Here is a 72,089-nt window from a genome sequence, read left to right as displayed (position 1 = left end):
AAAGAAAAGGGAAGAAAGGAAGTAAGGGGGAAAAAGAGGGGAAGATAAAAGTCTTTTCTGGAGGGGGTTGGGTGGGAGAGAATAACAGTCACTGCGAAATCAGTTGACGCTTGCGAGCGGGTTCACAATCCAAATGGAGAGGGGAGTTGTGGTTGCCCGGCAAGGGACAAGGGGCAACTCAGAGAGGGGAGGGACATTTGGGGTTTAGGGAATTTTAGATGTGGAAGTTGTTGAAGCATTTTATGTTTTAAAAATGTTGTCATACATTGAGTTCAAAAAGGGAAAACTGAGAGATGAAAAGAGGGAAGGTGGTGGTGAGGAAGTGGAAATGAGGTGTAAACAGAATATAAGATGGCCATGTTGAACTATATGACTATAAATATAAATAGAATACATAACCAAATTAAGTGAAAAAGGCTATTAAATTTCCTGAAAAAAGAAAAAAATAGACATATCATTTGTGCAGGAAACGCATCTAACTGAAGTGGAACATAATAATTAAGGAGAGACTGGGTAGGGCACATAGCGGCAGCATCATATAATTCAAAAGCCAGAGGTGTAGCTATATTAATAAATAAAAATGTACCAATCAAAATTGAGGAGGAAATAATAGATCCAGCAGGGAGGTATGTAATGATAAAGTGACAGATATATTCAGAATTCTGGAATTTGATCAATATATATGCACCTAATGAAGAGAATCAAAAGTTTATGCAAGATATTTTTTTGAAGATTGTAGATATGCAGGGGAATATATTGATAGGAGGGAATTTTAACCTTAATTTGGACCCAATGTTGGATAAAACTGGACAAAAAACTAGCAAAGAGAATAAAGTGGCCAAAGTTTATGGTTAAATCAATGCAGGAAATGAAACTTATGGATATATGGAGGAGGCAGCACCCAAAGGAGAAGGAATACTCACATTATTCGAGTAGGCATAAAACATACTCAAGGATTGATATGTTTTTGTTGTCATCCCATATTCAAGGGAGACTTAGAAAAACTGAATATAAAGCTAGATTACTATCTGATCACTTACCCCTGTTATTAGCAATAGAACTGGAGGACATCCCACCAAGAACATATAGATGGAGATTAAACTCCATGCTACTTAAAAGACAAGAATTTAGAGAATTTATTGAACACCAAAATAAAATATACTTTGAAATAAATACAGAATCAGTGAAAGACAAATTTATATTATGGGATGCAATGAAAGCCTTCATTAAAGGGCAGATAATAAGTTATGTAACTAAGATGAAAAGGACTACAATCGGGAAATAGAACAGTTGGAAAAGAGATAGTAAGTACAGAAAAAGAACTAGCAACAAGGGACGATATAACAAAAAGAAGAGAATTGGTGAACAAAAAAATAAAATACAAAACATTACAAACATATAAGGTGGAAAAGAACATAATGAAAATAAAGCAAAAGTATTATGAGCTAGGAGAAAAAACACACAAAATATTACCCATGTAACTTAAATAGAACAAGCTAAAAGAATAGTATTGGCATCAAGGAAAAAGGACAAACAAATTACATATAATCCAATGAAACTTTAAGGAATTTTATGAAAAATTATGCCAAACTGAGAATGAGGGGAAAGATGAAAAAATAGAAGAGTTTTTAGCTAAAATTGAACTGCCAAAATTGCAAGGAGGAACAAAACAAACTGATAAAACCATTTGAAATAGAGGAAGTTCACGATATAGTAAAAAAGCTGCTGAACAATAAAATGCCTGGAGAGGATGGGTTCCCAATAGAATTCTATAAAACATTAATTTCTCCTCTCCTGGAAGTAATGAACCAGATAGAAGAAACACAAAACTTGCCAGATTCATGCCTTCTTCTTTGGCTTGGCTTCGTGGACGAAGATTTATGAAGGGGTAAAGTCCACGTAAGCTGCAGGCTCGTTTGTGGCTGACAAGTCCGATGCGGGACAGGCAGACACAGTTGCAGCGGTTGCAAGGGAAAATTGGTTGGTTGGGGTTGGGTGTTGGGTTTTTCCTCTTTTGTCTTTTGACAGTGAGGTGGGCTCTGCGGTCTTCTTCAAAGGAGGTTGCTGCCCGCCAAACTGTGAGGCGCCAAGATGCACAGTTGCACCAAGAGCTTTCTTTAGGCAGTCCTTGTACCTCTTCTTTGGTGCACCTCTGTCTTGGTGGCCAGTGGAGAGCTCGCCATATAACACAATCTTTCTGGAGACGTGACCTACCCAGCGCAGTTTGATCTTCAGCAGTGTGGATTCAATGCTGTCGGTTTCTGCCATCTCGAGTACTTCGATGTTGGAGATGAAGTCGCTCCAATGAATGTTGAGGATGGAGTGGAGACAACGCTGGTGGAAGCGTTCTAGGAGCCATGATTCGGAGCCGAACAGGAGTGTGGGTATGACAACGGCTCTGTATACGCTAATCTTTGTGAGGTTTTTCAGTTGGATGTTTTTCCAGACGCTTTTGTGTAGTTTTCCAAAGGCGCTATTTGCCTTGGCAAGTCTGTTGTCTATCTCGTTGTTGATCCTTGCATCCGATGAAATGGTGCAGCCGAGATAGGTAAACTGGTTGACCGTTTTGAGTTTTGTGTGCCCGATGGAGATGTGGGGGGGCTGGTAGTCATGGTGGGGAGCTGGCTGATGGAGGACCTCAGTTTTCTTCAGGCTGACTTCCAGGCCAAACATTTTGGCAGTTTCCGCAAAACAGGACGTCAAGCGCTGAAGAGCTGGTTCTGAATGGGCAACTAAAGTGGCATTGTCTGCAAAGAGTAGTTCACGGACAAGTTGCTCTTGTGTCTTGGTGCGAGCTTGCACGCGCCTCAGATTGAAGAGACTGCCATCTGTGCAGTACCGGATGTAAACAGCGTCTTCATTGTTGAGGTCTTTCATGGCTTGTTTCAGCATCATGCTGAAGAAGATTGAAAAGAGGGTTGGTGCGAGAACGCAGCCTTGCTTCACACCATTGTTAATGGAGAAGGGTTCAGAGAGCTCATTGCTGTATCTGACCCAACATTGTTGGTTTTCGTGCAGTTGGATATCCATGTTGAGGAACTTTGGGGGGCATCCGAGGCGCTCTAGTATTTGCCAAAGCCCTTTCATACTCACGGTGTCGAAGGCTTTGGTGAGGTCAACAAAGGTGATGTAGAGTCTTTTGTTTTGTTCTCTGCACTTTTCTTGCAGCTGTCTGAGGGCAAAGACCATGTCAGTTGTTCCTCTGTTTGCGCGAAAGCCACACTGTGATTCTGGGAGAACATTTTCGGCGACACTAGGTATTATTCTATTTAGGAGAATCCTAGCGAAGATTTTGCTTGCAATGGAGAGCAGCGTGATTCCCCTGTAGTTTGAGCAGTCTGATTTCTCGCCTTTGTTTTTGTACAGGGTGATGATGATGGCATCACGAAGGTCCTGAGGCAGCTTTCCTTGGTCCCAGCAGAGCTTGAAAAACTCATGCAGTTTGGCATGCAGAGTTTTGCCGCCAGCTTTCCAGACATCTGGGGGGGGATTCCATCCATACCTGCTGCTTTGCCACTTTTCAGTTGTTCAATTGCCTTATATGTCTCTTCCCGGGTGAGAACCTCATCCAGCTCTAGCCTTAAGGGCTGTTGAAGGAGCTGGAGCAGGGCAGATTCTTGGACTGAGCGGTTGGCACTGAAAAGAGATTGCAAGTGTTCTGATCATCGGTTGAGGATGGAGGTCTTGTCGCTGAGGAGGACTTTGCCGTCTGAGCTGCGCAGCAGGCTTTGGACTTGGGGTTTGGGGCCGTACACAGCCTTTAGAGCCTCGTAAAAACCCCTGAAGTCGCCAATGACCCCACTGAGCTGGGTTCGTTTGGTGAGGTTAGTCCACCACTCATTTTGGATCTCCCGGAGTTTGCGCTGAAGATGGCTGCATGCGCGACGGAAGGCTCGTTTCTTCTCTGGCCAGGACAGCTTTGCAAGGTGAGCCTGGTTGGCAGCTCGCTTCTTTGGCAGCAGCTCCTGGATTTCCTGGTTGTTTCCATCAAACCAGTCCTTGTTTTTCCTGGAGGAGAAGCCCAGTACCTCTTCAGTGGATTGCAGTATGGCAGTCTTCAGCTGATCCCAGAGGGTTTCAGGGGACGAGTCCGTGAGGCGGATTGCATCCTCGATCTTTGCTTTGAGGTTTGCCTGGAAGTTTCCTCTCACTTCGTCTGACTGCAAGTTTCCAACATTGAACCTCTTTCTGGGGGCTTTACTGTACCTGGACTTTGGCTTGAAGTGAAGGGGTCCAGCCTGGGTGAAAGGAGGTATTAGTCAACTGCAAGATCTGAATGAGCACCATCATGCCAGATTCATGTAAGACAGCAATAATTACAGTAATACCAAAGACAGGGAAGGATCCACTAACACCAGCATCATATAGACCAATATCTCTACTTAATTCAGATTATAAGATAATAGTAAAATTATTAGCAAACAGATTGGCTGACTGTGTACCAAAAATAGTAAAACAAGATCAAACTGGATTTATTAAGGAAAGACGAACAGCATATAATGTCTGTAAATTTATTAATTTAATTCATGCAGTTCAAGGAAATAAGATGCCAACAGTAGCTGTTGCTTTAGACACAGACAAAGCCTTTGACAGGGTAGAATGGAATTATTTATTCTAAGTATTATAGAGGTTCAATCTACCAGAAAAATATATTAATTGGATGAAAGCATTATATAATGGACCATTGGCAAAGGTGACAGTAAATGGATATGTGTCGAACCAATTTAAATTAAGTACGTCAACGAGGTAGGGATGTCCACAATCTCCCTCACTGTTCGCTTTAGCAATAGAACCACTGGCAGAACTGATAAGGACAGAAAATAAAATAAAAGGGATAAAAATAAAGGAGAAGGAGTATAAAATCAGTTTATTTGCAGATGACATCATAGTATACTTAACAGAACCAGAAATATCAATAAAAGAACCACATAAGAAATTGAAGGAGTATGGAGAAATATTGGGGTACAAGATCAACACAAATAAAAGTGAAGCGATGCCAATGAGTAATGCGGATTATACAGAATTTAAAAAAGAATCACCATTTAAATGGCAAACACATGCAATCTGATACCTAGGTATTAGATTAGAATATAATTTAAGCCACCTGTACAAATTAAATTATCAGCCATTAATGAAGAAATTACAGGAAGACTTAGAACATTAGAAAGAATTACCACTAATGTAGATAGGGAGGGAAAATTGCATTAAAATGAATGTCTTCCCAAGGATATAATACCTATTTCAATCGTTACCAATTCCCTTAACAGAGAAATTCTTCAATGAACTAAACAGAATAATAAGGAAATTGAGGATAGCATTAGATAAATTAACAGAGTGGAACAAACAAGGTGGTTTGCAGTTACCAAACTTTAAAAATGATTATAGAGCAGCACAATTAAGGTATTTATCAGATTTTTTATCAGACAAGGGACAAGCCAGATTGGACTAAGATAGAGCAAGATAAAATAGGGGAGAAGGTACCAGAACATATACTTTATAAGTGGGATGAAAAGCTGGTGCAATATAAAAGTTCACTAGTACTGCATCATTTACTCAATATATGGAAGAAGATTCACTTAGAAAGGAAAAAAAACAAATTATCAACTACCAATATTATTATTGACGCAAAATCAGCTAATCCCTTTTACAATAGATAACCTTTCCTTTAGAGAATGGAAGAGAAAAGGAATTAAAAGAAAAGGAAATTGTTTTTTGGGAAATAATTTATTAACATTTGAACAAATGAAGTACAAATATGGAATAACTCATGGTACAACTGAAAGCCTACTTAAAGGATAAATTGGGAAACAGACTGAGATTACCAGAAGGAAGCAGCTTTGAATATGTGATTACAGAAACAATGATAGTAAAAAGATTTATAATGAACATGTACATCAAGATGCAAGAGAAGGAAAATGATGAAATAAGCTATAAACCTAAACAAAAGAGGGAAAAAAATTTAAACATAAAGATAAAAAATGAAACATGGGAAAAGTTATGCTCTGGAACGATGAAGAATATAATAAACACAAGGTTACGCATGTTACAGTATAATTGGTTACACAGGTTATATATCACACCCCAAAAGTTAAAAAAAATGGGATCCAACATTATCAGATAGCTGTTTTCACTGTAAGAAGGAAATTGGAACAACATTACATGCAATTTGGGCATGTGAGAAAGTGAAAAATTTTGGGAAGATCAAATCAGGTATTAAATAAAATCACAAAAAAGCAACATACCAAAAAATCCAGAGATCAGAAGAGAGCCTGAGAGTACAGCAATGGTACATGGAAATGAATAAATGTATTCCATTGGAAAAAATAAAGGCACATTATTTGAACAAATTTGGGAACCGTACATGGAACACAACAGAGAGTGCTTGCCTCAGACCTCCACCCCCTAAAATGATAAGAAGACAAAATAACTTGATCCAGTGTGTAAAAGTAGATGACATAATTTTCTTGTTTATTTTCATCGTGTGATGACATTGTTTAATGGTTTTATTGTATTGTTGAATGTTTAATGGGGTTGGTGGGGGATGGGAAAGGGCGAGGAAAGGTAGGGGGGGGGAAAAGGGGAGAAAATTCCACTGTGTATATTTAAGAGGGAAATGTTTGTATGTATTTTGATTGATATGGTTCACAGTGTGAAAAATAAAAAATTAAAAAAAAAATCTTATGTAATTCTTTTACTGATACCTCGGGTTCTGATAGGTATACTATGATGTCATCTGCAAATAAGCTGATTTTATACTCCTTTTCCTTTATTTTAATCCCTATTTTATTTTCTATTCTTATCAGTTCTGCCAAAGTTCTATTGCTAAGGCGAACAATGAGGGGGATAGTGGTCATTCCTGTCTAGATGACCTACTTAACTTAAAGTGACTCGATACATATCCATTTGCTGCTACCTTCGCCAATGGTCCATTATACAATGCTTTAATCCAATTTATATATTTTTCTGGTAGATTAAACTTCTGTAATACTTTAAATAAGTAATTCCACTCTGTCAAATGTTTTTTCTGCGTCTAGAGCAACAGCCACTGTTGGTTTCTTATTTCCTGGAACTGCGTGGTTAGATTAATAACTTTACAGACATTGTCCGCTGTTTGTCTTAATAAATCCAGTTTGATCTTGTTTTACTATTTTAGGTACACAATTGGCCAATCTGTTTGCAAATAATTTTGATATTATCTTATAGTCTGAGTTAAGTAGAGATAATTGGTCTATATGATGCTGGTGTTAGTGGATCCTTCCCCGTCTTTGGTATTACTGAAATTATTGCTATCTTACATGAATCTGGCAAGTTTTGTGTTTCTTCTATCTGGTTCATTACTTCCAGGAGAGGAGGAATTAATAGCTCTTTAAATGTTTTATAAAATTCTATTGGAAATCCATCCTCTCCTGGTGTTTTATTGTCGGCAGCTTTTTTAATATATCCTGTACTTCCTCTTTTTCAAATGGTTTTATTAGTTTGTTTTGTTCCTCTCCTTGCAATTTCGGCAGTTCAATTTTAGCTAAAAATTTCTCTATTTTATCATCTTTCCCCTCATTCTCAGTTTGATACAATTGTTCATAAAATTCCTTAAAATTTTCATTAATCTCTGTTGGGTTATATGTAATTTGTTTGTCTTTTTTTCTTGATGCCAGTATCATTCTTTTAGCTTGTTCTGTTTTAAGTTGCCAGGCTAATATTTTATGTATTTTTTCATCCAGTTCATAATACTTTTGCTTTGTTTTCATTATGTTCTTCTCCACCTTGTATATTTGTAATGTTTCTTATTTAATTTTTTTGTCCGCCAATTCTCTTCTTTTCGTTATATCATCCCTTTTTACTAATTCCTTTTCTGTACTTACTATCTCTCTTTTCAACTGCTTAGTTTTCTCTTATTATACTTAATGTATGTCAACACATTTAAGACATAATGTATCCCTGCAGTTCCCACATCCACTAATACCTTAACCCCAAAAGTTCCCTCCCTCTCTGAGTTGCACCATACCCCTTGCCGGGCAACCACAACTCCCCTTTTCATTTGGATTGCAATCTTGTTCGCAGTGTCAACAGATTTTGCAGTGACGGTTATTCCCCCTCTACCCAGCCCTCTCCAGAAAACACGTTTTTAAACACATATAACAAAGCACTCTCTGTTCTTTTTGTACCCCCTTACTCCCTTCCTTCCCTTCTCTTTTCCCTCTTTAATTCTTTACATATACATTGTTTTTACATCTTTATATATGCTTTATTGCCATTCTTCATTCTTGTTACATCTCTTCATCTCTTCTCCTGTCTTCCAAACATTTTGCGAATTCTTGCGCTTTCTCTGGATCCGAGAACAGTCTGTTTTGCTCCCCAGGTATAAATATTTTAAGTACGGTTGGATGTCTTAATATGAATTTGTAACCATTTTTCCATAAAATCAATTTCACTGTATTAAACTCCTTCCTCCTCTTTAATAGTTCAAAACTTATGTCTGGATAAAAAAATATTTTTTGACCCTTGAATTCCAATGGTTTATTATCTTCTCTAACTTTATTCCTTGCCCGTTCCAGTATATTTTCTCTTGTCATATATCTCAAAAATTTTATTAAGATGGATCTTGGTTTTTGATGTGCCTGTGGTTTCGAGGCTAATGCTCTGTGTGCCCTTTTTATTTCCATTTCTTCCTGCATTTCTGTCATTCCCAGGAACCTTCGGGATCCATCCTTTTATAAATTCCTTCATGTCTGTGCCTTCTTCACCCTCCTTCAGGCCCACTATTTTTATGTTAATCCACTTACTATAATTTTCCAACATATCAATTTTCTGAGATAACAACGCTTGCGTCTCTTTAATTTTTTTTTGTCACTTTCTTCCAATTTTTCTCTTAAGTCATTTACTTCCATTTCTACAGCCGTTTTCCGCTCTTCCACATTCTCGACTCTTTCCCCTATTTCTGTCATTACCAGTTCTAACCTTTGCATTTTATCTTCTGTTCTTTTCTTTTTCCTTTTAATTGCATTAAATTCTAATGATAACCATTCTTTTAATGATCTCATTTGTTCTTCAAAAAAACTTTATCTATATTCTGTTCATCAGTTTTACCTTTTATTTCTCTTTGTCTATCAGTTTTACCTTCTATTTTTCTGTGAAGATCTTGGTCTTCTTCTTCCTCTTCTTCTGTGTCTGCACCTGTGTTTGTGTCGTCTCCTTCTTCTCTTCTTTCTGTCTGTGTCTCTTCTGTTTTCCCTGATGAGCTGCTTGTATCCCTTTGTCGGGCCTCTTCTTACTGGGCCTCTTGTTGCTGGTCCTCCCCTCCTGGGCTGCTCATCTGTTGTGCTTCCTGACATTGGTCTTCTTGTCAGTTATCCCTCCATCTATCTCCCACGTCTGTTTCATTGCTCCCTCTTCTGCTGTCATCCTCATCCTCCAGCTGGGACCCATGTGTCAGGTGTCCCTCAGCTGTTTGCTCTGTGGCAGCCCGCTCCTCTGCTGAGCCCCCCTCCCACCGGTGTGCTCTTTCTCCTTTGATTGCACAGTTGCGCACTTTTGTTTGGCTCCGAGTGCCATTTTTGTAGTCCACCGGCTGGTGAGTCGCGACTCCGCAGGGCAGGCACTGACCTCAAGGGTCGAACACTCCTTGCCACCACAGCGCCTTGTTCCTTTTTGCAGGTAAGGCCTTCTTCTTTCTTCTCCGGTGACTTTTCTACTTTTTTTTTCCAATTGTTCTTACTTGCTCCTTCTTGGAAGCCATCTTCTTTCTCTTCTCTGTATCTTTATCTTCCATTTCTCATATTTTTTTTGTTATGCTTTGATTTTTCCTAACGTTTTTCCTATTTTCCTGGAGAGGGCTGGTTTTGCCGACCGGCCACTACTCCATCACTTGACTCCTCCCCTAGTTGCATCATTAATGCAGTTACAGACTCTCTCTGCTTTGTCCAAGAGAGAGATTCCATTTTTTGATGGTGACCCCCTTGAATTCCATTTGCTTATGAATAGGTTTGAATGTAGAGTTGAAATTAGGTGACAAAGGCAGGAGAATTGTTTAGTTTTTTTGCAGCAGTTCACAAGAGGGCCACCACAAGAACTCATAATTCAAGAACCTGAAAGGTTTACAAACTTATGCCCTCTTTCGGAGAGGATGTTGCCACAGCACGATGAAGATTGACCACATTTGAAAGCTTGACATTGGTCTTCTTGTCAGTTATCCCTCCATCTATCTCCCACGTCTGTTTCATTGCTCCCTCTTCTGCTTGACATACGGTAATATCTGAGCAAGGTTAAATACTGGAAGATTGCTCTGAGTTAGAGATACTAATTGGTTTAAATGTTCCAAAGGCTCTGGAACCAATAGAAGTAATATTGAGTGTGAGAGATGGATCTTACGCTATCAGAACTATGCTTGGATGGACCATCAATGGACCATTAGAATTAAAGAATGATATTGCTAAGCTTGACATACGGTAATCATTGCAGATAAATTACTCAACCAAATGAGAGAATGATGGAAAAGTCAAGTTGTTGAATACCAAAGAAGATTCCATTTGACAGCTGCTTTTAAGGATTTGGTGGAGTTCATTGAACGACAAGTGGATGTTGTCACAGAGCCAGTGTAAAGAAGTTAAGAAATCCAAAACTGAAGAAGAACACATTTTCCACCTCTCGGAAAGGGTGAATAAAGAAATTAAGGATAATGAAAGTTTGCCCATTGAGAAGGAATGTTTGCTCTGTAATCATGATTTAGTAAAGTGTGCACAGATGGAAAAGAAGATCATCATGAGAAAATGCCTTTTTGAAGAAAAATGGAGTACGTTTTGGCTGTCTGTGTAAAGGACACATTAGCAAAAACTGCGAAGAGAGACTCAGCTGCGACAGATGTAGTAAAAAACATCCCATATCTTCAAGGAAAAGTAAAATACAAAAATGGAACAAACGACAAGGAAAAAAGCAGATGAAAACTGTGCTAACGTTTCAGTATGTACAAATGGTCTTATTGGGGCCGGTGCCGATAACTGCAAGCTCTCAATCGTGCCTGTACAAGTTAAGGCCAAGAACAGGTATGGAATGGTACGTACACATTCATTTCTTGACCCAGGTAGCACAGTGGGGCTTATGAAAAGACTTAAATCTTGAAGGAAAAAAAAGTCAAGGATTCTATTGAAAACCATGGCACAAAAAAGGTAATTGAAACTAACATGGTTTCAGGGTTAGAGGTTGCTGGAAGGCACAGTGACAATTTTTGTTACCTTCCAGGGATATGCACACAGAAGACAATGCCTGTGCATAAAGGAAACAGTCCATTTCAAAATGGTGTAGATCAGTGGTCATATCTGAGCAAGGTTAAATACTGGAAGATAGCTCTGAGTTAGAGATACTAATTGGTTTAAATGTTCCAAAGGCTCTGGAACCAATAGAAGTAATATTGAGTGTGAGAGATGGATCTTACGCTATCAGAACTATGCTTGGATGGACCATCAATGGACCATTAGAATTAAAGAATGATATTGCTAAGAAGCAGTCAACAATAAGTGTCAATATGATATCTGTTATGTAACTTAACGAACCATTGAAACAACCGTTCAAGACAAACATTTATGAATGCCTTGATAACAATGAAAAACCTTCAAAAGAATACAAATAGTTCTTAGGAAATCTTAGTGACTGTGAAAAACAATCAAGAATGTACCTTGAAGACCCACTATATAAATGATGCAGAAAGAATGACATTTCAGGAATGTAAGAAGCAGGGTTAAAAGATTCAAACATCTGGAGTATACCATAGAAGGGCTGAAAGCAGAGGTATCAATGCATCAAATAACCTTTTTACTCTGTCAAGTTATTAACTTCTCAGAAGGGAAAATTACTTTCCTTTTGAAAGAATTAAATGCAGAGAGCGAATCTAATAAAAGACTTCAAGATAAATTGTCAGAAAATGAGACTGAATTGGAAGTTGAAAAAGACAATAGAAGCCAGAGTGACTGTTGATGAATTTGAGGAACCAATGTTGTTTGAGTCCTTCCTTTTCTATGAACATCTTGTCCCCTCAAGAAAGTGAATATCCTGGAAATTAAGTATCATGTTCAAGCACTGGATAGGGTCAGGGCGGATTAAGCGGATTAAGACTAAAAATAGCTTTGTGAACAGACCAATTACCAAAATCTGTCTTTTGCAAGAAAAAGAAAGCTTTAATGATGTCTTTCACTTTCTTTTGAATATTTATCCAATGTATTATTATGTTTGATTTTTTTTGTTATAGTAATTATTATTTTTAGATATAATAATTACGGGTGGGTATTCCAAAGGTTAAAATGACTTGCAAATGTATTTTTTGCAAGAAACCAGCAGCAAATATTGTTTACGAATTTTATGTCGCAAAGTAGCCATCCTTTACAAAGCCACTCGATTCTGTATCCCTCCCTTGACAAGGAGAACACGAAAACAGTCCTTCTCATAAAATGTTACTGCATTTCTGACTTTAGATGAATCTGGTTCATTATTAAAGATGCTTTCTTGAAGTGTCATAATCGCATGACATGACGTCACTACTGGTTCTGTTTAAAGTTTCATTTTTTTCAGAAAGATGAATCATCAGGTCATGAAGCAAATGGTTGTTTACACAGGAGCCTTTATGACCAAACATTCATTGCCTTGAGTATTTCTATGGAACAATCGTAAGTCTGTTTCCAGCCTTCAATTGAACAATAATACAAGCTTGTTTACAGCTGGACATAGGAGACACAGAGTCTCTCAAAATGGTGATCTCTGTGTGTGTTTCCCTGTTTCCAACCCACAAATATATATAATATTTTATCATTAAAAATTAATCATAACACAAGTGTGTCACATATCAAAGTTCTTAACACATACAGTTCTAATAAATAGTGAAAAAAACACAATGCTACGTCAAAACAGACATTTTATTTAATGAGTCAAAACAACATTGTCTGCATGCTGTCCGAGCAATTATAAAAGGAGATAGTCACAATTAATGAGGATATTCAAATTGCTTTCCTAAACTGAGAGGCTCTCGTCCCATATCCTGCAGCCATTGAAGCCTTCATGTGTCATTGTGTGCGTTGATGGTGTCTGACTATCTGTGCCTTCAAGGGCTAACATTTACTTTTGTCCAGAGGGATGTGCTAATTTGGATAATTACCCACAGGGAACTGAACAGTCCTTCTTTCATGAATGAGAATATGGTAATGTTCTATTTTATGATTGTTTGCCACAGAACCAGTCATATGTTGGTGTGATGCACAGGGCATCAACAAGCATCATGAAATCCAATTCCTAAGCAACTGTACTCAGCTTTGCGGATAAAGTATTTCAGTTTGCAAAGGCTGACAGACACTGAACATTATAACAGTCAATTTCAATTTACTGGGAAGCTGTATAGAGCCACCCTGGTCTTTTAAAACCCAGGAACAGTACTGAAGACAAAGAAAAGTTTATTTTGGTTCTCTTGTTTGTTAAGTTACTTCCTGAGGTTTAAATAAAGCTTCCCTTGGTTTTGTAACCCACACCCTTGGAGAATAAAAGCCAGCTGGGTCTGAGTGCCTTCCAGCAGATTGGGTTGCCTTTCTTCAGTGGCCTGGAAATGCTGAACTACATCTGAGTACTTGGGAAGCTGAGCAGGATGTGGGAAAGACAGATGAGGATGAATGAGGACACAGCAAATCTGCATTCCAGAGAATCTATGCTGGCTTTTGAGGCAGCTGCATTTGCAAAGCTTCTGAATGGATTTTTGTTTAATAAACCGCAGCTTTCAGTAGAGAAGAATAACAAACGTCTGTTCTCAACAGTGGAAACAAAATTTAATTGCAATGAACAAGATCTGATAGGAAGTGTGCCACATTTACAAGAAGGTCAAAGGAGATAACTATAGTCTATAGAATTGTACAACTCAGTGTCATTCTTGAACATTATCAATGATGATTTATGCCTCGAGATTGTGTATCAGTGACTCAGTGTCACCTTTTAATGTCAGATCGACAGATATGGCTGGGATGTGTGCGTGGCTTAATTTTAATCAGTGAGTTGAAGGGCCATAAAATGGAAGAGGTGGATCCACCATCAGTTATACCTCCACCATGTTTTGTTTTCTCCTTATTACAAAGGAAACAAATCAGATCGGTGCATAAAGAACCTTCAATCTGCTGAAAAGATGCTGAAAATTCCAAAATCAATTCTATTGAAGAATTGTTGCCTGGGCATGTTACCATTGGCGACTAATGCTTGCATGGAGGCACTTTGAAATGATTCAAGGCTGAGAAACACAGAAGATGCTACAGGGCCTTTATTCAGAGGGAAGCCTTCACAGAATCAAAATCAGAATTTATTGTCATGAACATGTGTCACAAAATTTGTTGTTTTACAACAGAGTTACAGGTACAAAGTTGCTACAAATTACATTAAAAATATATATTTTATGCAAAAGAAGAGAAAAACAGAGGTGTGATTGCGGTTTATTCTGCATTCAAAAATCTAATGGCAGAGGGGAAGAAACAGTTTTTGTACCATTGGGTGCTCATCTTCAGGCTCTTGTATCTTCTTCCTGATGGTAGCAGTGAGAAGAGGACATGGCCTGGGTGGTGGAGGTCTTTGTTAATAGAGGCTGGTTTCTCGAGACACCACCTCTTGTAATGTCCTTAATGGTGATGGCTAAGTTCACAACTCTGTGTTGCCTTTTCTTGTCCTGTGTTTTGATGCCTCCATGCCAGAGAGTGATGCAACCAGTCAAATATTCTCCATGGTACACCTGCAGAAATTTGCAAAAGGCTTTGGTGACATACCAAATTTCCTCAGACACCTAATGAAGTATATCCACTGGCAAGCCTACTTCATGATTGCAACGACATGAAGACCCCAGGATAGATCTTCAGAGATATTGACACCCAGGAAAATTATTTACCTTTTCCACTGCTGACCCCTCAATGGGGACTGATTTGTGTTTTCCTGGTTTCCCCTCCCTAAAGTCCACAATCAATTCCTTAGTTTTACTAACATTGAATGCAAGGTTGTTGTTGTGACATCACTCAACTAGCTGATCTATCTCACTCCTGTTTGCTTCCTCATTGGCATCTGTGAATTTGCCGATGACTGTGGTGTCATTGGCAAATTTGTAGCTAGCATTTGAATTCTGCCTTAACCGCATAGCTATGGGTGCAGAGAGAGCAGAGCACTGCACTAAGCACTGAAGTTGCTCCTGTTTTTTTTTTTTTTTCACACCATAAATCACAATAGCCATGATATACACTTTTTCTTTTCCACACATTTACAGTGACTTTTTCTCCCTCCCCCCTCCCTCCTCCCAAGCCACCCCCCCATCCCCCCCCCCTCATCCATTTTAGTTATACAATCTAGGTTGCATTAATTCAGTTAGACAATGTTGTCATTCAACAAAAATACACCAGAAATTCTACTGAGTCCATTCTTTTCTTCTCTTCTCCTTCCATCAACTTAGGTAATGTTTGTTCCCGGTAGGTTTTCGCTATTGTATTTAATGTAAGGCTCCCATACTTGTTCGAATATTTCAATATTATTTCTTAAACTATATGTTATTTTTTCTAATGGAATACATTTATTCATTTCTAAATACCATTGTTGTATTTTCAAATTATCTTCCAATTTCCAGGTTGACATAATACATTTTTTTGCTACAGCTAGGGCTATCTTAACAAATCTTTTTTGTGCATCCTCCAAGTCAATTCCAAATTCTTTATTTTTTATGTTACTTAGGAGAAAGATCTCTGGATTCTTTGGTATATTGTTTTCTGTTATTTTATTTAATATCTGATTGAGATCATCCCAAAATTTTTCTACTCTCTCACATGTCCAGATTGCATGAATTGTTGTTCCCCTTTCTTTTTTACATCGAAAACATCTATCAGATACTGTTGGGTCCCATTTATTTAACTTTTGCGGTGTAATGTATAGTCTGTGTAACCAATTATATTGTATCATACGCAGCCTCGTATTTATTGTATTTCTCATCGTTCCAGAGCATAACTTCTCCCATGTTTCCTTTTTTATCTTTATATTTAAATCTTGTTCCCATTTTTGTTTAGTTTTACCATTTGTTTCCTCATTTTCCTTTTCTTGCAGTTTAATATACATATTTTTTATAAATCTTTTGATTAACATTGTATCTGTAATCACATATTCAAGGTTACTTCCCTCTGGTAAACTCAATTTTCTTCCTAATTTATCTTTCAAGTAGGATCTCAGTTGGTAATATGCCAGCGCTGTATCTCCCGTTATATTGTACTTATCTCTCATTTGTTCAAAGGATAAGAATCTACTTCCTGAAAAACAATTTTCTATTCTTTTAATCCCTTTTTTTTCCCATTTTCTAAAGGCAAGGTTGTCTATTGTAAAAGGGAGTAGCTTATTTTGCGTCAATATTAGTTTTGGTATTTGGTAATTTATTTTATTTCTTTCTACATGAATCTTCTTCCATATATTGAGGAGATGGTGTAATACTGGAGAAGTTCTATGTTGTACCAATTTTTCGTCCCATTTATATAATATGTGTTCAGGTATCTTTTCCCCTATTTTATCTAATTCTAGTCTCGTCCAGTCTGGTTTTTCCCTTGTTTGATAAAAATCTGATAGGTACCTTAATTGTGCGGCTCTATAATAATTTTTGAAGTTTGGCAATTGTAAGCCTCCTTGTTTATACCATTCTGTTAATTTGTCTAGTGCTATCCTCGGTTTCCCCCCTCTCCATAAAAATCTCCTTATTATTTTCTTTAACTCTTTGAAGAATTTTTCTGTCAGTTGTATTGGCAATGCCTGAAATAAGTATAGTATCCTTGGAAAAATGTTCATTTTAATACAGTTTATCCTTCCTATCAGTGTTAGTGGTAGCTCTTTCCAATGCTCTAAATCGTCCTGTAATTTTTTCATTAGTGGATTGTAATTGAGTTTATATAATTGGCCTAGATTTTTGTTTATTTGCACACCTAGGTATCTTATTGCCTGCGTTTGCCATCTGAATGGGGATTCCTCCTTAAATTTTGAGAAATCCGCGTTATTCATAGGCATTGCTTCACTTTTATTTACGTTTATCTTGTATCCCGACACTTCTCCATATTCCTTCAATTTCTTATATAGTTCTTTTATTGATAGTTCTGGTTCTGTTAAGTACACTATCACATCATCCGCAAACAGACTGATTTTATATTCCCTGTCTTTTATTTTTATTCCTTTTATATTATTATCTCTTCTTATCGATTCTGCTAGTGGTTCTATAGCTAGCGCAAACAATAATGGTGATAGTGGGCATCCCTGCCGCGTTGACCTGCTTAAGTTAAATTGCTTTGATACATGTCCATTTACTGTCACTTTCGCTAACGGTCCCTTATATAATGCTTTAATCCAATTAATATACTTCTCCGGTAAACTGAATTTTTGCAATACTTTGAACAAGTAATTCCATTCTACTCTGTCGAAGGCCTTCTCTGCGTCTAAAGCAACTGCTACTGCCGGTGCTTTATTTCCTTCTACTGCATGAATTAAGTTAATAAATTTACAAATATTGTCTGTTGTGCGTCTTTTTTTGATAAATCCAGTTTGGTCTAAATTTACCATTTTCGGTACCTGTTCTGCTAATCTGTTCGCTAATAGTTTAGCTATTATCTTATAATCTGTGTTTAGCAAAGATATTGGTCTATATGACGCTGGTGAGAGTGGATCTTTCCCTTGTTTTAGTATCACTGTAATTATTGCTGTTTTACATGAATCTGGTAAGTTTTGTGTCTCATCAATCTGGTTGATTACATCCAGGAGGGGCGGTATTATTAGGTCTTTAAATGTTTTGTAGAATTCTATTGGGAGTCCATCCTCTCCTGGTGTCTTATTATTTGGTAAATTTTTTATTATCTCTTGTATTTCTACTGTTCCAAATGGTTCTGTTAATTTATTTTGTTCCTCTATTTGTAGTTTTGGTAGTTCAATTTTAGTCAAAAATTCATCTATTTTCCCTTCTTTCCCTTCGTTTTCGGTTCGGTATAATTGTTCATAGAATTCTCTGAAGTTTTCCTTAATTTCTTTTGGATTATATGTAATTTGTTTGTCTTTTTTCCTTGTTGCCAATACCATTTTCTTAGTTTGCTCTGTCTTAAGCTGCCATGCTAGGATTTTGTGTGTTTTTTCCCCTAGTTCATAATATTTCTGTTTTGTCTTCATTATATTCTTCTCCACCTTATATGTTTGTAATGTTTCATATTTTATTTTTTTATCCGCCAATTCTCTTCTTTTGGTTGTATCTTCCTTTATTGCTAATTTTTTTTCTATGTTTATTATTTCCCTTTCCAACTGCTCTGTTTCCTGATTATAGTCCTTCTTCATCTTGGTTGCATAACTTATTATTTGCCCTCTAATGAATGCTTTCATTGCGTCCCATAGTATAAACTTATCTTCCACTGATTCCGTATTTACTTCAAAGTACATTTTTAATTGTTTTTCAATAAATTCTCTAAAATCCTGTCTTTTAAGTAGCAGGGGGTTTAATCTCCATCTATACATTCTTGGAGGGATGTCTTCTAGCTCTATTGCCAATAACAGGGGTGAGTGGTCCGATAATAGTCTAGCTTTATATTCCGTTTTCCTAACTCTCCCTTGTATGTGGGCTGATAACAGGAATAGGTCTATCCTTGAGTATGTTTTATGTCTAGTCGAGTAGTATGAGTATTCCTTTTCTTTTGGGTTTTGTTTCCTCCATATGTCCACAAGTTTCATTTCTTGCATTGATTTAATTATAAATTTGGTTACTTTGTTCTTCCTGTTAATTTTTTTCCCCGTTTTATCCATATTTGGATCCAAATTCAGATTGAAATCCCCTCCTATTAGTATGTTCCCTTGCGTATTAGCTACCTTCAAAAAGATATCTTGCATAAACTTTTGATCTTCTTCGTTAGGTGAATATATATTAAGTAGATTCCAAAGCTCTGAATATATCTGACATTTTATCATAACATATCTCCCTGCTGGATCTATTATTTCCTCTTCTATTTTAAATGGCACATTTTTGCTAATTAATATAGCCACTCCTCTTGCTTTTGAATTATACGATGCTGCTGTTACATGTCCTACCCAATCTCTCTTTAATTTCTTGTGCTCCAATTCAGTTAAATGTGTTTCTTGGACAAATGCTATATCTATTTTTTCCTTTTTCAGTAAATTTAGTAGTTTCTTCCTTTTAATTTGGTTATGTATTCCATTAATATTTAGAGTCATATAGTTCAGCGTAGCCATTTTATATTTTGTTTATCTTCTCTTTCCGTTTTTCCATCATTACCTTTCCTCCTTTTCCATTTCTGTTTTCTTATTTTCAACTCTTTACCAGACAACATTCCTACAACATCCAACATTTTCCTTATTCTCCTATTTCTATCTTCTTTATCCCCAATCTCCCCTTCCCCTCCTGAGTTGCCCTTTATCCCTTGTCGGACAACCACATCTCCCCTCTCCATTTGGATTTGCGAATCCACTCGCAAGCGTCAACTGATTTTGCAGTGACCGCTCTTTTCCCCCCACCCAGCCCCCCCCAGAAAAGATTTCGTTTTTTATATGTCACAAAGGTCACTCTTTTAGTTCCCTCCTTATTCTCTCTATTCCATTACCTTCCCTTATTAATTCTTGTCTATACTTTCTATGTTTTCCTCTAATTACAGATACTTTCACATATGCCCATTGTCTCTATTCACTCTTATACCTCTTTACCCGCATACATATCAATCGTGGTCATTTTTATCCTCCTTACCCGTCTTCATCCCTCAGTCTATTTTTGTCTTTACCCACATACATATCAATCGTGATAATTTTTGCTCTCATTACCCGTCTTCATCCCTCAGTCTATTTTTGTAATTGTTCTGCAAATTTTCGTGCTTCTTCTGGATCCGAGAATAGTCTGTTTTGTTGTCCTGGAATAAATATTTTCAATACCGCAGGATGCTTCAGTGTAAATTTATATCCTTTCTTCCATAAAATCGCTTTTGCTGCATTGAACTCTTTTCTCTTCTTTAGGAGTTCAAAGCTTATATCTGGATAAATGAAGATTTTTTGCCCTTTATACTCCAGTGGTTTGTTGCCCTCTCTTACTTTTTCCATTGTCTTCTCCAGTACCTTTTCTCTTGTAGTATATCTTAGGAATTTTACTACAATAGATCTTGGTTTTTGTTGTGGTTGTGGTTTAGGGGCCAATGCTCTATGTGCCCTTTCTATTTCCATTTCTTGCTGTAGTTCTGGACATCCTAGGGCCTTAGGGATCCATTCTTTTATAAACTCCCTCATATTCTTGCCTTCTACATCTTCCTTGAGGCCCACTATCTTTATGTTATTTCTTCTGTTATAATTTTCCATTATATCTATTTTTTGGGCTAGTAATTCTTGTGTCTCTTTAGTTTTTTTATTAGATTCCTCCAATTTCTTTTTTAAGTCTTCTACCTCCATTTCTGCTGCTATTGCCCGTTCTTCCATCTTGTCCATTTTTTTCCCCATTTCTGTTAAGGTCATATCCATTTTATTTATTTTCTTTTCTGTGTTGTTTCTTCTTCTTCTTAAATCATTGAATTCCTGTGTTTGCCATTCTTTAAATGACTCCATGTATCCTCTAACAAGAGCAAGTACCTCCTTTACCTTGCCTATCTTTTCTTCTTCTATTTCCCTGTACTCTTCCTCTTCCTCTTCTTCTTCCTCTAGGTTGACCATCTGTTGTTTCTTTGCTGCCCTTTCCTCCTCTTCTTTCTTGTTTCTATTGTCTTCTGTGGTCTCTTCTTGCTGCAGGTGTTCTGCAGCTGTCGTTGCCGGCTGTGGAGATCGACTCCCCAGCTGGTCCCCCCTCCCGTCGGTGTGTTTTTTTGTATGCGCATCGCGCATGCGCGAGGAGTCGCGCATGCGCGGTTGCGCACTTTTACTCGGCTCTGTGAGCCATTGTTGTAGTTCTCTTTCTACCGACCTGAGGTAGTGGGGTCTTCTCTCCACAGCGGGCCTCTTCGGACAGGTAAGGCCTTCACCTTTTTCCTCCGTTGTCTTCTCTTCCTCTCTTCTTTCCGTTGATTTTGATTTTTCTCCTTTTGTCTCCATCTTCTTTCCACCTTTATACTCACTTTTCTGTAACTTTTATTTCTGTGCCTTTGTATTTTCTCTTGTTTTTCCCGACTTTTCTGGAGAGGGCTGGAGTTCACCGTCCGGCCACTACTCCATCACGTGACTCCTCCCAAGTTGCTCCTGTGTTGATGGTCATTGAGGAGATGTTGTTACTGACCACATTGATTGCGGTCTTCAGATGAGCAGTCAAGGATCCAGTTGCAGAGGGAGGTGCAGAGGCCCATGTTTTGAAGCTTGCTGATCAGTACTGAGGGGATGATGGTGTTGATAGCTGAGCTGTAATCAATAAAAAGCAGCCTGATGTACGTATTGCTGTTGTCCAGGTGATTCAGGGTGAGTGAAGAGCCAGTGAAGTTGCCTCCACTCAATCTACCCACAAACCTAACCAATGATCTCCCTGATTGCCTTATCCTGCTCTGCAGTAACTGAGTGCACAAAGGAAATGATTTTCATCTCATCATTCATGTAAGATGCCAACCCAATTACTTAATGCCTTAGGTCTGATGTTTTAGAATTTCACAGTAGTGGGTGCTGAGAGAATAGTGGACATTGAAAACAGTCAATTTAACATGTACTGTACTTCCAGACACCTTAAAATTCTGGGTGAAGACCTTCAGGGCAAAAGAGAAAATTAAATTGATTGTAATTCTCTTCTGAATATGCTAACACAAAATTCTGCAGCTGAACTATGGAAACCAATTGGCTTCAATTTGAAGTGCAATAGAGATGCACACTTTTGCATAAGGAGTTGCGCCGTTAGTCAATTGAGGAAGGATGTGGACATACCTGATTCCCCTCTGCCAGAAAGATTAGGGGTGGGCAGATCACAACTTCAGTCAGTGTGTAATGGAGGTCTGAAGCCAACATAGCCAAAACAGATCTCTGAATGATTCAGCTGATGCCATTGCTCCATAGACATAGAAGATTAAGCACGATGAGTTCCCTGCCTTTTGAAAAGATCATCACTTACCAATTGATCGACATTTCCTTATTTCCTACAACATTGAAGGAAGTGATTCAGTTCACTGTGTCTAGACCAGATCACAAAACAATCGCATTCCACTGATTATTTTAGCTGTCGTCCATTCTTTCCACATTTCCATTAGTTTCATTCTTCCTTTATGCCTGAAACTCTTTGGAGTGTGGGAGGAAACTGGAGCACATATGTCATTTTGGGGATAAAAAGGAGTTGGACTGATTAGTAAGTTTGCTGACAACACAAAAGTTGATGGAGTTGTGGATGATGAGGAAGGTTGTCAAAGGATATAGCAGGATTGTAGACCATTGAAATATGGGCTCAGAAATGGCACCTGAAGCATAATCTGGATAAGTGGGAGGTGTTGCACTTTGGAAGGTCAAATGTAGGAGGAAAGTGTACAGTAAATAGGAAATTGAAGCGTGTTGATGTACAGAGGGATCTTGGTGTACAAGTCCTTGGTTCTCCGAAAGTGGCAACACAAATAGATAGGGTGTTAAAGCATACTTTCTTTCATCAGTTGGGGTGTTAAGTATAAAAGTTGGGAAGTCATGTTGTAGGATAAAACATTGGTTAGGCTAGGGTGTTAAAGCATACTTTCTTTCATCAGTTGGGGTGTTAAGTATAAAAGTTGGGAAGTCATGTTGTAGGATAAAACATTGGTTAGGCTAGGGTGTTAAAGCATACTTTCTTTCATCAGTTGGGGTGTTAAGTATAAAAGTTGGGAAGTCATGTTGTAGGATAAAACATTGGTTAGGCCACACTCAGAGTGTTTTGTGTGGTTCAGGCCACCACATTACAGGAAGGATGTGGCGGCTTTGGCGAAGGTGGAGATGAGATTCAGCAAGATGTTATCTGGATTACAGAGTATTAGACAAAGGGAGAGGTTGAACAAACTTGGATTGTTTTCCCTGTAGCATCGGAGGCTGAGTGGGTGAGCTGATATAGAAATGGAACTAAAAGCAGTACAGAACAGTACAGGCCCAATGGCCCTCAATGTTGTGCCCACCTATATAAACCTATAGTTATGAGAGGCCTAGATAAGATAGTCAGAATTCTTTTCCCAGGATGAAGGTGAGAGGGTAAAAGATTAAAGTTTGTTTACAAGGCAAGTTTCTTTAAATCCAGGGAATGGTAGATGCCTAGAATGAGCTGCCAGGAGAAGTGGTTTGATGAATTAAAATGTGATAGCAAAGAGACATTTAGGCAGATATGTGAAGAGGCAGGGAGTAGAATGATGTGGACCATGTGTAGGCAGGTGTGCAGTTTAGATTTGGCATCATAGTCAAAAGAGCTTGTTCCTGTGATGTAATGTTCTGCATTCGATGTTTACTTGGAGAAAGCCTACATGGTTACAGGGTGAATGTAAAAACTCCACACAGATAGCACCTGACCTCAGAATTGAAGCATCTCTCTCTTTCTTCTACACTCTAATGAATACAATTACAGTCAATTTATTCTCTCTTAACATGAAAATCTGGCCATCCCAGGAGGCAGTCTCATTCTGCTCTCCATATGACAAGTACATCTTTTCACCGAAAGCATGAAAGCTTAGAGTTGTGAAGGAGGAATTAGGGAACATGAGGGGCACAAGTTCAGAGAGTTTACAGGTTGTAAAAAAGAAGAACTTGTGGGATAGCATGAAAGGGGATAAAGATGGAGGATTAGATTTGTCATCCTCTGTGGTTGGAGTCCCATCATGGCTGGGTGGAAACAACTGCTATGACCACACCAATTCCCTCATCTTAATTTTGTTGATCTTGTTCCTAATCAGGCACCACGTTTGGTGAAAAGGAGGTGCGTTTAATGTTGCAGCATGTGTCCATGAAGGTTAAGTTGCTGGTGGAAGCTGTGAGTTATGGAGCAGCAGTAAATGTGTAGGGGAATTGTGGCTTATAGATGTTATATCCCAGTCCTGACTGATATAGGTGGTTAGTAGGGATGGCAGTTCATCAAGCAATGTGTGAAGCCAATGGTGCACTTAATGAGAATGAGGCATTTGAAGTTCTATTTATTATGCAAGTCCATTCCATGCATCCCCCTCCACAGCTGACTCCCCTCATTACCTTCTCAACATATAACTAGTGGGCTTTCAGATAGACACCATCTCTGGCAACAGGCCTCAACCAAGCCTTGACTGACTTTATTAACTCCCACAATTCACAACTTCTTCAAAAGATGACTTTAACCCATGCAGAGTAGTTCAACTCGATCATAGTCACTCGTGACATTGAGCCCGATTCCAAGGCAATCAACATTCACAAGTGGCTTTTAGCGGATGTGATAATCTTAATAATGAGTGCATAGCCTAAATTTCATGTGGATCAAACTGAGTCATGGTATTCGTACATCATATCCTTAGCCTCCAATTTTTGATTGCCATTCAATTTAGTCTCTACAATCTTTGGCTGTTAATTTTTGTCAAATCTATTTGAGAATTCATTATTTCCTGAAGAGCAAGACATTTAGACACTGACAGTGATTAAGCTTAAGGGGCATGATCCTTATGGCCTCCAAACTGAATGACTATGTATAGAGTATGTTCTGAGGACAACTGTTTAGCTAGTTGCTATTGGACACATCCTGTGCTCAACTAGTAGGTAATTACACTTGCTGGGTAAGTTTGTCTGTAGATCATTTGCTGCCTGCAAATGTTGTGATCTGAAGAAATCAAAGGACTGCAAAAGGACAGCAAAGGATATCTCAGGCCTGAAACATTGGTTGTATATCTTTACCTCCTATGGACACTGCAAGACCTCCAGCAATTTTGTGTTTTTACTACAATCACAGTGGCTGCAGACTTTCATGGTTCACTTCTTCATATGTTCTTTTGAAAAATTATGCAACAAAAATACCTCTATATAGTTAGTCCTTATATTTGCGATATGAAATCTGAAATTTTATGATCGTAGTTTAAATTTATAACTTTAAGAACAAAGATGATGCTTTGTAAGCAAGTTACAGTATGTCCACTTTAGAGACAGACGTTGAAGGATTTAACAACTGTGTAGCCTTTGGCCTAAGAAATTGTCAAGTGACTGTTGCTAGTCAACGGTTAAAGACAGGATGATAAACAATTGATCTAATTCCCCATACAGATTTGATGATAGCACATTATTTTCCAGTCATTATTCGTGGGAATTTTAGTTTCTGCCTTCCTAATTCCCACTGCAGAGCATCATTTGAATTTTTTCCCATTGCCCTTTCTTCACACAATGTTGAACTTTGATGTCAATCTTCAAGCTGCTATGATTTCATCATATTGTGGTCAGATTATTCTGTAAAAAAATAAAGTGAAATCAACTTAGTTTCTCATGGAATCAGTACAATGCAACTGATAATAAATGGAGTCTTTCTGTGCCCTTAGTTCCCAGCTAGCCGATAGGCAATAATATTTTGATATTTTTAATTTGACTTTTAGCTTCTTGGCTCATTGTCACAAAATGGATCACATTTCTCTGAACTCTACTGAAGACAAAGGTATTTATGTGTTCTTTAGAAGAACAGAACAATACTTGTCATCACTGTGGCTGCACTTGCACTCTAAGATCAGGTACACCACCACTTAGATGCACAATAGAGTGACAAAACAGGGTAGGCTGTCACCTACCCTGGAGCATCGCAAAATGAACAATTTAAATGTTCAACAAGTGAGAATTCTGTTGATTTTGCTTCAAATTCAGAATTCACAACCTGAAAATTGAGAGAAAGCAGAGTCCCAAGGAAATGCATATCCTGGTACAATGGTAATTCTTGTGACTTTACTACTGATGAAACATCTCGAGAGTTTTTTTTTGAAGTTCAGTGTGTATTGCTGACAAGGCCTGCAAATATAACCCACCCATTGATGCTGAGCTTCATTTCTGCACCTCTACTGTGAATTTTCAGGCCATTTTTGAAACTGTGGGTTGTTAGACTTTTTCAGAGTTCAGTTAAAAGTCAGCCACCCTGCTTGTACAAAGTCATAGATTGTCCAAACTGAATAGAGATAGTCGCTCTCCTTCCCTTGTGGACATTAGAGAGCCAGATGGATGTTTAACAACAATCTGGTAGTTACTGATACTCACTTTATATTCCCAAATTTTATTTAATTAACTGATCTTAAATTCCCCTGCTGCTGCAGTGGGATTTGAACTTATGAACCTGAATTACTTGCCTAGCCCTGTATAATCTCTTGCAAAAAAAAAATCAGTTTCTTCATAAAAAATGAGAAAAGAATTCAATTTCTGTGAACTGTTTCCCCTGTTCTTAATGAAGGACCTTTTCTTCGGCAGTCACATGGGATTGAGGTCTGGCAAAGGACACTGGCATTATACCCTACAGACTCTGGGCATTACACTCTTAGGAAGCCAGTTACAGAAAGGGCTGAGCGTCTGTAACATTGTGTCGATATTAAAAATACCCTGAGGTTATGATTTGTTCCAACAAATCTGTAGTCTGCTCAATTACTTGGATTCACTTTGAACAATTTAAAATGCTTCACACACTGATATTCTGTTTGACACCACAGCTCTCTTCCCTTCTCATTTTGTTTTTATCTCTGTATAACTGCAAACGTTAACAGCAAAATAATCTGGATGGCACCTGAACTTATACATTTGTAGCAATCCTGGAAACAGCTGCTGGATGAATGAATGCCATGAATTCATGTTTTCTATTAATGTCCATGGAAATGTGAATCTCATTGTAAACTCAAATGGGTGCTTGGCTTTCAGATCATAGTGTCATTTTTCTTTCTTTCCCCGCCTTTTCTTTCTTTGAGCTCCTGCCTGCTGCAAAATATGCATTTATATCAATAAGCAATGTTAAAAACTCATGTATTAACACAAATAGAGTAGGCATGCAGTACCTTTCCTCAATAGCTTCAAGCACCTTGAGATCAACTGTCAAATGAAGAATGCAATTCTCCCAACTGTCTCCCAACAATACATCTTAGTTGCCCTTTCAGGTGAGGGATCCTTTGTTTCTTCGGAGGGGTATATCTATTTCCAACATATGAGTCATTTTGATATCTCTGACTGAGGTTAACAGTATTGCCAATATTCAGGCTAATATATGCTTGAGGAAGTGGCCTGACATCAACTGAGGCTCATTTCAGTTAGGAACTTTGGAGTCACCTGAAAACAACAACAAAAAGAAAATCATTTCATCAAACTACCAAACCCAATGAGGCTTGGAAATAATATGCACTAACCCACTTTAACATTCAAGCTCATTAGACATTGCTTTAAAATCTTTGATTTAAAAATGACCATAAATTCCTGCGAATTACTTTGCTTTGCTTAATCAGGGTTACTTCCCTGGGGCAGTGCTTCATCTGGATGGCATTCCAGCCTGCTCACCTGTATCCATTTCAACCTCTGATTTTTTTTTCTATGCAGTCTTGGTAGAATATCTTTGTGCTGCTACAGTTTGCTTTGTGTGTTTCACTGAAGATCTAATGCATGATGCTTTTCCAGGGCACAGGCAGTTTCAATCATTCAAAGTTCTCCTATAGCATGAAGAATGAAGGGTTAATTCACTGACTGCAAACATTAAATTCTCCAAAGACAAAAACCTAAAAATGGTCATCCTTAGCATTCCTGGCTTTTTGCCTATCGAAAAGAAAAGGAATAGTACAATTATAAGGGGCTGGAGGTTACTTTAGGTTCTAATGGATGCCAATATCACTGTGCTGAACTTGGAGCACCCGATGTGTCGCAGTCTGCTACTATTATAGCTGTGTCATAGGCTGCCCACGTGTATAACAATGTGTTTCTCTAAGCTGTCTCCTGACATCAATCACTCTTAAATCTAGCCTGTCAGGCTCAAAGAGAAGCAGGAAGGAAGTGTTGGGTGAATTAGAATGAAACCCAAGCTGCCTTGCCTTGAACTCTTTAACATTGTCTCACATGCTTCTTCCCGTATGGATAAAAATCAATACAAAGTTAATTCAATCCCCAATGATCTGCTGCAATAGAGAGAGCCTTGTTTGTTTAATTGAAGATATTTTATGCTTATTTCCAGTCTTTTCTGAATGATGTTCCCCATCGTGCAGGATACAAAATTGATTATAAATTAGATTGTTTGGAAGTGCAAAATTGAACCTAAAATTATCCATAAAACAGAATAACACATTAATATTGTACATGTCCATTCTGTGCCCCTCAAACTGTATCATTTTGACTAATGCACCATTTGGTTGATTACCTTGATTTACATAAATATTAAGCTGTCTGGTTGATATTTTGTGCAGATTGATGCATTATTCAAAACACTGGTGAGTGTTTTTATTCAGAATGACTTGTGTTTCGGAGTGAGTAACTAATATTCTCCATATATTGGCAACATACGTCAATGAATCACACATTTTGCTTTTCTTTCCTGATTTGTACCTTCATTGGATTTTTATTATATTAATTTTTTTCATCTGTAGTAAAAACATGAATTGATACTCAATTATGAAGTTCCTAATGGATATTTCCATTCTGTACCAGATAAAAGTGACTGACATGTAAGTTGTTGCCAGCATTGCATTTGCTCAAAGTACAAATAAGACCATGGGTTTACGCATTCTGAAGGCCACAGAAGACAAATTAAAGAAAGATAAATCAGTTCAGGCCATATACATTCTAGTAACAGAACCAGATATTGATTTCTTTCTCTCTGATGAGGAAGTGGGTCAATATTTTTATTACAAGAGAGATGAGAGCTTCAGTGGGATGGAGAGAATGGCTGGGGTATGCCAGGCACTCGTGCAGATTTATTGGAGTCAGGAACCTCTTATATCTTCCACTTACCCTAAAAAATTAATTAGCAGCAGGTATCTTATATGAAGTTATGACGTGATGACAATGGAATATGATAAACTGATCTAAGTATTGGCTGATCTCAGAATACTAAGCCCTGCGATCATTGGACAAAAATGTCATGCACAGTCAAACAGGGCAGATGCTGGAACACTCAAAACAGCAAAAACATTTTTGGGCAAATCCAAAATGAATCAATGGATCACTGATTCAGATTACTTATTTTGTCAGATTCCCTTCCTTATGACTGATTAAAATTGAGAACTGGAGACTTAAATTTACAAGTCATGAACATTATTGTGCCTTTTGAAATTCCAATCTGGATTCCTCTGTCTTCACTCTCACTTTGGTCATTCAAGTTGCATCAGCAAATGCCTTATAACAGTTTTTTTTGCCTAAATTTAACAGAATGTGATGAAGAATAAAGTCTATTGTCCCTACTCCAGTTAGAATGGTGTACGATAAATAAGGATGCTCTAAAGTATTCCCACCTGCTGCTATGACCCAATGTTCCCTATTGCACTAAAAATTTGACTTACAATCATGATCTAGTGAGCTTGTCTGGTGCTGCTGCAGCCAGAAAAGAACCTAGTGATTAGCGTGGCTGTTTAGCGTGGAGCAGTTGTTTCAGTGAGTGCTACAATTCATCATTACTACTGACTGGCTGGGAGCACTGGGGTTTCTCAGCTGTTCCTGGAATGCTGTCAGGGACTGCACAATTAATCTGTCCATTTCTCTGAGTGAGGCTGCGTCCACTTGCTCTCTATCAGCTGTAATCCTAGCTGCCCACCTTTCCTGCCACTGCTGCTGAGTTAGCCGGTGTTAATTGAAGCCGGGTATTCTCTGGATTGGCAGGTGGCGGCAGTCAGTCTGACGTGGGACAAACAGATCAGAATGATAAGATGTTGAAATACCTTTCCCTCTTGTGCTCACACTCAGAAATCCAAGTAACGTGTTAACCTCATTTGAAATCATAGAATAATCATTACTACTCAGGAGGTGAAGTTCATGTTTTAACTTACACCATTATAAATAGAATGGGTGGGGCATTAGGAGGGTGGGGAGGAGGGAGGCAAAGGGACTGATCCAAAAACAAAAGGGAAGAATGATGACATAATCTCCCAAAATACATGAACAATTTCTTGATTCCAGAGGAAGACAAACTGAAACATCCAATTTATAGGGTGCAGATTAAAACAGACTGGCCACACTGATAAAGATGCCACAGAAATAGTTATTCATACACACACAGAGACACACACACACACACACACACACACACACACACACACACACACACACACACACACACACACACACACACACACACACACACACACACACACACACACACACACACACCCCAACAACTAGATATAATGATAGAGCCATTCTTTGGGCTGTCTGGTGTTTTACTTCAAAGATTTAGCACAGTAACATACCCATATGGCCCATGAGCCCATATTGCCTAATTACACCTAATTAACTTACAAACCCCATGCATTTTTGGAGCGTGAGAGGAAACTGGAGCACTCAGAAGAAATACATGCGGACGCAGGGTCAACGTACAAACTCTTTCAGGCAGCACCAGTTTCAATCCTGTAATAGCGCTGTGCTAATCACTACGTTAACCGTGCCACTTGAACTCACCATCGAGATCCCCACCTGTCAACAACTCATTTTTACAAAAGTGGAGAGCCAGGTGATTTGACCCTCTCTATCTAAGATCTGAGCCTTTTCACTGGAAAGGATTTTGAACAGTTTTGAAAGTCTCTGACAGAGATATATACATTCTCAAATAGATTGAAACATTTTAAATTTATAGCAATAGACTTCATTAAAACGTTAAAATGTTAACAATTAAGAACAATTAAAGCTTTTTCTTTTTCTACAGTGTTTGTGACCCCATTTTAAAATCTCCTGTCATTTTTTTTAACTGCCAGTACATGCTCTGTTAGTTACATTTGAGCCACTTTGTGCATATTTCAGTTTTTATCTGCCTCAATGTGTGTACTCTGACAGTGTACATTGTGTTAATGTGTCTCTGAATCAATCTGCATTCACCTCAGTGCATACTTGTCTCAAGGTACCGTGTGAGTGCATACTGTTACCAATGCTTCCTGTCTCCTGGCGTATGTGTCTCCAATGAATGGGGTCACCATTTGGCCTTAAGCTGAGGAATAGATGGAAAGCGCATCTGGACATTCTCTTCAATGTATCAGTGTCTTCTGCTGGTCTTAATTGTGTGGAAATCTGAGACATCCCAGACATGAAACTTTTGATAGTTGGTGGGTTGTTACAGAATCATTGATTGCTAATAAGCAAATTTGGGTCACTGCAACATTAATTGACTACAGAAAAACTCTGATATAGGTACACATGGATACAAGCATCCAATGGAACAGATACTCATTGCCAATCTGTACAATGAAAATAGGACACGCTTAATGGGCATATTCTAAAACAGGTAGACAGTGACAAGAGCTCAGATAGAGTAAGGGGCAACCCCTGCATTACAGCCTGTTATGGTAATTCATCCTTATAGAATTTGCAATCATTACCCAAAAATTTGAATTACAGAATAGAATTTTCTCTCATAGAATTAATGTGATAAAAATCAGCTCAATTTTTTTGCTCAAAGTTGTTTCTTGAGGCATGCACTGATGACATGATTTTGTGTAACAGAAAAAAATTCATACAGCTTATATTCTAGGAAACCAACCATTTCCCCTCAATATGGGAGTCATCTGTATCATACACATGAACATATTTACAGACTGACAGTACCTATATATTAATAGCATACATTAATTGTGCAGTAACACAATTCATTCCAACAGAGTAATACATTGATATAAATTTATGCTAATATTAAATACATCGAGGAACACAATTTAGAACAAGTGCAGGGTTCAGTACATAGCCATTGAAAAAGATAAACACATGATGAGGCACAAGAGACTGCAGATGATAGAATTTTCTGCTGGATGAACTCAATGGACCAAGCACTCTCAGTGCAGGGGCGGGGGGTGGGGGGGGGGGGGGGGGGTGGATGGGGCTAAAACAAATTGTAGATGTTTTTTGTCTAAAATCCTTCATCAAGGCTGATCATGAAGAGGGAAGATGGTCAGTTTCTACCTTCACCTCCTTCTGCTTTCATTAGGTCCCATCTTCATTTCTCCCCTAATGATTCCCATTATTCACTTATGAACATCTATGCCCCAAATTATGACAATGAAGCCTTTATGAAGGATATCTTCTTAAAAGCAGCAGAGGGAAGACAACAGGAGATTTTAACTTTTGCTTGGCCCTAATATTAGATAAATCTGCAAGAACAGAAATAAAGGTAAAAGTGGCAAAAAACGACAATTTCATATATGAAGGATCTAAATATTACTGATGTATGGAGGCAATTAAATCCTAGAGAGAGAGACTATTTCTTTTACTCAAGGGTACACAATTCATATGCAAAGTGATTTATTTTTTATGTCTGCCCAGCTAAAAAGTAGAGTGATAAAACAGAATATCTAGCGATGCTTTTATCAGACAACTCACTACCAACATTAACTATTGCAATAATGGAAAAACAAGAAAATGTATACAGATGGCATCTCAATGCCAGGTTACTCAAAAGAACAGACTTTGGTGAGTTTATTAAAAGAAAATAGAAATATTTTGTGAAACAAATCAGCCATCTGCTAATAATAGATTTTTTGTATGGGACATGCTCAAAGCATACTTGAGGGGAAAAATTATATCCTGTACAAAAAAATCTTAAGCGAGAATATATGGCAGAAGTAAATAGTTTGGAGAAAGATATTACAGAATTTTAAAAAAAAATCAAAGGACAGGCCTACAAGAAGAATACAGAGTACTGGAGCAAAAAATGCTAAGATACAATACATTACAAACATATAGAATGGAATCCAAGTATTACAGTCTTCCTGGATGTAGAAAAGGCATTCGACTATTTGGAATGGTCCCTTCTATTTAAAACACTGGAAAAATGTGGCATAGGTAAAACATTTATAAACTTTTTAAAAAACTTTATATCATAAACCACAAACTAAAATTATAACCAATAGCCAGATGCCAACGGTGTTTCCCTTGAGTAAATTGAGTAGACAGGATACTGGCTGTCTCTAGCACTTTTTATACTAGTGCTTGAACCACTGGTGGAGATAATAAGAGGGGATCCAGATATAAAGGGCTTTAAAGTTGGACAAGAAGAATACAAAATTAGTCTATTTGCCAATGACTTGCTATTAGACCCAGTTAAATATTTGAAAAATTTGCAAGGAACATTAGAAAAATATGAAAGAATATCTGGCTATATAATAAATATGGACAAGAGTGAGATAAAGCTATTGACATGTAAAGAATGCAAAAGATATCAAAAAGAAAGTAAATTTAAATAGAAGACTGATGAAATAAAATACTTTGGAATAGCAACTGACAATAATTTACAAAATCTGCATAAACTAAATAATGTTCCTCTTTTGGAGAAGATAGAAAAAGACCTGGAAAAATGAAGAGATTTACTGATTACTTTAATGGGAAGGATTAATTGCATCAAAATGAAAGTAATGCCAAGACTACAATATCTTTTTCAAATCACTGCTTATTCTGTTAATTAAATAAAAAAAAAATATATTAAACAGTGTGATAGTACAGATCTATCACCAATGTGATATAGTTACTGTATCTAGACTGTGCTTACAGCGATTGGCTGAGAGCTAAGCCACACCTATTGTCTGGGCCTTAAAGGGTTGTGTCCCTAGCCAGGTTGGATCATTCTGGACTGGTCGGTCACCTGTGAAGAGCTCCAGTCTTTTGCTAATAAAAGCCTTGGTTTGGATCAACAAGTCTTTGGTTCTTTCGATGAGCTCTACAAACAGTTCCTATGGAATAACAAGGTACCAAAAATTATATTGGAAAAACTGACATGGGACGACAGGCTGGGAGGTCTTAAGACTTCTGGATTTAAAAAAAATACTACCTAGTTGCATCGGCTAGATTTCTCACAGCCTTCTTTGTGGAAGACAGCCCCCTCCCCTTCTTGGATTCTTGGATTCAAATGGGAATCCAATGGGAAGGGGGAAGCAAATTGCATATTCTCGCACTGGTAACCTTTCTTCCTGGTTTCTTAGCCCCCTGCTCTACTCACTTTACATCTACATATGGTTGTGTGGCTTCATATGACAATGACATCATCCACCAATTTGTCAATGATACCACGGTAGAGGATTGTATAGAGAAAGGGGATGAGTCAGTGTACAGGAGGGAGATTAAAAAATTGGCTGAATGGTGCACCAACAACAACCTTGCACTCAATATCACTGAAACTATGGAGCTGATTGTTGACCAGGATGGGGAAACCATACTTCATGTGAGGAGTGAAGCAGGGAACATTTGTTCAAGCAAACTGATGCTGCGCAAAGGTAGGCTCATTTTGGCAGGATTTGGCCGACATATTAACCAGAATAATGAAGGTAACCTTTCTGCTGGACCCATTGTTATATTTGCTGGGGAGCCTCATGGACATAAGCTACATATTAACCAAATTCCAAATTCAATTTGTATTAATTGCTTTGTCCATAGCAAAAAAAAATACACCGCTATGACCTGGAAGTCTGACTCTCTTCTTCTTATCAATAAATGGATTACCATGAACAAAAAAAATCACGATTAATCTTAGAAACTGACGCAGCACCTTTGTTAAAATATGGCAGCCATATCTGATGTACATGGGAGCACAGCTGCAGCCACACCCCAATAAAAAGACTTACAGAGATTTACCAATAGATGGATTAATAAAAGTAATTATATAAAGGAGTGGCTCTACAGCCTCTATGGACACTTACTTGATGTGTTGACATCACATCCAGTTTTCATCTTTCTTTCTATCTGCTTTTTGTCCCTTTCTTTTTGTTTTCTCTTTCTTACCCTTTTTTGAGGGGGGGGAGGTTGGAATGGGAGGGGGAGATACACCACGTGGGAGATGTTGTTATTTTCTGTAACAGTCAGTGATGTTAACTCCTTGTTTATTGATGATAAATGAAAAACAAAATATTCCAAAAAAAAGGAAGGGAAACTCAGAGGCGTACAATCCAGTGATCACTGGAGGATCTGACTTGGAGAGGGTGAGAAAATTTAAGTTCTTGGGAGTTGCTATCTCAGAGGACTTTTCCTGGACCCAACACACTAATGGCACTGTGAAAAAAGCACGTCAGCACCTCTACTTCCTCAGGAGTTTGCAGAGGTTTGCTACAATACCAGAAACCCTGGCAAATTTCTACAGAGGTGTGATGGAAAGTGTGCTGACCAGCTGCATCACAGCCTGTTATGGGAACACCAATACCCCTGAGCATAAAGTCCTGCAAAAGATAGTGGACAAAGCCCAGGACATCACTTGTAAAACCCTCCCCACTATGGAGAACATCTACAGGGAGCGCTGCCGTCAGAGAGCAACAGTAATCATCTAGAATCCAGACTATCCAGCACATGCTCTGTTCTCACTGCTGCCATCAGGAAAGAGGTACAGGTGCCACAAGACTCACCACCACCAGGTTCAGGAACAGCTGCTACCCTTCCTCCATCAGACTTCTCAATAACAAACTCAATCAGGGACTCATTTAAAAACTGACTTGTGCACTTTATTGATTTTTTTATTCCCTTTGTATTGCATAGTTGGTTTGTTTACATTCGTTATCTGTTTACAGTTTTTTATTTGTTTACATGTATACACTGTATACTGTTTTTTTTTTGCATTACCAATGTGGTAATTCCACCTTAGTCACAGACAAAGAATCTCAGGGTTGTATGTGATGTCATAACTGCACTCTGACAATAAATCTGAAATCTGCTATCTGAAAATCTGAAATATGCTGTCTGCACATTCCTGCTCCCTGGTCCTTCTTGCTCCATCCATCTGCCTTCTTTTCCCTCTCTCTCTGCCTCTCTCTCTATCACCTACTTCTGCTTTCTAACTCCACCCCTCACCTTCCCCCACCTGGCTTCATCTATCCATCATCTTTCACAGCTTTCATGTGGTCTAGCTTGTTACAGATCAACCTCTTTGACCACTCATAGTGCCCTGGAGAGTGATGCTGGTAAACAATTATGGCACTCTCCCCAAATGACGTTGGAATATAATGATGTAAACATAACAATGACGCTTTGCACATAGGCTCAGGTACAACTTTAAACAGATTCAAATCGCAGCAGACAGTATTTCACTAAAGTCCCCTTCCTTTACTTGTGAAGAATGAGAGCAGCCAGTAGGTCGAGACTAGTTTATCCAAATAACAGATATTAGAATCAGTAAAAATGGAAGTGGTGTTATGTGAAGGTCAAAGTGCAGACATTCATATCCAAATTTACTGGAATGATATTGCTGTCTCTTGTCTTTCTCAAGGCACACTGCAGAATGCTTAACTCAGATTAAAAGATTTACGAAACAGAATAACATTCCTTGCATATGTGTACTAAAGTGAGACTGAGCAAAATGTTATTATCCATTTGTCTGTGGGAGAGGCAAAATTCCTTAGGGATATGGTGAATAATCCATTACAGATCCAGTAGGATTTATTCACTGTGGTTAGACAACCCACACAATTATATTCTTTTTTCCACATTAATAAAAAAAAAACAAAAACAAATTTGGTTACTTTAAGTTCTCTATAATGCAGAAAAATCCATGATAAAATGCTTGTGGCATTTCAACTATAAAAGTTGAACAAACTAAGATGGTCTTGATCAGACCATCTGTCACTGAATTGACGTCAGCCTAAAATTATACTTGTATCCTTCGCACAGGTATAACTCAGATTTTTAGTTGGCCTCCAGGTGCTAATGGATCAAGAAATGAAAGAATTTTGGATCGTGAAAGAACCCTCCAAAGATGGGAGAGAGATAGAAAAGCAAAGTGGTTTTAGAACACCGCTCGAGAATGATGGCTGCCAGCTGAAAGACAAGACTCTGGGGAATGAAGCTCAAAGAGTAAGAAACCACAGACATTAAAAAAAATCAAAGCCTGAGGGGTACACAGGCTTCCTAGATAGGGCATAGCAAGTACATGAAGTGATCCAAGATCTTGAAGTCAGTTTGCAGTGACACAGATACCTCTTGAAGAAGTCTGATGTGGTCTGGGAGGATGACATGTAACAAAAACATTCAAGAAAAGTTTGCCTTATACTGATTCCATCATCAATAGCTCCTAGACTGCAACATGATTAATGCAGAATTCAAGACAAGCGAGGCAGTGTATGTGTGAACTGCAAAACTGAAAAAGATGCATGCAGGATTTTTAATTATTAAAAGGTGCAGGTGAATGTCCAAATTCACAGTGCAAAACACCATGGAATAAAAATAGCAAGAAAAAGAAGGTGCAACGATAAATAGAGTTTAGATGGAATGAACTGACAAGCAATAGAGAGGTACTAATAGCTGCAGAAGGACAATTCAAAGTCCTCCTCAACAGAGACACTGACCTTGATGTTATTGTCTATAACACCTGGTCAGTCAGCACTGCCAATACTCTGGACTGATGAGAATACAAAGGGCCATATATACTAACTAAAAGTTAACACAGCTTTTGGAGCATTAAAGTCCTAAAACTAGGTTGAGAAGAACTTCTGTCACAAATCACACACATCTGGCAAGAGGATGATGAAACAAGAAATCATCATTTTGCCATAATACTGACCTTCTTCAAGAAATAAGATAAGCCTGACTGTGGTAACTATTGAGGGGTCTCCCTGCTCTCTGTCACACTGAAATTCATCGCTTTGATCTTTCTGAACCATCTCCTCCCAGTGGTTGAATTTCAATGTGTCTTTTGCCCACCCGGAGGACCATAGGACATAATTTTCGCCACACAGCAATTGCAAGATAAATGCAGGGAGCGGCACCAATCATTGCACACAGCCCTCTTGAACCTCACTAAAGCCATGAATCAGGTGGAGAACTGAAATACTCCTCCTGTAATTCAACTGCACAGAAATCCCTTCCATCATAGATGTGCTCCATGATAGCTAATACATCACCCCAACTCCATGCATCCTTATCTTCTGTATAAGTCTTTAATGTAGCACCTTATCAAACAGTTCCGGAAATCCAGGTAAGCCATATCTATCTGCTTCCTGCTATCTACTGCGCTCATTATATCCTCAAAGAACTCCAGGAAATTTGTAAAATAGGACCTGCATTTGCGTGAATCCATCCTGCATCTGCCTGATGGATTTATTTTGCTCCCAATCCCTCGCTATTTCTTCTTTAATGATAGGTTCAAGCATTTTCCCAGCGACAGACGTTAAACTAACTAGCCGATAGTTCCAACCTTTTCCCTACATCCTTTTTTGAATAATTTGTCATCTTTCAATCCATTGAGACCTTCCCCAGAGACCAGAGAATTTTGGTAAATTATCACCAAAGACTCAACTATAACTTCTGTCATTTCATTCAGTATCCTGGGATACATTCCATCAGGACCAGGGGACTTATTTATCTTTAGACCCTTAAGTTATCTGAGTACTACCTCTTTAGTGATAGCTATTACATCCAGGTTCTCACCTCCTATCACACCCAGAACATCTGTCTTGGGCATGTTCAATATATCCCCAACCATGAAGACTGACACAAAATTATTATTCAAAGCCTCAACCATTTCCTCATTACTGAATATCAATTCCCCCTTCTCATCTTCCAAGGGGCCAACCTTCACTTTAGCCAATCTTTAGCACTTTATATAATTATAAAAACTTTTACTGTCCATTTTTATATTTTGTGCTAATCTTTTCTCATAGTTCACTTTCTCTCTCCTTGTTGATTGCTTTGTGGTTCCTTGTTTCTTTTTAAAGTTTTCCCAGTCTTCTAGTTTTCCACTGCTCTTGGTGACTTGGTACGCATGAGCTTTTAGTTAGATGCCTTCCATTATTTCCTTAGTTATCCAAGACTAGCTGTCCCCACCCTTACTGTCCTTGCTTTTTACTTTTGTTGAGCTCTGTGAAAAATCTCTTTGAAAGTTTTCCACTGTTCTTCAACTGTCCCTCCATATACCTTACCCCAACCAACTTCTCCCTCATCACCTTGTAGTTTTTCTTGTTTAAGCATAAGGCATTGATTTTAGACCGAACTATTGCATGATTTGTATGAGAAGCTCAAATCATACTCTGTTCACTCTTTCCAAGAGGATCTCTAACAACAAGATCTCTAATTTTACCTATCTCATTGCACAGGACCAGATCCAAGAGAGCTTATTCCCATGTAGGTTTAGTAACATGTTGTTCATGAAAGTCATCACGTATGCATTCTTCAGAAATAATGGGAAATTATACAATCCATGGTGAGTACACTCTGGAATCATCATCATCTGAACCTCAGTAGTCGAACTGCAGAATGCATGATGGTTGGATTTGTGCATGAATAAAGGCTGAAGCTATCATTGATTTGTAGACTGCAGCAAATGAGAGAATGGGCCTTATACTTTACTTTGACATGACCAACTACATCACAGTCTCCGGTGACAATGAAGATTCACTGTGGGACTGTGGATCATTTTCCATATCCCAGAAGCCACCTCTAGGTGAAGGAGTACATTGATGACTGCTTTTACCACTGCCTTTAACAATCCAGCAATACTTTCCATCGATTGAAGAAAGACTTATGGTCCACTGGCAACAGCGATCCCTGCCTTCCTGTATGTTTCTGATATCCAGACCTCACAGAAGTGCTCAAGCCACTGGAACACCATTTCCAAAGACTTCTCTGCAAAATCTTCCAAACTCACTAAAAGAAGTAAACCAACATCAGAGTACAGGTACATTGGGCACCTACATTGTTTACATGGTAGGCCCTAGATTCCCAAAAAAGACATTCTGTTCCAAGCCTACCATTGGAAGAGATTACCAGACAAGCAGAGTTAAAGATTCCAAAGTCTACTTAAAATATCTGAGAAGTAATGTCAATGAAATCTCTGGTCTTTGGGCATTCAAAATGGAGAAGTTTTGGGAAAGCATTGAGAACTTTGAATCCATCATCAGAAACTTTGAAAAATCTTGGTAAAGTACTATCAAGTTTCGTATGTTCAATATGACTCAAAACTACACATGATTTCTACTGCTTCATATTTTTGAAGTCACTTCACCAACTTGCAGAAAGAGGAACAATAACAGCGCAAAAAAGACCAGTAAAATGTTTGTGATCAGTGCAAAAATGAATGGCAGTAGTGAAAAAATTTGGTGTGTTACCAAATTAAAGTTAAACAATGCCTCCAACTTGAGAGTAGTAAGAATAAGAAATAGAAAGATCCAAGGGATATTTTCTTACTTCACTTCTGCTGTAATTGCTGCCTTGTTATGAGAGTACTAGAAGTTTAGGCATGTAAAATTGGAACAATAATATCGGTGTGTACCTAAAGAAATAGATAGATTTGACTTGATGCACTTATGCACACTAAATAGAAGATGATGAAAATACAAAGATTTTCTTTTCCATTATATTTGGTTAACGGGTCAGGAGATGTACACGGAAAGGGAACATTTTCACTCCCTTGTTGATTAGAACCAGTTTTCACTGCCAGAGATTAATTTCTCTATTGTTCATGTTGCAGCTGAATCCTGAGGAACATCCTAAGGCATTGCCAAGAAATATTTGGATCAAGATTTCTTGAGAACTTCAGTTAAAAATATCCATTTTGCAAATCTTTGTGCCTCAGAGCACAGACTCCTCGCTTTGCAATTTAATATAAACACAAACAGGAAAGAATGAGGAGATTTTTTATACAAGAGCTCACAACCCTGAATTTATTCCCATTCCAAGATAAACATTTGAACAGATATTTCCTTTTACCAGCCCAAAGAAATACTGTGTAGGGGAACACTTCAGGTTTGCATGGCATGTTAATATTTTCTCTTGAGAATGAATGGGCAATTTAATTTGTTTTATTAAGCATGTTTATCCTTTCAGTGAAAATTAACACCTTTGAATCATTCCCTATTTTCTATCATATTCCATCAAGTGCTTGTGGTAAGTTGCAATTACCTTTGTGGGTTCCAAGCTCAGTTGCTGGATTGTGTTTCCTCTGTTTAATCCATGCAGTGCTGGGTTCTCTGGATCTGGGCAGGATTCTCTCAATTTTAAAGGCTTTGCTGGATTCCCTCCGAAGTGAGCAGGATTGATTTTATTTTATGATATATTTTATCCTCCTAACTGGGGTGTTTATCTGCTGTTTAATATCATGTGTTTATATTATGAGGATTATCACATTTCATATGATTGTCAACTGTCCTTTCCAGGAAGATTTTGCCACATGTGAGTGGCAAAATTTAATAGATCTGGGTAGGAAATAGGTCAGGGAGAAATTTAGTGAGGGAATAGCATAGAATCACTGGAAGAAAATAACTTCCTTCTGTCTCATAAGGAAATATGGAGATATAGAAATTTCTTTGTTTTAAACCAAATATCGAGCATCTTTAACAAGAATGTCTGATCATATTTTTCAATTCATTTTTCACTACTTTGAACAAAATATGGTGGATATCAACCACCTCACCTGCCTGGAGACACTAATCAAGCTTATTGTCATGTGTGAGAGAGTTTGTTTTGTGAGCAGTCCAGTGAGTTATCCCATTTATGCTAACTGTGGGTACATAGGACATGGAAGATGCTAGAATTTGGATCAAAAATAAACTGCTGGAGGAACTCAGTAGGTTGATCAGCATTTTTCAGGGGAAAAATTGACAGTGTTTTAGGTCAAGACACTGAATCAGAAGTTTGCTTCTTACTTAGTTGCCTGGAAGTTGGCAACATCTCTGTTATAATGCAAACTCTATTTCTCTGTCATTCTTTTTCATCAATTGGTAGATTAATTGACCAGTGTCAATTGTCCCTAATAGATTTCAGATTTATTGTCAGAGTACATGTGATGTGCTGTAGTGTGAACAAACAAGCTCAAACTACGGGCTCCTTGATGTACTACAGGCTTTAATTAGCTTAAAACACACAAGGTTCAGTATTCCTTCTGGCTCCATGTGCTCTACTCCTACCTAAGGGTCAGCGTGAGCCTTTATATGGGGCTGGTGATTGGCAGGGAGTAGGTGGAGCCAGCCTCAGGAATGCAGACAGGTGTAGGCAGTCACAGGCAGTCCAGTGGTCGTATCACCACAGTACATACATGACATGATATACAACACTGTGATTCTTTTTCCTGTGGGTTCAGCAGAATAACCACTTATTGGTAGTGCAAAAAAAACCCTACACAGCGAATACTTGTAAACAAATAAAAAAATGAGCAAAACTGACTGTGCAATGCAGAGAGGAGAAAAAAGCAATAAAGTGCAAAAGTAAGAGTCCTTAAATGAGTCCCTGACTGATTTGGTTGTTGAGGAGTCTGATGGTGGAGGGGTAGCACCTGTTCCTGAACCTGGTGGTGCGAGTCTTGTGGCGCCTATATCTCTTTCCTGATGGTAGCAGTGAGAACAGAGCGTGTGCTTGGTGGTGTGGATTCTTGATGATCGCTGCTGCTCTCCAATGGCAGTGCTTCTCACTGGTGGGAAGGGTTTTGCCTTGGGCAGTGTCCACTACCTTTTGCACGGCTTTATGTTCAGCGATATTGGTGTCCCCATACCAAACTGTGATGCAGCCAGTCAGCACACTACTTTCCACTACACATCTGTGGAAATTTGACAGGGTTTCTGATATCATACCAAACCTCCACAAACTCCTGAGCAAGTGAGGTGCTGACATGCTTTCTTCATGATGCTATTAGTGTGTTGGCTCCAGGAAAGATCTCTGAGATAGTGACTCCCAAGAACTTAAATTTGGTGTTAACTGTTAAAGATGGTGTGAAATGCTGAACTGTAGTTGATAAAGAGCATTCTGATGTATGCATCTTTGCTATCCAGGATTTCCAGGGCTTTGTGTAGAGACAGTGATATGGCATCTTGTTGCAATAATAGGTGAACTGGAGTGGATGCAAGTCGCTGATCAGACAGGAGCTGATCTACTTCAACACCGCCCTCTAAAAACACTTCATCACTGTTGATGTGAGTGCCACTGGGTGATAATCAAGCACACAGGTTACCACAGTTTTCTTGGGCACCAGTATGATTGATGCCTTTTTGAAACAGATGGGTACCATGCCCTGCCAGAGTGAGAAGTTGAAGATAGCCATGAATACATTGGTCAGCTGATCAGCACAGATTTTTAATACTCGACCAGGTACTCTGTCCGGACTGGATGCTCTCCTCAGATTCCCTCTCCTGAAGGCAGCCCACACATCATCCTAAGAAACAGACAGAAGAGGGTCATCTGGGAATGTAGGAACGCACAGTAGTGGTTCTTCCTTCTTCTTATGGTCATATTGGGCATGGAAGACATTGAGTTCACCTGGGAGTGAAGCTTTGATGTTTCTTACTGCAACAGATTTGGGTTTGTAGCAAATTATGTCACTAAGACCCTGCTACAGCTGTCAGGTATCCTTCGTTGTTTCTATTTTCACCTGGAAACACTACTTTTCCCACGAAATGGCTTTCCACAGGTCATGTCTGCTCCTTCTGTACTGTTCCGGCTGTCAGCAGGTTCCAGATTTCATTGTTTATCCAGGGCAGGGGTTCTCAAGCTTTTTAGACCATTGACCCCTTTTTGGAATCCTTGATCCCTCATAGATCCCCAGGCATGTACAGAAATCGAAATAGATAAATGATTGATTAAGTAGACGTGCAGTTTCCATATGCATTAGTGAGGGAAACTGCATACCATATGCATGGTATCTAGGCCTCCCAGCAACAACCCAAACTTTTACAGCACCCAATCACCCCAATCATTAAGTAACAAATCTGTAAATTAAGCAAGTAAGTGATTACAAAACCAGTGCTCTAACCACTGAGCCAGCGAAACCTCCATGTGTGGGGAATGGTTGAGATGCTGGATGGGCTGCCAAAGAAACAATGTTCCCTCTAAGTTTTAGTAGTCAGTGTTTGCAAAAATTTTAAGATGTGCAATTTTTTTTTCCTGTGACAAAAGTATGTGCGCTCTGAATGCTTGTGCAAATGTAAACTTGAAATTGTTTCAAGATAATTTTGGCACAGCCTATCTCTCATGGCTAATAAAACTGTATTGGCATGTTCTAATCTAATACTAATATATTAATGTTCTAATATAATACTAATGTAATATAATGTTATACTAGTAATTTAATAATGTAATACTAATATAATACTAATGTACTAATATAAAACTGTATTGGCATGTTCTAAGATAATACAGTACAAGTATGATTGCATTCTATGAAGTAACATATTTAGTTAAGATTTTATTCTACACTTTGAACCACTTTGTTCAATTTGTTATTCCATTAAATAAAATATCAATGAGTATTTTCAAATGAGATATTCGAAAAACTGACTAGTTAACAGAAACAGTTTGCTAAGAGATTATTTTCAATAAATATAATTATTAATTACTACATTATTTTAGGTAACTAACCTTTTGTGTGCACATTAATTCCCTTTGTGCACTGGTTGCAAAATGCATATTTTCGTGCACAAGTACACAGCAGTGGAACAGCGGAAGCAAACTGCCTTTTTTAACTTGGATGTTGTTGAGCCACTCAAGAGTTGATGAAGATTTACTCCATCAGGCAAATGCAGAATGTTCTATTATGTTTCTAATATCCTTATGTCTGGTGAGATAGTCAGAAATGAGTCAGTTAGCACAGGATATTTAGCTTCTGATCTGAACTAGTAGCTGTAATATTTACAGTAAAAGTCCAACTATCTGGATGCCAGAAATTTGGACCACCCAGGAATCTGGACTTTACGAAAAATCTCAAGCATTTTAAGATTTATGGGCTTTTGGGTGCGTGCGCGCGCACGTGTGTGCATTCGGAAGCCCAAAGGCAGCAAGCAACCATGCATATGGTATACAGTTTCCTTCACTAATGCATATTTTTCTTTAAAACTGCGCATTTTGATAAATGAAGCATGCCATATTTCCTAATGAATAAAATATCAAGATTTGCCTGTACAATTCTATTTTATTCCTCCTTAAATTTGAATTTTAAAAGTACTGCCTGAGAATCCAGAATATCTGAAAATCCAGACCAGTCCAAACCCTGAGCAGTACAGATTTTTAGCGTTCTACTGTATGTGGTTTGTTCAGTTTAGTTTCTGGTCAATGATGATCCCTCAGGATTTTGAAACTCATTTATGATTGATCTTTTATTGGGGAGATGGTACTTGCCCAGCACTCCTGTGGAATAAATGTTACCTGAAGTACATTGACTAGATCTACCTGCATGGACTGCACTATTTGCTGAGGAATCGTGAATACAATTGACCATTGTCAATTGTCTGTCAACTTCTTCTCATCAGTGGGAATCAGAGAGAAGGTAGGAATAGGGAATTGAAGTTGAATGATCAGCCATGATTGAATATTGAATAGTGGAGAAGGTTTCAAGTGCTGAATTGCCTTATCCAGCTCCTATTTTCTATGTTCCTATGTTTTAATGCCAGATTAGTTTAAAATTGTGGACTAATGACAGTTTTTAAATGACAAATATTCAGTTTTTATGTGATTGCCATTACTATGTCCAGTTGCTTTTTTCTTTCTAAATTCCAAATTAATGACTGAATTTACATTTCACAGCACCCCTGGTGGGATTTAAACTCAAATCTCTGGATTGTTATCCAGGACTCTGGATTATTGGTCTGGTAATTTAACTACTATAGCACCCAGTATCCCTGTCTATTATGATATAATGACTACCACAGCTTTTGAATTCCCAAACCTCCTTCAGATTAGAATACCATGCAAGAGATTGTGAAAATGGGTTCTCATTTGTATGGGAAGAAGTACAAAGAAGCAATCCACTGGAGGTTGCGTGCCAAGTGTACATTCTCTGTGTTCCAAAGTGACCGAACTCTCTCAACGGGCCCTGCCATTAGTATTCATGTACTTTGGTGCATGTGAAGACACTGCATACTATTCTCCAACGTTTTCATTCAGGCATTACTTTAGAAGCAGCCTTTGTTTCCCTTTCCTGTCCTCAACTGGCATCATAAAGGCATCACAAAGTGAAGAGAGGAAATTTGTATCCCCATGCTAGTTTTCTTGTTGACTGAATTTCAAAATCAATTCCAGATCTGTCCAGCCTAAATCCACAGGTAGTGCTGTTTGAACCAATAGTTTGTGTTTAATGAATTCCACAGAGGGACTCAGGATTTCCTCAGGCAACTGTCTCATCTTTTTTCTCAAGCCTTCTTTATATGAAAAACAGCTAAGTAACAGTCCCTCACATGAAAGTGGGTTAAGTGAGAGGTTGCAGTAGTTGGAGAGCTTCTTTTATGTGTTCTGTCAAACATTTTTAACTTTGTGTTCCCACTGAGGAAAAAGAAGGCAATGCTTTGGTCAGTTTGCACATAGGCTTCACAATCAAATCACATCGATGACAAATAATGAGGAGTGCTTGTGGATTTTTGCTTTCAGCTTTTTGTCTGGTGCAGAAGCAGGCAAGGTGCTTGTGCTTTGAAACTGTGAAAATTTTCAAAATAATTGAAGAAGGTGAAGAGTCCAAGCATTTTCAGGGGATGGAAATAAAAAAAAATGTTGTAGGCTTTGACTTTAATGTGATCAAGGTAAAGGGGCAGATTTTCCAACAAGATTCCCGAGCTCATGAGTGCGAAATTAGTGGAGGAGATTGTTTATTTCCGCATGCTTTGGGCTCATTCTTGCAGGAAAATCTTGCTCCTAGTGATTCAGCAAAGACTTGGCTGGGCCAAGTTTTTTATAACTATAGGTGGCTGGCATGACACCTGAGTAACCTTCATAGATGATAAGACACAGGGATTGCTTCACTGAGATGTTTCATTGTCTCAATACCAGTCTGCTCAAGCAAGGCTTCAATGGTGCTTGATAAGAGGAAGGCATGGATACTTTGGTTACAGGTTCATGGATTAACAAGCTAACATTGAGAAAGATTGATGCACAGTAACTAAATACAGCTGCAAAGATCTCATAAAGAGGACCAAAGGATGAAACATAAATTCTTCAGCATTCATGTACATTCTCAAGTGGAGCAATTTTATGTACTATGTGTCAAATGCCTTGCCTTTTGGTTTAGGCTATTAACCACACCTAAAAGATACAGCAATGAGCTCTCTGAACCCTTCTCCATTAACAATGGCGTGAAGCAAGGCTGTGTTCTCGCACCAACCCTCTTTTCAATCTTCTTCAGCATGATGCTGAACCAAGCCATGAAAGACCCCAACAATGAAGACGCTGTTTACATCCGGTACCGCACGGATGGCAGTCTCTTCAATCTGAGGCGCCTGCAAGCTCACACCAAGACACAAGAGAAACTTGTCCGTGAACTACTCTTTGCAGATGATGCCGCTTTAGTTGCCCATTCAGAGCCAGCTCTTCAGCGCTTGACGTCCTGCTTTGCGGAAACTGCCAAAATGTTTGGCCTGGAAGTCAGCCTGAAGAAAACTGAGGTCCTCCATCAGCCAGCTCCCCACCATGACTACCAGCCCCCCCACATCTCCATCGGGCACACAAAACTCAAAACGGTCAACCAGTTTACCTATCTCGGCTGCACCATTTCATCAGATGCAAGGATCGACAATGAGATAGACAACAGACTCGCCAAGGCAAATAGCGTCTTTGGAAGACTACACAAAAGAGTCTGGAAAAACAACCAACTGAAAAACCTCACAAAGATAAGCGTATACAGAGCCATTGTCATACCCACACTCCTGTTCGGCTCCGAATCATGGGTCCTCTACCGGCACCACCTACGGCTCCTAGAACGCTTCCACCAGCGTTGTCTCCGCTCCATCCTCAACATCCATTGGAGCGCTTACACCCCTAACGTCGAAGTACTCGAGATGGCAGAGGTCGACAGCATCGAGTCCACGCTGCTGAAGATCCAGCTGCGCTGGATGGGTCACGTCTCCAGAATGGAGGACCATCGCCTTCCCAAGATCGTGTTATATGGCGAGCTCTCCACTGGCCACCGTGACAGAGGTGCACCAAAGAAAAGGTACAAGGACTGCCTAAAGAAATCTCTTGGTGCCTGCCACATTGACCACCGCCAGTGGGCTAATAACGCCTCAAACCGTGCATCTTGGCGCCTCACAGTTTGGCGGGCAGCAACCTCCTTTGAAGAAGACCGCAGAGCCCACCTCACTGACAAAAGGCAAAGGAGGAAAAACCCAACACCCAACCCCAACCCACCAATTTTCCCTTGCAACCGCTGCAATCGTGTCTGCCTGTCCCGCATCGGACTTGTCAGCCACAAACGAGCCTGCAGCTGACGTGGACTTTTTACCCCCTCCATAAATCTTCGTCCGCGAAGCCAAGCCAAAGAAAAAAAGTTGGAGATCGTCAGCACTGTACATTTGAGGTACAGTTCCTTGTTTATCAGCCTTCTGTTCCCACCATCTGCTCAACGCAGACCCTGTTACACATATCCGTTACATAGTTTCTCTGAGACAGGCCAGCCTCTTAACTCTTCACTTGAAATCTAACTAAGGCTGAAGTACTCCTTCCAATTTCATCTCTGTCACAAAGTCTAAGTAAGGCAGGGCCCCAATGTCCCCATTTCCACGATCTCACTAAGAACAATGCCCTTTTTGCCATTCCAGTAGTCAGGGTGTCATGAACAATAATGGCACTGACAGATAATGTTGTTGAGGTAAGATCTGGGAGATTTCTATGGAACACTGGGCCCATTGGAGAGGCAAGTGTTGCATATTGAGTACCACAGCTCTTGGCCTGTATTTGTTGGAATTCAGGAGAATGAGGGAGATTTCATTGAAACATTTCGAATGTTGAAAACCATGGGCAGAGTAGATGTAGAAAGGTTGTTTTCCATGGTGAGAGAGTTTAGGACAAGAAGGCACAACTTCAGGATTGAAGGGCATCCCCTTAGAACAGTGCTGCAGAGGAATTTCTTCAGCAAGAGGGTGGTAAATCTGTTGAACTTCTTGCCACAGGCGATTGTGGAGACCAAATCAATGGATGAAATTTAAGACAGAGATTGATAGGTTCTTGATTAGTTAGGGCATCAAAGTTTATAGGGAGAAGGCTGGGCAATGGGGCTGAGTGGGGAAACAGATCAGCTCTTGATCAAGTGGTAGGGCCTATGTCTTATGGTCCTAAATTCCTTTCATTGCAGCCACAACCTAACTAATAGCATAGCAGAAGTACCTTTATGAGGAGATCAGCAGGGAGGCAAGAAGACTACTGACTCCTCTTCAACATACATTATAAGCAGTGGCAGTATTTTTGCAAAAGGAGAACATTACAAAATCTGTGTTAATATATTATAACATCTCTGTAAAAATGACAATGAGATTTCAGCTTAATTTACACAATTAGCAGAAAGTTTTAGTGAGCATTGCCAATGCTGTTCACTCCTACTCTCATTCGTTCCACTAAAAATTGTCACTATGCAGGCACAAAAGAAAATCTGTGATTGGAAACTTTGAAAAGATCTACAGCTCAAAAAGATTTTCTCTAACTTCTAATTCTTGTTCTTTTGAATATTTATGCTAATTTTATAGTCATTAGAGTTGTTGAAGTGTCCGTGATATGATCAGGGATCTGTCCATGGAGGAGTTCTCGTAGTTAGAAGAAACTGAATTAATTCCAGCAGATGTATGCCACAAACTCTGAGCGGCTTCCAAAGAAGGTGCCAGTTTAACTGCATGGGGCCTTAGCCCAGAGTCTCCATTTGCATTTACCACCAAAGCAGTAGAAGTTTTAAACTGACAGATCCAGGTGCAAGGAAGGCCATTAAAAATGGTGGTAATATTTAGCTTCAGAAACAAGAGATAGTCATGGTTGAACACTCATTCTCTGTGCTCCATTCCATAAAACACATAATGTCCAGACGGCATTATCAGTGACCTCTCCAGTTTCTGTTAGCCCACCCTCCATTCTGCCTCCCTTACCTTTCCTTTCCTCCATATCTCCACCCCTTTCCCTCTCCATTCACAGAACCATCCTTCCTCCCTGCTTGCTGGTGTGTCCTCCCTCCCTTATCCACCTATTTACTCCTGCCTTTGGGATTCTGCTCCTCCTCTTGCCCTTCCCCCGCCATTATGTTTTGGCACCCCTGCCTACATTTTATTCATACCTTGATGAAGGGCTCAAGCCTGAAACATTGCTTATGTATCTTTATCTTTGCTACTTAAAGTACACTGCTTGACCTGCTGAGTTTCCCCAGCTGTTAGATTTAAGGGGAAAAAAACTAAATATCTTTTATAAAGACTGAACACTTGCAGAACAAAACAATAACTTTTTTTTCTCTATAATTATGCATAGATCCCAGCAGTGCAAGCATTTGTGAGTGCTGAGTGTTGTCATTTTGGCCATGCCCTAATTGATGGACTCCTCATGGAGTCAATTGTTGGAATATGAGCTGCCGCTGTTTCCTAGCAGGTATGCTGGCATATGTGCCTGGTGAACCTACATCAGGTTTGATCTGGTATAGGTTCAATAACACCATTCATTTTAACAGAGAAGAGGTCATTTACACTTGTAAAATTAATTGAATTAATTTGAATTAATTGAACTTATTTGTATTAAATGTCTTTTGATCATTCACTTTCATATTTTTTAAAATAACATTCACACAAACTTATTTAAATCTTAACTATACTTGGATGCTTTTTTAATGGCTATGAACATCATAGAAAGCCAAATGGCTCTAACCATTGGTTCAGCCCACTGTTTTGGATTTTTAAAAATTCTTGAAAAAAATTTGACATATAACACAGTAACGGGCCATTTCGGCCCACAAGTCTGTGCTGCCCAATTGCACCCATTTCACCTACACCCCTGGTACATTTCAAACGGTGGGAGAAAACCAGAGCTCCTGGGGAAAGCCCACACATGGGGATATCGCACAAACTCCTTATAGACATTGTGGGATTCGAACCCTGGTCCCAATCACTGGTGCTGTAAAGGTGATGTACTATACTAACTGTGCTGCCCCTTAATTATTAGGTCTCAAATCACTTTGGTAGGATCAAGGCTTTGTCCTGCAGGCCAGACCGAGCTTTGTGGAGGAGATTTGAATGGGAAATTGTGCAAAATTATGAGTAGCTTTGCCGGTGGAGACACTGTATAATAAATTCCATGCTCGTGTTTATTGTGGCAGACGGTGAATCTTATCTATTTTTTGATCGATCTAATTTGTATTTCATTAGGCATTTTCTAAGGCCTGTATTATGGTTCAATGCAAATTTCATTGCTGGAATTCACTAAGTCTATCAGCTGAAGGGAGCATCCTTTGGATTTTCTTATGAATTGCTGTAACATGGCCTCATTCCAAGTTTCCCGAATCTAATCAAACCACTCTACTCTGACAGGGGATCAATTGGAACTAATGCTTTAAAGAAATGGTTGGTAAAGGATACACTCTGGGTATTTCCCGACTGGACCATTTCAACAGCTCTTTTCGTTGAAATCCTAACTGCTTCCAGTCGTTTTGAATCGTTGTAATAATATGATCTCAATGCACATGCCAGAGCTGGGAGTAGAAATCCAGCTTTATCCTTAGATGGAGTTACCAATTGATGAGAAAAAATAGAGATAAGAAGATAGAGTTTGCCATTTATTTTAAATGAAATAAACCAATGATGGAGAATAGATAACATTTCAAGCCCACTTTCAAAGCTCTTCCTTCTGTCAATAAGTGCATTGTTGCAAAAAATTCAGCCAAAACATTTTTATCAGTAATATTACTAGAGGGAGGTTATAGATAAAGTTTAGATTGGATCTAAGAATGGAACCCATGTTTCTGAGTTAAGCATGTTTGATCTAAATGGATTCATTTGAAAACTATTTTGCCTTCCTGCAGCAGCCAACATTTTGAATATTATCACTATACACAACATTAAATGTGTTTCATGGTGATTGGTTTATTTAACAGCATGTATAATGAGATTGGGTGTTAGCTCCTTTTGGTGTTCACCAGGCTGAGCCCAGGAATGAAAGGGTTATCGTATGATGAACACTTGATGGCTCTTGCCCTGTACTCATTGGAATTGAGGGAGAATGAGGGAGACCGTCATTGATACATTTTGAATGTTGAAAGGCGTGGTCAGAATAAACATAGATAGGTTGTTTCCCATGGTGGGAGAGTTGAGAAGTAAAGGGCACAACTTCAGGATTGAAGGGCATCCACTTAGGGGGGGGGGTGGTGGGGGAGGAATTTCTTCAGCCAGAGGGTGGTTTGTTGCTATAGGTGGTTGTGGAGGCCAAGTCATTGGATATATTTGAGAGTAAAGATTGATGTTCTTGATAGCCAGGGCATCAAAGGATATGGGGAGAAGGCTTGGCAGAGGGGCTGTGGGAAAATGAGTCAGCTCATGATTAAATGGCGGGCAGACTCAATAGACTGAATAGCCTATTTCTGCTCCATTTTATGGACTTCTGGCATCAATAAAGCACGTTTAAATGAAAGTATAATTATGCAGTCGAGGAGAAGAAGGTCATGCAAACCAAAGCCTTGAAGTCGAGACTGGTTTATTACACAGGCCGTCACATTTATATGGGCCCCAGGCACTGACGTCAGGGTGCTATGTCATCGGAATGCCGGCCTGAGATCGGCCGGCGTTCCTGCCACAGTTCACCATCTTCCCGTTGTGCAGGAGGTCACCTGGGATGACAGTCAGTGTCATCCCCAGGTTTGCGTGATCGCAGCCTTCATTGGCAATTTTGTGAGCTGGTCTGCGTCTCCGTGCACAGGTCGCTACAACAACATAAAAAAACTGTACTCAAGAAATGATACATATAGAAAAGTGAGAAATGTAAACAAACTGATTGTGCAAGACAGAAAAAAAAATCAGTAATAAATAATATGCAAAGTAAGAGCCCTTAAATGAGTCCCTGGTTAAGTTTGTCATTGAGGAGTCTGATGCTGGAGAGGCTGTTCCTTAACCTGATGGTTCGAGTCTTGTGGCACCTATATGTCTTTCAAGATGGTAGCAGTGAGAACAGACCATGTCCTAGATGGTGTGGATCCTTGATGATTGCTGTTGCTCTCTGTCAGCAGCATTCTATGTAAATTTTCTCAATGATGGGGAGAGTTTTGCCTGTACTGGGCTGTGTCCACTACATTTTGAAGGGCTTTCCACTCAGAGGTTTTCATACTTCCTATCAGGTCATGATGCAGCCGATCAGCACAACTTCCACTACACACATCTGTAGAAGTTTGCCAAGATTTCCAATATCATACCAACGCTGCAAACTCCTGAGGAAATAGAAGCTCTGATGTGCTTTATTCAGGTAGACATTAGTGTGTTGAGTCCAGGAAAGGTCCTCTGAGATAGTGATTCCCAGGAATGTAAATTTGCCCACCCCCTCCACCCTGATCGTATATGATCCCAATGGATCGTGCATCTCTGATTTTCCTAAAGTCCACAATCAGTTCCTTGTTTTTGGTGACATTGAGTTCTTGTTAGTACACTATTCAGCCAAATGTTCCCTCTCCTTTCTGTATGCTCCTTTCATCTTCCCTTTTTATACAACCCACTACTGTGGAATTGTCACCAGATTTGTAGATGGTGTTATTGATGTACTGAGCCTCACAATCATAGGTGTAAAGTAGGGACTAAGTAGGCATCCCTGTGGTGTACCAGTACTGATAGAGATTGTGGAGGAGATGTGGTGGAAGAGCATAATAATAAAAAAAAAGATAATTTAGAGCAGTAAGTTTAATTAGTTGTAAATTAAATGTTCCAGATCTCCCGGAGTTTGCGCTGAAGATGGCTGCATGTGCGACGGAAGGCTTGTTTCTTCTCTGGACAGGACGGCTTTGTAAGGTGAGCCTGGTGGGCAGCTCGCTTCTTTGCCAGCAGCTCCTGGATTTCCTGGCTGTTTTCGTCAAACCAGTCCTTGTTTTTCCTGGAGGAGAAGCCCAGTACCTCTTCAGTGGATTGCAGTATGGTAGTCTTCAACTGATCCCAGAGGGTTTCAGGGGACGGGTCCGTGAGGCGGGTTGCATCGTCGAGTTTTGCTTTGAGGTTTGCCTGGAAGTTTCCTCTCGCTTCGTCTGACTGCAGGTTTCCAACATTGAACCTCTTTCTGGGGGCTTTGACTAGCCTCGCCAAACGAACCCAGCTCAGCGCGGACATTGGCGACTTCAGGGGTTTCTACGAGGCTCTAAAGGCTGTGTACGGCCCCTCACCCCAAGTCCAAAGCCCGCTGCGCAGCTCAGACGGCAAAGTCCTCCTCAGCGACAAGATCTCCATCCTCAACCGATGGTCAGAACACTTCCAATCTCTTTTCAGTGCCAACCGCTCAGTCCAAGATTCCGCCCTGCTCCAGCTCCCTCAACAGCCCCTAAGGCTAGAGCTGGATGAGGTTCCCACCCTGGATGAGACATATAAGGCAATCGAACAACTGAAAAGTGGCAAAGCAGCAGGTATGGATGGAATACCCCCAGAAGTCTGGAAGGCTGGCGGCAAAACTCTGCATGCCAAACTGCATGAGTTTTTCAAGCTTTGTTGGGACCAAGGTAAACTGCCTCAGGATCTTCGTGATGCCACCATCATCACCCTGTACAAAAACAAAGGCGAGAAATCAGACTGCTCAAACTACAGGGGAATCATGTTGCTCTCCATTGCAGGCAAAATCTTCGCTAGGATTCTACTAAATAGAATAATACCTAGTGTCGCCGAGAATATTCTCCCAGAATCACAGTGCGGCTTTCGCGCAAACAGAGGAACTACTGACATGGTCTTTGCCCTCAGACAGCTGCAAGAAAAGTGCAGAGAACAAAACAAAGGACTCTACATCACCTTTGTTGACCTCACCAAAGCCTTCGACACCGTGAGCAGGAAAGGGCTTTGGCAAATACTAGAGCGCATCGGATGTCCCCCAAAGTTCCTCAACATGATTATCCAACTGCACGAAAACCAACAAGGTCGGGTCAGATACAGCAATGAGCTCTCTGAACCCTTCTCCATTAACAATGGCGTGAAGCAAGGCTGTGTTCTCGCACCAACCCTCTTTTCAATCTTCTTCAGCATGATGCTAAACCAAGCCATGAAAGACCCCAACAATGAAGACGCTGTTTACATCCGGTACCGCACGGATGGCAGTCTCTTCAATCTGAGGCGCCTGCAAGCTCACACCAAGACACAAGAGAAACTTGTCCGTGAACTACTCTTTGCAGACGATGCCGCTTTAGTTGCCCATTCAGAGCCAGCTCTTCAGCGCTTGACGTCCTGCTTTGCGGAAACTGCCAAAATGTTTGGCCTGGAAGTCAGCCTGAAGAAAACTGAGGTCCTCCATCAGCCAGCTCCCCACCATGATTAGCAGCCCCCCCACATCTCCATCGGGCACACAAAACTCAAAACGGTCAACCAGTTTACCTATCTCGGCTGCACCATTTCATCAGATGCAAGGATCGACAATGAGATAGACAACAGACTCGCCAAGGCAAATAGCGCCTTTGGAAGACTACACAAAAGAGTCTGGAAAAACAACCAACTGAAAAACCTCACAAAGATAAGCGTATACAGAGCCGTTGTCATACCCACACTCCTGTTCGGCTCCGAATCATGGGTCCTCTACCGGCACCACCTACGGCTCCTAGAACGCTTCCACCAGCGTTGTCTCCGCTCCATCCTCAACATCCATTGGAGCGCTTACATCCCTAACGTCGAAGTACTCAAGATGGCAGAGGTCGACAGCATCGAGTCCACACTGCTGAAGATCCAGCTGCGCTGGATGGGTCACGTCTCCAGAATGGAGGACCATCGCCTTCCCAAGATCGTGTTATATGGTGAGCTCTCCACTGGCCACCGTGACAGAGGTGCACCAAAGAAAAGGTACAAGGACTGCCTAAAGAAATCTCTTGGTGCCTGCCACATTGACCACCGCTAGTGGGCTGATAACGCCTCAAACCGTGCATCTTGGCGCCTCACAGTTTGGCGGGCAGCAACCTCCTTTGAAGAAGACCGCAGAGCCCACCTCACTGACAAAAGGCAAAGGAGGAAAAACCCAACACCCAACCCCAACCAACCAATTTTCCCCTGCAACCGCTGCAATCGTGTCTGCCTGTCCCGCATCGGACTTGTCAGCCACAAACGAGCCTGCAGCTGACGTGGACTTTTTACCCCCTCCATAAATCTTCGTCCGTGAAGCCAAGCCAAAGAAGAGAAATGTTCCAGATATTTTGCAGGTTACTAGCAATCCCATTTTAAAGGCCATTAGAGTTTTAGTAGTGTTGGAAGTTATTGGTAATTCCCAGAATTCACTGAAAAGATAAAGGCAGATCAGCCAAACATCTCAACTTTTTGAAAAATGATTTGCCAATCAAACATAGAGAGTGTTGTGAATAAGGCGATGTCAGGGAAAAAGAATGAAGAAGTTGAAATGAGTGGAAAGCCTTTGATAGCAGAATCTGTAGGGCATTCCTGGGACATCTGCTCAGGATTCCATGCATTTTTTTACAATTTAGTTGCCCTAGATGAAAGTTCAATCTATTATTTTGGTCACCCCCAAGGTTAATAAGTGAATTCAATTTTTTTTTTACACAAATTTCGTTCATTGGGAATCAATTGTTTGCTCAATTATAAAGTTTACTACTTTAAAATATTTACTTTAAAGTTATCTCTTTGGAGGCTTGGGCAGTGACAGAAAATCAAATTGCTCATGCGTGTATTTAAGCAGCGCAGGCTCGTGGGCCGGAAGGAGCTGTTACCATTCAACAAGATCATGGCGGATCTGTCCCTGGACTCAGCTCCACTTACCTGCCTGTTTGTTATTATCTTTAATTTCACTAATCTTCAAAAATCTCCTGACTTTTAATGAGGCAGAGTCTCATTCCACAGATTTCCACAGAGTCACTACTCTTTGGGAGAAGATATTCCCTCATCCTTCAAATCTCCAATAAGTATAGACCTGGGCTACTCAATTTTTCTTTCTCAGACAGCCCCTTCATTTCCAGAATCAACCTGGTGAACTTCATCTCCACCACTTCCATACTATGTTAAACCAAAGAATTAAGGGTTAAGTGGTAAAGGCAGGTAGGTGTAACTGAGTCCATGGCCAGGTCACTCATGATCTTATTAAATGATGGAGCAGGCTTGATGAGTTAGATGGCCTTCTCCTGCGCCTGTTTCTAAGAAGACCAGAAATGCACATGATTCTCCAGGAGCAGCGTCACTATTGCAGCAGAACCTCTCTGCTCTTTAATTCAATGGATTTAGTAACAAAAATATTCGTTGGTTACCTGCTGTTTCTGAAAACCAACTTCTTGTTAGCCAGGGCACTCCCAGGTCTATTTGCACAACAGCATGCTGCAAGTTTTCACTATTTAAATAATAGTCTGATCAACTATTTTTTTCAAACTAGATGACTCACATTTACAGACCCTGAATGCTGTTAGACTTACTCAATAGTCAGTCAAAGATCATATCTAGTTCTAGTCAAGTTATGAAATTAAGATTTTCTTATTATAGAGAGAAAGCAGAACATGTGTGGATCCAAATTCAATGAATGATATGACCATGTAGTATAGTTCATCCAATGTTATGACTAGATGGTTAATCTACTGATAACTAAAAGTAGAAGCTGCAAGGATATCGAGAATAAAATATTTGGAACAAGGAGAATAATTGTGCTAATTGTCAGTCTTTGTACGTTTTGGTGGTCAGTTGTATTTTCTTGGAAAATTTTGTTTATTTGATCCAAATCGACCCATGAACCTGTTGGAATTGCAATTGAAACTAAAAGCTACAAGTTAACCAAATAAGGATAACAACAGGATATATCTTTAAGAACATGATGAATAAACTATGTAAGCAGACATACATCTTCTAAGCTTTCTGTAGCAAATTGCTTTGCAGTCAAATACGATATATAGATTCAAGATTCCAGATTCCTTTCTTGTAATGTAATAGTACAGAACACATAATATTACATGAAATTCCCTTCTTCCCGCTGTAAGGCAGGCAAAGATACGCCTTTACTGTTCTCCAGTGCTCCTTACAGTAAGAAAGATTCCCTTCAGAAATGCTCAGTGTCTGTGGATATACGAGGTTAATGAGGCATCCATTTCAATTCCCCGCTGCATTTTCTCGCCAACGTGCATGTCCATGGTCTCATGCACTGCTAGACTGAGACCACCTGCAAATTGGAGGAACAAGATCTCATCTTCCGTCTGGGCACCCTCCAACCAGATGGCATTAACCCCCTCTCCTATCCACCGCATCTTAGTCCTCCATCTCCTTTTCTCTAGTTCTCTCTCTCTCTTACGCTCTCTCTCTTTCTCTTCCCTTTCCCCCTCCATCTCCTTTCACAGAGCCAAAATCAATTCTCACCTTTCCTCTTATTGTATCCAATTAACACCTTTTATTTGTTGGTCTGGACTCCTCCCCATTCTTCCCCCTTTTTCTCCCCAGTTTATATTCAGGCACCTGCTTGCTTTTTGCTCATACCTTGAAGAAGGGCTCAGGCCCAACATGTCTCTAATATAGCTTCGCCTCCTATGGATGCTGAGAGACAGGCTGAGTTCTTCCAGCATTTACTGTGATTCTTTAAAAATTCTTCAAAGCAAAGCGAAAGGAATATTACCCAGTTCTTTTTCCCATGATTTGCAATGATTGTTTCTCCCATTTCAGTGTTGGTTCTATGCAAAGTAGTCCTTCCAGTTTTGAATCAAAATAAAAATATCTCTCAGTTACCATTTTGACTTGTGTGGATTTAGCAGGACTTCTAATGACTTTATGGCTGCCATCTAACACTCATGTAGTTTAGAAAATATGATATAGTCAGGCTGCTGACTATCATAAAGCCCTGCTTTCAAGGGCTTACATCATAAAGAGCTTGGATAGGTTGGGCACTTTTTTTCCTACAGTGAAGCAGGTTGAGGGGTGATTTATAAAATTATGAATGAATAGAAAAGTTCTGGGCTTTTTTTCAGGGTTGGGGAGTCTAAAATTAGAGGGCATAGGTTTAAGGCGAGAGGGGAAAGATTTTAAAAAGGGGGACACCTTTTCCACACACAATGTTTTTGAGCTGAAGTGGCAGAGGTGGGTACAGTTGAAATGTTTAAACCACATTTAAAAAGCTACACGGATAGGAAAGATTTCTAGGGAAATGGGTCAAATGCAGGCAAACGGGACTAGTTCAGGTAGACTCTGGTTGATATGGATGAATTGGACTAATGGATCTGTTTCCATGCTGAATAAGTCTAAGGCTCTTTGACTTTATGATTAGCATCATTTTACGTCCATTGCCATGGGAAAGAAAACATTAACATCGACTTGTTTCTGTTAACCTGCTCTCTTCTTCCCCCTCCTCTTCCCTTTCCCTTTCAAGTTCTCCTCCCTCCTTTCACCTAGCCATCACTCCTCCCCTTGATTGCTGTTGTCCCCTCCCTCCCTTCTCCACCTATCACCTCCTGCCTTTGCGACCATCCTTCCCCCGACCCTTTCGTTCAGAAGCTTGCCGACTTCTTTTCTATCCTTTCAGCTCTAGCCTGAAATATCAGTTATGTATCTTTACCTTGACTCTATAAAGGACACTACTTGACCTGCTGAGTTTCTCCAGCATTGTGCTTTTACTTCAACTACAGTGTCTACAGATTTCCGTGTTTTGCTTCTTACACCAGTTTTTTTTGTTGTCTTCCTCTGAAAAGCATCAGACGAGTGCTAGAATTACCAGGTGAAAGCAAGCTAGCTCTTAATGTGTTTGTATCTAATGCTAAGCAGAAGGATCCAGGTTCATGTAAAGACTTGTGACCAGAGTACAATTAAAGCTTGGTTGCAATTTATTTTCTGAGGCAGGTAACCAACTGCATCTAAACCTTAGAATCACTGACCTTTATTTTAACTTATACGAGTTTCTGGACCAGTGTATCCAATAGTTATGAATGCAGTAGATCTGGACACGATGGTCTCATAATTCTGCGGATGTTGCATTTTTGCTCTTGGCCTTGCTTTCTATCATTCCAGCAGACACACAGGAGGCTGCAGATGCTGAACTCGAAAGCTAACCACACACTGCTGAAGGCACTCAGCGAGTCAAGCAGCATAAAAGATCTCAGCTTGAAACATCCCCCATTGTTATTTGGTGGGCGATAGATAACACCCACCAATAAATTTTTCCCTTTGTTATTCTTTATCTCTACCCAAATGGACTCAACATTATGCTCTTTAGATCTTATATCATCCCTCACTACTGCCTGGAGCTCATCTTTGATTAAGAGTGCAACTCCACCTCCCTTACCATCCTGTCTATCTCTTTGCACCACCTGATACTCTTGAAAGTTTAAGGGTCACCTTGTAGCCATGTTTCTGTGATGGCTACCAAATCATAGGCATGGGTACCGATTTGCGCCTCAAGTTCACTAACCTTATTTCTAATATTGCGGGCATTCAGATAAAGTGCCCTTATGCTCTTTGTCCTTTTAATATCTAGTGACTTCTGTAACCTTTTCTTTTGATTTTTCTGCCCACTATTTTTCTTTGTAATTTTCTTAACACTATCATTGACCCGAAAACTCACTGCACCATCTGATTTTTTACTTTCTCCTCCCAATATTACTTTTCCTATTTTACTTTTCCTGGCCATTACTTTATCTTCCCTACCCTTTTCCCTATCACTCTGGTTCCCATACCCCTGGTGAATGGCTCAAAGATTGGTGTGAGAGGTGAGTTCCAATTCATGGGAAATTGGCACCAATATTGGTGAAGGAAGGAACTGTTCAAAGGGACGGGCTCCATCTGAACCATGATGGGACCTAGATCCTGGCAAATCACATAACTAAGACTGTGGACAGGACTTTAAACTAAATAGTAGGAGAGTGGGTTCAGCAGATTGACGAGGGATGGATGAAGTAAAAGAGAAGTGTGGAAAAAGTTAAAGCAAAAGTTAAAAATGAGAAAACTAAGAATAGAGGAGATAAGTGTAAAAAGGGAAAGATTAGCATATTTTAAAAGCATGATGGGTAGTTTAACTGAATGTCCATAGTATTCAAATCCAGGTCAGTGAACTTGTGTGGCACAAATCAGTGCAAAGAGGTATGTTTTAGCGGCCATTACAGAAATGTGGTTGCAGGGTGGAGAGGTTTAGGAATTAAATATCCAACAGGTAATAAGGAAGGACAGGCAAGGAGGTTGGGTAGAACAATTAGTTGAGGATGAGATCAGGGCAATAGTGTGAGATGATGTGTGATCTAATGGGAAAAATGTTGAGTCCACTTGGGTAGAGATTAGGAATAGTAAAGGAAAAAAAAAATCACTGGTGAGAGTTGTCTATAGGCCACCCAATTATAGCATTACTGTGGCAGAGGCAATAAACCAAGAAATATCAGAGGCATGAAAGGATTCAACAGGTGTTTTCATGAGGTACTTTAACATGCATATAGACTGGATAAATCAGGTTGGTCGAGGCAACCTTGAGGAAAACTTCATAGAATGTATAAGTGATGGCATTCTTGAACAGCATGTTACTGAACCTACAAGAACCTTTGGTCCTCTGCAATGAGACAGGTAAAAGTAACAATCTTGTAGTTAGGGATCCTCTTGGAAAAAGTGATCACAGTATGAATCAGTTTATCATACAAATGGAGGGTATAATAGTTTGGTCTAATACAAATGTATGATGCCTAAACAAAGGAAAGTACAAGGGGATGAAGGAGGAGTTGTCCAGATTAGACTGGGAATGCAGGATATATGGACAGACATTTGAGGAACAGTGGAGGTCTTTCAAAGACATTTTTAATGGTGCTCAACAAAAGTATATTCTGGTTAAAAGTAAGGACAGTAAGGTTGGGGACAGCCAGCCTTGGATAACTAAGGAGATCAAGGAAGGCATCGGACTAAAAAACTCGTGCATCCAAAGTTGCAAAGAGCAGTGAGAAAATATGAGATTGTGAAAACTTTATGAAGCAACAAAGAACCATGAAACAAGCAATAAATAAAGGGAAAATAGACTATTAGAAAAGATTAGCACAAAATATAAAAGTGGACTGTAAATGTTTTTATATAAAATGCTAAAAGGTGGCTGAAGTGAAGTAAAGTCTCTTGGAAGATGAGAAAGGGAAATTGATATTGGATAATGAGGAAATGACGTGGCTTTGAATAACTATTTTGTGTTGATATTCACAGTGGAGGACACATTGAACATGCCAAAGGCAGATACCATGGATGTGAGGTGTGCACTTGGATATAATAGCTAAAACTAAAGAGGTCATATTCAGAAAACTTGAGGGTCTAAAGATAGATAAATCACCTGGTCCTGATGGATGCATCCCTGGGTTCTAAAAGAAATGGCAGAAGTTATAGTTGAGGCCTCGATTATAATTTACCAATTTTATTTATAAATTTAAAACCACAAAAAAATTACATAATTAATAATAATACAAATCAAATACAAATACATGTGGCCTATATAAAAAGAAAATAAAAAATAAAGAAATCCTCCCCCATATACTTCCCCTCCCCTCTATCCCTTACTAAAAGAATAAGAAAGAAAAAGAAAAGAAAAAAGAGTACAAGAGTGTCTATTTCTTTAAAGTTTATTTTAATATACTGAGACATAAGGAGAAAGCCAATGCCAGAGCTTCATTTAAATATTCACTCCCACACTTTGTAAATATGGGAACTGTATCTTCCAAAACATATAGTATTTATTTCATAAATTATAAGTCATTTTCTCAAATAGTATACAACTCCAAACTTCAGTGTGCCATCTTTCTATACCCAAATCTGTATCAGACTTCCAAGTTATAGCAATACATTTTCTGCACTTCTGATCTTCTTACTTGAGGAAGGATGTACTGGCTTTGGAGGTGGTGCAGAGGAGGTTCACCAGGTTGATTCCAGGGATGAAGTGCTGGCCTATGAAAAGAGATTGAGTTGTCTGGGACTGTACTCACTGGAATTTAGAAGAATGAGAGGGGATCTTCGAGAAGCATATAGATGTCACATTTCAGATTTATTGTCAGAGTACATACATGGCATCACATACAACTCTGAGATTCCTTTTTCCTGCGGGCATGGCAGATTTACCACTAATTGGTAGTGCAAAAATAAACTGCACACAGCGTGAACATGTAGACAATCAAAAGAACTGTAAACCATATAACCATATAACCACTTACAGCATAGAACAGGCCAGTTCAGCCTTACTAGTCCATGCCGTAACAAATCCCCACCCTCCTAGTCCCACTGACCAGCACCCGGTCCATACCCCTCCAGTCCTCTCCTCTCCATGTAACTATCCAGTCTTTCCTTAAATGTAACCAATGATCCCGCCTCAACCACGTCTGCTGGAAGCTCATTTCACATCCCCACCACCCTTTGCGTAAAGAAATTTCCCCTTGTGTTCCCCTTATAATTTTCCCCCTTCAATCTTAAACCATGCCCTCTAGTTTGAATCTCCCCTACTCTTAATTGAAAAACCAATCCACATTTACTCTGTCTGTCCCTTTTAAAATCTTAAACACCTCTATCAAGTTCCCCCTCAATCTTCTATGCTCCAGAGAAAAAAGCCCTAGTCTTCACAACCTTTCCCTGTAACTCAAACCTTGAAATCCTGTCAACATTCTCGTGAACCTTCTCTGCCCTCTCTCTATTTTTTTTATATCTTTCCTATAATTTGGTGACCAAAACTGTACACAGTACTCCAAATTTGGCCTCACCAATGCCTTGTACAATTTCATCATAACCTCCCTACTCTTGAATTCAATACTCCGTTTTATGAAGGCCAACATTACAAATGCAAACAGATAACAAATGTAAACATATTGACTGCGCAATACAGGAAGAGCAAAGAAAATCAATAAAGTGCACAAACAAGAAATTCATCCATTTGAGTTTGTTGTTGAGGACTCTGATGGTAGAGGGGTAGCAGCTGCTCCTGAACCTGGCGGTGCGAGTCTTGTGGCATCTATACCTCTTTCCTGATGGCAGTAGGGAAAACAGAGTATGTGCTGGGTGGTGTGGGTCTTTGCTGATTGCTGCATAATGAAATTATGAAAGGCATAGATAAGATAGAGGTAAGTATGCTATTTCCATTGGAAGAGGAGACAGAACTAGGGGATATCACCTCAAGATTTAGGGTAGTAAACTTAGGACAGAAATGAAGATGAACTGCTTTTTCCAGAGGGTGGTGAATCTATGGAAATTGCTCTCCTTTGAAGCTGTGGAATTTACCTCAGTGAATACATTAAGACAAGGTTGAATAGGTTTTTACAAAGTAGGGGAAAAAAGAAGGTAGGTGGAGATTAGCCTATCATCAGATCAGCCATGATCACGTTGAATGGCGGAACAGGATCAACAGGCTGGATGGCCGACTCCTGCTCCTACCTTCTTATATTTTTATGTTTTAACATTCTTAGGTACCTGGTTGCACTGATTGCTTGGCTTCCTATAAGAGCAGCTTGTAAATGCTGGCAGTTACAAGAGTAACTACCAGTGAGCCATTCTCATGAATAGGATAGGAATAAGACACATTAGACTTTTGCCAATAAATATATAATAGGTATACATTCATCTCTTTTGATGAGACCATTACATTTCTTTTGGTATTATCTTCGTGCTCATTTGATAGTGGAGGTATCTCAGCTAGTTCTCACCATGCTTGGTGGTCCTGGGCAACAAAATTATAAATGATCCATGCTGCCTGATTCACAAACTGTAGCTTTCATTTATTTTCATCTTTCTTGGAATTTTCAAATCAAAAATTGCTGAAGTAACTTCTCCAAAATATTCAAGCATATTTGTCTCGAAGCTGTAGTTTTCCAAAATGCTAAATTCTATGGAGGTTATAATAATTCTTCCATAAAATATTTCAAACAGTGAAGATGTGCTTGCTCCTCAAGCAGACAATGGCCTTTAATGCTCGCAAAGGATTGCGATTTCCTGAAATGTCCTGACATATTTACCTGCTCTCCAGATCGATGCTTCCATAACTGCTGAGTATTTCCGACAGTTTCTGTTTTAATTTTTGCAGTATCCTCACAGTACCTGTCTTCCACTACATTGTTGTTCATGTCACCATGAAAAGACGACATCATTACACTTCAAGTTATTCTCAGCAAAATACCATTGATTAGAATGATCTATATGTGGCCATTTCCTTTATCTCCATAGGAGTTTTGATAAAAGGTTGCCAAGAATTTATAATAGTAATTTTATCACACACAAAAACAAAAAAAAATCATTGATTTTAGATAAAATAACAGAAAGGGTTTCATCAGGCAGCATGTGTGACTAGAGAAACAGTTAGTGTTTCAGATCCAATGATCTTCAGCCTTATCTCTGTTATTTCTGTTCCTCTTTCCATAGACCAATGGTTCTCAATCTGTCTTTCCACTTTAAGTAATCCCTTAATATCCACAGAGCACCTAAGGCATCTTATGCCATAGATGCTCTGTGGTTAGTAAGGGATTTACTTAAGGTGGTATGTGAGTGGAGAAACAGGTTGAGATCCACTGCCATAGACATTGCCTGACCTGCTCGGGCTTCAGGATTTTTTCCTATTTCAGATTTCAGCATGTGTATTTTAAAAAAATTTATTTTCAACATTCAATACTTTTTCTTCTTGAAACATGTGGTCATTTTGAAGTAAGCAGGGACGAGGAATAATATGGTAATTTATAAGATTTTAAACAATATTCTTTATTCCATAGTTACCTAAGTAAATATCGCAGGAGATAATGCTTGACTGTTGGATACCATGTTTTTATCAAAATTATAGCCCTATAAAATTATATAGTGAACAGTGTGGGGTGCTTTATGTTTATATTCTGCACCAATATCATTGATGCACCTTTGCTTTGATATATTAAAGCAGCTTGTTTGTCAGGGAGAAGAGCACATTGATCAAAATGCCATTTCCTTTTCGCTTAGGATTGCTTCCTGCCTAAGATTAGAAAGGCAGATTGCTTTTATCTCAAGGCAGGCACTTACCGTCCAAATGGGGCTCTCAGTCGTGAAAGACTGAGATGCACTAAGCAGACTATATTAAATTATGCATGGATAGTGGATGCGGCCCAAACATCACCATCCACTCTGAGTAATGTCTGTGAATAGAGACATAATCAAGTTAATAAGATAAATTCTAACAGTTTACTGAGATTGGGATATTAAAGACTACCAATGCAGTTTAACCACTTCAATACTTCATTGCTTCCAGTTAACTCAGCATAGCACAGCTACAATAACTAATCTGCAAAACGATTGTGTCTAATATAACATCCCATATTTGCACATTTTGAAATGTGCAAATGTAAGATGGTATAATGCATAAAAATAGAAATATTCAGAACACATTTTAAAATATTATCTCGTTATGTTATGGTGACATGGAAAGTAAAGTCATTATCACTCTACTCTTCAGTTTGGTGCAGAAATGTTTGAGCCAATGACCATCTCTTACAAGAGAAAGACTATCCATGTATCCTTGACATTTAGTGGTATTATCCTAGAGGTCACCATTATCCAGAAACTCAAGTATAACTGCCACATATACATTGTGAATGCAAGAGCTGGTCAGAGACTGATATGCTGCAGCAAATGACTCACCTCCTGACAGTCAAGGGCTTTCTACCATTTAACGAGCACAGCTCAGGAGCATGACAGAATATTTTCAACTTGACTGTACAAGTGTATCTCCAACAACTAACAAGAAGCTTCATACTATGCAGGACAGAGCAGACTCCTTAATTAGCATCACATTTATCACCATAAACATTCATTCCCCGCACCACCAGAATACAGTTGTTACAGTATGTTCCATTCACAAAATGCATGGCAATTCCTTACTCAAGCTCTCTAACAGCCCCTCCAGAACCCAAGGGCTCTACCACCAACCGAGTTGATAACAGCAGACGCATCCAATCATCATCTCCTGCAGGTTCCCCTCCAAGCCACAAACCACACTGATTTAGGAATATTTTGTTTATAATTCATTAAGGCTGGGTCAAAATCCTTGAATTCTTCTCCTAATAGCACGAGGGAAAACGTTCTGCAGAAGGACTTCAGTGGTTCAAGGAGATTACTCAACACCATCTTCCAAAGAACAACTATGGGTGGGGATTACATGTTGGCCTTTCTAGCATCACCCAAATCCTGAAAATGACCATAAGAAAAACAAATCCAGGGCCAAAATTAATCGTCATTCTGAAACTGAAGGATCAGGTGAAATTTGTTCCCCTGTGTTATCTGAGTGGGTTGGAGGCTGCTCCAGGATTTAATGAGTTAAAAAAACAACCCAGAAATCTTGCTGCTAGAGACTGTAACAATGAGTTAATGATGAGTACAAAATATGTAGGTAGTGGGGAGAAAATGGGTTTGCTGCAGCCCACATCACTCCATAGTTTGACTGTGATCCAGAAAAGGCACTCCTCTTTCTTACAATGCCACATTGATTCTAACATTTTTAAAAAATTCTCAATGGCAGTGGTTCTTTAAGGACCATTGGTCTGACTGTTCTAATTTTGAAGAAATGTTGTGATTTGTTGATAAGTGATCATGAGTTTATCATCATACATGTTGTACAATTGTATAAATGCCCACAACTCGTACATGCTGCAATCGAACACATGCTTACAAATAAAAATGATCATAGAAAACCAATTAAAAGAGACAATATAGATAATAAATAGTCTCAGTAATGCCAGTGAAAAAGTGACTTGCAACAGTGCAGAGAATCAATGATTAGTACAGCAAGGTTCAAGAGTCTGATGGCTATTGGAAAGAAATTATTTTTGAACCTAGAGGTGCTGGATTCTTGGTTAGCAGTGAGATTGATGTCATTATGGTGTTGGCTACCTTCTTGAGGCAGCACATCACATGGATATCTGGAATGAATGGAAGGTTGGTGACTGTGATGGACCTGGCTATGTTCACTATTTTCTGCTGCCTCTGCATTCTTGAGCACTGTATGACCAAGCCAGGCTGTGATGCAACCAGTCTGGATGATTTCCCCAATGACATGCCGAATCCCCTCAAGCTCATAGGACAATAGAGATACTGGTGTATTTTTTTAATGGTCTTTTGAGATATGGATTCTCAGTAACTTGAAGCTTCTGACTTTTTCACCTCCTTCCCATCAATGCAGGTTTCTTCAGCCTCTACTACTGAAAATCAACTTTAACCTCCTTGGTCTTGATGATGTTGAGAGCAAGATTGTTGTTCTGGCACCATGTAGATTCAGACCAATATAGGAAATATTATTGACAATATGCTCCACAAGTAGACCCTAACACTGATTTCTGAGATGTGTGGAATCCTAATTCAATTTACTATACAACACACACCATCAATTACCCAGTACACATACACCATGCGTCATGGTTGACCCTTCAGGCATAATCTTGGCATTGCAAGATCCAACCCCAAAGTTGTTGGCCACCTTCAGCAAACAAACATTTTCATTTTCCAAACATGTACTTTCCTTCTATGTTATTCTTTTTATTTATCATCTTCCATTGAAGCTATATATTGAAGATTTGGGTTATTAAACAACTCTGGTAGAGAGTCCTTCATGGCAAAAAAGAGTCTTTGCAGAAGAAAGAGTCAATAAGGTTTAATAATTCACCATCATGTTGGTTGGATTTACTGAGCACCAAAAATTCATACAAAAAAGAACAAAGAATTTTAATCCAACAGTGATCTGAAATGGCATCAGATATTTATCAAGGGATTAAATGAGATGATTAAGTCATTCCGTTTTATTATGGAATAAAGCCATTCAGTTTGTTGTACCCATGCTAATTCTTTCAACAGATGCCCTTTCTTCTTTGCTCTACAAACACTTGATTTTCAATTTTGTAATATATTTATGAAATTTATGATTTATGCTTTATGAATTATGATTTATAAATCTCACTGTCTTTTCACTCAGCCCTGGATCACCTGGACAACAGCAAAACATACATTAGGCTGTTTTTTATTGATTATAGCTCAGCTTTCAACACCATCATCCCCTTAGTACTTATCAGCAAGCTTCAATACCTGGGTCTCCCCACTTCCCTCTGTAACTGGATCCAATACCATCTCATTGGAAGACCACAGTCAGTGTGGATCAGTAACAACATCTTCTCTTCACTGACAATTAACATTGGCACACCTCAAGGATGTGTCCTTAGCCCACTGCTCTACTCTCTCTACACCCATACTGTGAGGCAAGACACAATTCAAATGCCATCTATAAATTTGCCTTTGATACAACGATTGTCGGCAGAATCACAGATGGCAATGAGGAACCATACAGGAGTAAGATAGATCAGCTAGTTGAGTGGTATCACATCAATATTACACTTAACACTGGCAAAACTAAGGAACTGATTGTAGACTTTAGGAAGGGGAAACTAGGAGAACACAAACAAGTTGTTATCGAGGGGTCAGTAGTGGAAAGGGTAAAGAATTTCAAATTCCTGGGTGTCATCATCTCTGAAAGCCTACCTTGGGGTCATCTTGTTGATGCAATCATGAAGCAGGTACACCAACAACTATATTTTCATAGGAGTTTGAGGAGATTTGGAAGATTCTTTCAAATTTCTACAGGTGTACTGTGGAGAGCATTTTGACTGGTGCATCACTGTCTAGTTACTTGGCCAGCAGCATCATGGGCTTTAGTCTTCACTCCATTAAGGACATTTTTAATAGGCTATGTCTCAAGAAAGCTGCCTCTATCAATAAGGACCTACACAACCAAGTCCATGCTCTCTTCTCACTGCTACCATCAGGAAGGAGGAACAGAAGCCTGCAGATGAACACCCAACATTACAAAAACAGCTTCTTCCCCTCCGCCATCACATTTCTAAATGAACAATGAACCGCAGGCGACACCTCACTTTCTTTTTCACTAATTATTTATTTTTACATAGTGAATTTATGGAAATTTAATTTATGGCAATTTTTGCCCCTGTAATGCACAATACTGCTGCCGCAAAACAACACATTTTGTGACAAGTGATCGTGACAATAAACCTGATTCTGATTTTGATTCTAAGTGAGCTTTCATGAACTTTTCAACTGTAGATCATCCTAATATACTGTGTCGAATATCCTCTTCCAATTTTATTTACAGTTCTTTTGCCATTTGTTTTAACCAAAGTCCTCTAATCGTCCTCCAATTTAAGTAGTCTTAAGTTCTCCTTTGACCTTTCTTGCTCCAAAGAGACTATCTCAACTTTCCTTGTCCTCCCAAATAACTGAAACATCATCCCTGGCATCATCCAGATAAACTTCCTTTGAATCCTTTCTATTGCATGCCTATCTTTTGGAAGGCTACTTCGCATCCTTTCTCAATTGGTTGTAATATTGTTCCCTGGAGAATGCTACTCTATTCTTTCCTTCATTCTCAACAATGATTCATTCCTACTCTGTTTTCAGTTCTAAGCCACTTTCATTTTCATGCTTCCACTGTCACTTTAACCCATGGACTTTAGTTTAATTAAACATTATAATTTATCAAATGACTTTTGAAAGAAACAACTTTCACTAACATCACAAAAACTCTTTATTCCTCAAATTTCCTTGAAGGTATCTATCAGGTCCATCACACAATATTTTGGTGATAGGATTTGCAACTCTATAATCCTTATAATTTCCAAAATGTATTGGAAGGCTATAATCTGCATCAAACTTTAGTGGATATGAATGGAAAACTTTTCATGATGTTTTAAATGCTTTAATTTGGGAATCCTTTATCAGCATCCGAGAGAGAACATGTGTATTCTACTCCTGAGTGGATAAACTTTATATTCAAATAAAGATCAAAGTTTAGGGTATTTTCTGCTACCTAGAAATTATGATTCTTGTTCTGCAATTATTTGTACCTGTTAACATCCCCGTAAGGAAGTATGGATTTCATTCTGCAAAGTGATCATTTATCATCAGTAAGTATTTATAGCTTTTTTAGGTTATGATTAATGATGTCATAGGACAATCTTAATCAAAGTCAACTGTTTGCTAGACCCAAGGAAATAAATATTGTTGAGTTATGAATGTGGCTGAAAGTTGAAAAATTATTGGAAAAACCATGTTAATCGTTTCATTAAGTGCCTCAATCACCAGCTTTGTATCTTGCTATCCGAAGAAAGATCAATTCTTCTTATTGCGTGACCTGCTGAGATTCTGTGGCACTTTTGTGTATTGAATTCTTCCCCTAGAGCACTACCAATGAAAGATTTCCTAACGAAAAATTTCAAAGAGCTTGAAGCCCTGAGTTGTTTACATTATATCTTTGGTTACTTTCCTATCCCTTGGAAATTTAACAGCCTGCTGATGTTGAATAATTGATCCACAGTATAAATTATCCCGCTGCAGTTTCCAGTTTGCACTCTTATAGGTGATAGCAACAGTTCAGTGGTTCTCAACCCTCTTTTCACTCACATATCACCTTAAGTAATCCCTTACTCACCACAGAGCAGCTCTGGCATCCTATGCCTTAGGTGCTCTGTGGTGAGTAAGGGATTACTTAAGGTGATATGTGCACGTATCACTGGTTCCATATGGGAGGCCTTCCTGCTCGCTTCATTTGCTCACAGAATCCAAACATCTTATCATTTCTTTCAACTGAGATTTTTCCTAAGGATAACCTTGGTACATTAAAAGGCAGTTCCTATGATCTCAGGCTGATCACTAAAGAAACATGTTATGTTAATTCATTAAAATTTTCAGTCAACAACTTCCTTCCATTCATTTATAACCATATATAACTGTTTACGGCGTGGAAGCAGGCCATGTCGGCCCTTCAAGTCCACGCCGGTTCACTTGAACAACTCCACTAGCTTCCCCCTCCTGCTCTCCACCCTTAACCCTCCAACCCTTCACATCCATGTACACAACCAACCTTCTCTTAAATGACAGAAGGGACTCTGCCACAACTATCTCTTTTGGAAGATCATTCCATTCTGCCACCACTCTCTGAGTGAAAAAGCATCCTTTAATATTTCACCTAAAGTTTTGCCCCTTTACCCTTAACTTATGCCCTCTTGTTCCAACCTCCCCTGCCCTCAGGAGAAAGAGTCTATTTATATGTACTCTATCTATTCCCTTCATAATTTTAAATACCTCTATCAAATCCCCTCTCAGCCATCTACATTTCAATGAATAAAGTCCCCTTTCTCCGTAATCTAGATGCTGTAAGCCAGGCAACATCCTTGTAAATCTTCTCTGCACCCTCTCCACCTTATCTATATCCTTTCTATAATTTGGAGACCAGAACTGAACACAATACTCCAAACCTGG

General features: G+C 39.2%; 1 long non-coding RNA gene across 1 annotated transcript; it reads right to left on the bottom strand.

Annotated features, from left to right (window-relative positions):
* Window positions 1-26,921: 26,921 nt before the first annotated feature.
* Window positions 26,922-58,601, bottom strand: LOC138741691 (uncharacterized). The gene is made up of 4 exons (XR_011343665.1): window positions 58,317-58,601; window positions 44,341-44,536; window positions 27,409-27,557; window positions 26,922-27,183 (listed from the first exon to the last, which is right to left on the bottom strand). It is a non-coding gene; the product is annotated as an uncharacterized lncRNA (long non-coding RNA).
* Between the last annotated feature and the right edge of the window lie 13,488 nt (window positions 58,602-72,089).

Source organism: Narcine bancroftii, chromosome 8 (genome assembly GCF_036971445.1).
Source record: "Narcine bancroftii isolate sNarBan1 chromosome 8, sNarBan1.hap1, whole genome shotgun sequence".
Lineage (NCBI taxonomy): Eukaryota > Metazoa > Chordata > Chondrichthyes > Torpediniformes > Narcinidae > Narcine > Narcine bancroftii.
The sequence above is the reverse complement of the archived record's forward strand: the minus strand, read 5'-3'. Positions and strand labels throughout refer to the sequence as shown.